Here is a 72,089-nt window from a genome sequence, read left to right on the forward strand (position 1 = left end):
GATAAAATGTACCGTCTTATATCTTGAAGTCTATAATAGACAGAGAAAATATGAAAGGACAAACATGCTGAGATTGTCAAGTTCTATTTAGTTTCTGTTTTCACCAAAATTATCAGATGACGCTTTAAAGAGTTATTGTCTTTAAATGACGATTTTTGGCTTATTTCTTACTTATTCAAAAACTTAATCAAAAAGGTAGAAACTGTTTAGGCAAAAATTATCAGCAATACAATATCTACAACAATTACAATTTAACGGACTATCGGGTGATTTCTTAAGAATTTTGATCCTTAAACGACGTTTTTTGTTTTGCCACTTATCACTAGAACTATAGAATAACGATAAAAACTGTAAACAGCAAACATAATTAGCAATACAGAATATACAAAAAAGCCGACATGGCTGAAACCATTGAATTATTCTTATATGATTTTTTTGACCTGAAACAGTTTTTGACTAGTTTTATAATTTTGCAAATTATCTGAAAAATAATGATAGAGGATAGAAAGTGTATATAGAAAAATGACAAGCTATACAGGAGCTACAAAATGACTGAACGCATTGGATGATTCTTTCATGAGATATTGTACTTAAATGACGATTTTTGACTAGAGTTTGTGTTTCTGTATAAAAGAAAGGTACAAACTGTGCAGTGCAAAAATGACCAACAACACAAGATCTTCAAAAAACAATCAACAAACAAGATCTACAAAAATGAAATAACTGATTGCAATAAAGCTTTTACTTAATATCAAAATGGCCAGTTGAGCAATTCTGGCTCTAAGGTGACTCTTGTTTCTTAAAGCAAAACAAAATATTACAAAGCCAAATTAATATACAGTTTAAATACGACCACGTGAATCATATATATTTGACACTTTATATATTTTGTTTTAAAGTACATTTTATTATATATTTTGTCTTGAAGTACATTTTATTATATATTTTGTCTTAAAGTACATTTTATTATATATTTTATTTTAAAGTACATTGTATTATATATTTTGTTTTAAAGTACATTTTATTATATATTTTGTTTTAAAGTACAGATTACTATATACTTTGTTTAAAATTATATGTCCATCTCCAATTTGATTTATATAAATTGGAATAGATGTTCTACATGAACATCTTTATGTAGTATAATGTTGGAATAAAAATCAAATCAGTTATTTTTAGAATATCGTCAACAGTTTGTGACCATCGATTTTCAGTGGCTGTGTTGTAACGTATGTAAAACATTTGTCTGATTAATTTGTTTTTATTTTGAGCCTTAAAATATGTTCTAACTAACGCATTGGACCCAATGGGGTAATAGAAAACCCAAAAAAAAGTATTTTAATATCCCAGAGTAACAAAAAAAAACAACGAATTGAAAGTAAGTTGACCATTTGAAACACGAATTGTAAAATTGTCACAACCTGAAAAGAGATCACAAGAGACAACCTAAAAACTGAGTAATACAATGCACAGCAACAATAAAAGTTTACAAAATCGAAAAATATATAACATTTTTATGAAAAGTTGATTGAATAAAGTTTTTCTGACTATAATGTGTGATATTTATAATTCCCCTACCCTAAACTAGAACAACGCATTATACCATACAGTCATACATTACTAAAAGAAGGGATAGAAGATCCAGGTTTCTTCGTAATATTATGCCATTTCCAATAAAATAACGATGCATTTTGACACACAGTGTCTGATAAAAAATAGTTTCACCAAGAATCAATTACTTTATTGTGACATTTATTATGTATTGAAAAGAGTTTAACCAGTTATTGTCTGAAATTTGATGATGTTTTCCAGTGACCTTGTAAAAACCGGTAAAACTGGACATATATTGTTTACAGTATGTTACTCTTTCATGTAGTCTGTTCTTTGTGGTTGATATATAAAGTTGCATGTATAGATCTCGTTACAAACTTTCTAAAAAATCGCTTCTATAACATTTTCATTTCATTGCCAGAAAGATAGATAACAAATCCAACATACGTACTCGGAAATGTTCACATTTAATGTAACAAACCACGAACACGTTGAAACTTCATGAAAACTTTAATATGAGTTGTGTCGACAAGTAATGACAAGTATAAATGTGTGCATGATTTAGACTCTGAATCTTTACTTTTTGGTTTTCCGTACTTCGAAAAGCAGTGCTGCGTAAAATAGAAAATCATATACTGATTTACACCGGCAGACACAAGTAAATATACCTCCCACTAAACATTACGTTACATGTGCCTCCTATCCTCACATACACACAGTTATCATGGTTCAGAATACTTGATTAAGTGAGATATTTTTCAAATGTTTATTTGGATTTGTGCAATAATAACGCGTATAGGCCTTATTTATTTTTTGTTGGTTTTATGTCGCATTGACATTAATCCTACATTAAAACAAGAATGTTATAAAGAACCAAAGTAAGCTAGGTTAACGTTGTGTCAGTTATTATTATTTTGCTAGAAAGACATTTTGGCTTGTTGTCTATAATTTTCCGACAGTTACACATTTATTTTACTTTGTCAAACTTAAATACCATTGAAAAAAATTCAGCGGTTTCTCGAGTGCATCCTTCTAACAAGAACTTCATGTATACCAGATGAATGTAATGCACATAAATGTCTGTATTGAATAAATCAACATTGCTATTTAAATTCATGATAATAAACATGAAGATGTTTTGTTGTATATATATACACACTTTGTGAAGTAGGTTTTCAAGCTACTTTATGCTTGTTAACTCTCAACTTTTATTTGAAAATAGAAGAGTTTATGTTAGATGTAATACTTATTTTCAGCCTTTTTAAACACATAAATGCTATGATTTAACGTTAAATGATAAGCCATAGCCAGCAATCGTTCTTCAAAATAATTGTTTAGTAAGAACACTATATATTATTCAATTTTAGATAAGATATCACTCCATAAACATCTATTATGTATTTTATATAACAGTAACAATGCTAGCTGTGAGACTATATACTATCTTAGAAAATAACAAGGCCATACATCACTTTTAAAAAAAAACCTTTGCATCATAAATTGATTCTTCCGTTCGTCAGAATAATAGCGTTAAACGCTCATGATAGAAAGAGTGATATATTATATATTTGTGTAACACAGGATATGAAATTAATTTAGACAAGGTTAACAATTATACCAACATTATACTGAATATAATAACATTTTTAATTGGATCTAAAATGCAAAGACGTAGTTATCGTAGTTATGACACTGTTATAGCAATTATGGCTGTAGTATACTTAACACTTTTAAATTGGTGACTATCATAGATTATAATATAAAAGGGCATTTTAAACGTATACATAAATACTTTTTATATAGATTTATGTATACCTGACAGCATTACCAGTGCTTATTCCAACACATTTTTTATAACCCCATTTGAGTTATTACCATTACTTGAATCGGTGTCTGTCGTCGTAGGCTTTTTCAAAAAATTTCTCTGAACGCATGAGACCATTTAAAACTAAACTTGGTCTGAAGGTGTCTAATATACAGTTTGTGAATTTGTTATGTACATCCGTGAAGAAACATGGCCGTGTGGCTAAAAATAGAACAAACGTGAAAACATGCATTGTCTTATATTTTGAAAACTGTAATAGATCGAGAAATTCTGAAAAAGACAAACATGTTCTAAATGTAAAGTTCCTATTTCCACCAAATTATCAGAAGTCTTCCTAAAGAGTTTATGCCCATAAATAACGATTTTTGACTGATTTACATGTTTTGCCTTTTATCTAAAAAAAAACTAAGATAGATAGATAGAAACTGTAAACAGCAAAAACAAGCTAAGGTACAAGATCTACAAAATTGTCAAATCAACCGAAGCAATTGAATGAACCCTTAATGAGCCTTAAATCATGATTGGTTTATTTATTTTTATCTCCTTTGTTTATCTTTCAAAGATCGAAACACGAATTAATGAACCTTAATTCATAATTGGTTTACCTATTTTTATCTCCTGTGTTTACTTTTCAAAGATCTTCCCCGGAGACCACTGAACTAATTTCATTCAAACTTGAGGGTAAATGATTCTTATAAGTTGAATTTTTTTTACCAATTACCACAAAATTAATAATAGATAGGTAAAAACTAGTATGACCAAATTCATCAGCAATACAAGACATGTACAAAAATGACAATATGACAGAACGACCGTAGGATGACTCCTTAAGAAGTTTTGGTCCATAAATGACGATTTGTGACGAATTTTTATGTTTTGCCACTTATCTCTAGAACTATAAAATAACAATAAATAACAAAAAACATCAGCAACACAGGGTATAAGATAGAAGATAATACAGACGAAACAATTGGATGCGTCATTGGAGGAAATGTTGCCCCTTGGAACAATATTTTTCTAATTTTATAATTTCAAATTGTTTTGAAAACTACAAGAAAGACAAAAACTTTAAATAGCAAAAAATGATAACCTATGCAAGAGCTACAAAAATGTCTATAATGATGAACAATTGGATGACTCCCTACGGACTAATGGCCCTTACGTGGCTATATTGGACACAGAAAACCCAATAGACTATTGTATGTTAATTTTTCTAAGCGAGAAGAAGCAACGAATTGAAAGTATGTTGACCATCTGAAACACGATGCACAAAAAAAACCCCAAAACATTCGACTATTACGTGTGATCCAACATTCTTTAAACATACCGACACCCTACACTAGAACAACGTAATTGACCATACAGTCATAGTTAACTCAAAAACGTGACAAGAAAATCTTTGTCTCGTAGTAATGTTCTGCCATTTCCAATAAAATATCGATACATTTTGACACACAGTGTCCGATAAATAAAAGTATGACCAATGATTAATTAACTTGTTGTGACATTTCCTTCGTATTGAAAAGAGGTAAACCAATTATTTTCTGACATATGATGTTCCTTTCCAGTGATCTTGTATAAATAAGAAAAACTGGACATTTGTATATATTGTTAAGTAACAGTCGTGTAGTAGTCTGATCTTTTTGGTTAATTTATATAATTGCATGTATAAAATTCGTTACAAATATTCGAAAGACATCGCTTCTATAACATTTTTATTTCATTTCGAAAAGAAAGACATCAAAGCCAACATATATCCATCATCAAAATCAAAATTTATTTTACGAATTATTGTTCCCCAAGTTCCGTTGCAGTCAATCGTCATTATAAGATGGTTGAAATAATATGCTGTTCGGTATTTATTTGGAACAAAACATGGTTGAAAAAATTGAATCTAATACCACATATCAGTACTTCTAAAACCTTTTATTAAAATTTCTCATTTATATTTAGATAAATTTTTGTCAATCATAGATCACCTATAGAAGTCTTTTTTCCATTCCCTTCATGGACATTACTAAACTAGCATATATTTATATATCTGTACACAATGTACTTCTGGAAATTGTAAAATAGAGCCTGGAGAGATTAATGTGTATTTTGTGCAAATCAGTTACACATTAAATTTTCTGTCGATTTGATCATTCTGGATTGCTGGTTAATAAATGGAAATTAAAGATAAGAAACAGATGAGTTTTTGTTTTCATGAAAACGGTTGGCTGGTTAAGATATAATTATTTACACTGCAGAACATCATATCATTTAAAGAAAAAACAACCTAGCACTTATAAATAATATCTATTGGCATTTGTAAATATTTAAAAGAATTCACCGGAAAATCCTTGTTTTGAACCAAAATACCTTTTTATTTTCATAATCCATTTCCTGCAGGTGCATAACTACATTTAAGAAATAGTTCAGATTATCCACGCATTCAAAAAAAATATATTTATCGATCCACGCATTTAAAATATATTTGTTGAAAAGACATACATTTCTTTGGAGTGACTATTTTATCAAAAATATTTTTTTCTCCAATCTCAATTTTGTTATCTGTTTTATATAAACTGTGTAATCATATGGAAATAGAATGAATCTCATAACAGTGTGTACATGGACACCTGATATTTAAATGATATCGTGTCGGTCACTGGCTGTCGACAACAAAGACTTCACGCAATTACAATATGTCAAAAGCCTCTCAATGGGGACATACATAATTACTATTTTACACATGTCCATTCATAAAATAATTTTTTTGGCATGAAAGTTTATAGGAATTTGTTTTTGAATATATATTTATATACTCCCAACAAAAAGTATCTTTTAAAAGAATGAGTATATTCAGATGTGATATCACCAAGTAATCGAGAGAAAAAAAGTAAGAAAAATTCTTTTCTGGCAATAAATGAAAAATAGTAAGTAGTGTGTCAGTTATAGATAAGTAGTCCATCATGTATTGCAAATCATTCAGTCGATTGGTCAATCGACAAAATAAAAAAAAGAAGCTTTATTTGTAAACAAACACTAATACATGAATTGACGGGGGCATAAGTATGCTAAATAATACATGCCCGTATATGGAAATATGCCCGACCTGTTAAATGCAGCTGTTTTGTTGACTTGAAAAACGAATGGACGGATCACAGCGATTCAATTTAGAATTGTACTTATTTTTTTTAATTTGTGTTTCAGTATCTATCCATGAATTAAATATGTTCACAATACCTTTGATGCTAGAATAATTAAACGAGTGCACCCAGTTTAACAGTTATTTTTACACTATTACTGCATGTTATGTTGTATTGTGAACATATCAATAAATTCATGGATATATATTGAAACACAGAAACCAAAAAAGAAGTGAGTATAATTTCAAATTTTAAGGGGGCGACTATTCCTGATTCAGTTAAATTAAAGGAGGGGTGGCTATGTAAGAGGCTTTTGAAATCAGGATGAATAAATTGCAAATAAACGTTTATGCAGATTTGTCTAAAATATGCGTCCTCAAATAACAAAAAATTACCTGCTTAATGTGTAGTAAAAAAAATAGATCCCGTCACATTTTTATTTTTTGTTAGAATGATATTTAAATGTTCACGAAAATCTGATCGTTGGAGTCTTCAATGGGAATTCAAATTTGTTCCGTGAAAAACAATTATGCAGAGGACTAAAATGATTTTTATGAAGGTCCGGGGTTCTTATTACCAACAAAAATAATTTTAGTATGAAAGTTAATCGTAGTTTACTCTACATCAACTCGTACGAATAAATGTGGTCTTATTTTTTTAAGGAGCCACAGAACGTTTGTTCAAGAAAAAAACATAACGTTTATTTTTTTGATTACTTGGTGATCAGATTTGTGTAATCGAAAACAAGATTTAATTACTGTTCCATGGAACATTTAGGTAAAACCCAGTGCATGACTCTTGATGATTTCCATTTACCCAGTAGCAAGTGGATAATTCGAAATCGCTTTAAAATGTATTCAAGTGTTCTAGCATACATCTGTTTGCTGTGAAAAAGGCGGTTGCACTAATATCCTCATTTCTGTTTTTTTGTGTGTGCTAAAAGGAGACAAATGAAGTATGTTTAATAGAATATTTAACGATGAATGAATTATCATTTTAAACTAGTGATGTATAAATCACATATTTAAATTAAATTTAGAATAATATATTACAATTACAAAAGTTGATTACATTTCCATTATCTAGTTTTCCAATCTTTTTCAATTGACAAGTTTATGTCACTTTTAAGTTTCAACAATCTTCAATACAGTATTTCAATTGTCTCATATGCCAAATACATCACCTTGCATTTTGAAAGGAACACAATTGCGTGTTTCATTTTGCCATCATACAAAAGCACCGAAGACAAGAATTTATCAAGTCCAAAAGATATAACTTTATTTCCTGTTCGCTTTGAACAATGGTCTAACGGTCGTTGTTAAATAAATAAGTCCATCTTCGGTACACTTGTTAACCAACCTTTCAAATATTTTGGTCTTGGGCATCACCGAAGAGACATTAGATGTCGAAATGCGCATCTGGTGAAGTAAAATTGGTAGCATTACCGTTTTATCACTACCACTGGTTCGATACCTCTGCTGGTGGACGATTCGTTCCCGAGGGTATCACCAGCCGAAATTATGAAAATACGGATATTTCTTTGTATTTACATTTTCTGTTACAAAATGTCGAAATCATTATAAATAAACTCATCCTAGATACCAGGATTAAAACTTTTTACGCAACTACAGCTAAGATAATCTATTCCTTGGGTAGAAAATCTTTAGTATTTCGAAAAATTATATTTTTTTGTTAATAGTTAAGGTATGATTATGACCATATCAATAATCATTCAAGGAATGTATCTCCCTCTTGCAGAGCTCTGATTACTTGTCCGGTTTTGGATTTACTTTTGGTCTTTTTTAGTTAAACTTTATCTGCTCTTCAACGTATAAGGTTATGGACTTTCAAATATTGTACTTTAAGCATCACTGAAGAGATGCTTAAAGTACAATATTTGAAAGTCCAAATTATCGGAATACGCATCTGGCACAATGATATTAGTACCTTTAATGTTAATACTACCACCGGTTTAAAAACGCTGCTGGTTCCAGAGGGTATCACCAACCCAGTAATCAGGTACTGGCATGAACATGCGAAAATCTTCCATCTCACATTCAGATTACCTTAGTAAAATGGAATCCATGAACCCTCTTCCTCCGGAAACTCTCCTTGTCACTTTGGATGTCACCTCATTGTATACCAACATACCTCATGATGACGGTATACAATCGTGCAAGGAAATATGGGACTCGCGCAACATTTTTGAACCACCCACCGAATGTTTAGTCCAGCTGCTTACTCTGGTTCTGAAATGCAACAATATCACCTTCAATGGTGAACATTACCTTCAGATAAACGGGACACTGATGGGGACGATAATGGCACCGTCTTACGCCAATATTTTCATGGGCAAATTAGAGAAACAAATCATTTCAACATCTTTATCAAAACCTCTGTGTCAGTTCCGTTTCATCGATGATATTGACATGAAATAGATTGAATCCCAACAAAAACTGGATGATTTTATCAAACATGCGAAAAACACCAGTCAATTAAAATTCACACATGAAATTTCCGACTCTAAAATTTCTCTCTTGGGCACAACTACATCTATAAAGGACGGTGCCATGTCAACAGATTTCTACTGTAAACCTACAGATAAACATCAGTACCTTTCTCCCCAAAGCTGTCACCCAAAACACTATACAAAAAGTATCCCGTACAGCCAAGCTCTCAGAGTAAAGCTGATTTGCTCCTCTGAGGAAGCTGTCACTAAACGGTTACAGGAACTTCGCGGATTTTTGACCAAACGAGGTTATAAGAAATGGGACATAGATGAGGGGTTTGTGCGTGCTAACAATAACAGCCGCAATGACCTATTACAGTACAAACAGAAAAGGCGAAGCGAAATAGTTTGTTTGTTTTAATATACAATCCCGCCTTTTCTAACCTTTCCCATCTCATTTGTGCCAATTGGCAGATTATTGCCAAACACCCAAAATTATCCAAGATCTTTCCCAAACCTCCTGTCTTAGCTTTTTTGTGAATGATTTATTTGTAGACTTATTTGTGAATGCTGATGTCTCCTCTTATAAAAGCTCTTCAACTGCAGGATGGCGCAAGTAGTGTGTTACTTGCCACTCCACTGGGTCCGTATACACTATATATTGCAATGTAACTTGCAAAATCCAGAATGTTGTATACCTTATTCAGTGTCGATGTGGCATGCAGTATGTTGGCGAGACAGAACAGTCATTTAACAAACGCATAAATAGTCATCGAAGTGACTACCCCGCAAGCCCGACCAAGCTGATCTCAAAAACCTTACCATCACTATCATAGACCACAACGAGGGTTGGTCAAGGGCCGACAGACTTGCTCGCGAAAGTTTTGGATAAGAAATTTAAGGACAGTTTCCCCAGAGGGCATTAATGAAAAAACATAAAATGAATCCGTACCATCATTTGTTTCCTGTAGCTCAGGCTTCAGTACAGGACTCTGACAGTAAGGAATTTATTCCTCCTCCCAAACCCCAAACATCATGCTTTGAAAAAATTTACCAGCTTATTGATTCGTAATAATTTGTATAACGCTCAAGATCATTATTTCAGTTCGACTACCACATGTCAAGATAAGAATCATTTGACATCTTACTGATGAAGGATATTAGTTATCCGAAATATTTAATATTTATTCATGATTTTACTTTTTTGTTGTTGATGTTGTACCCTTTTAGACTTGCTTATTAGATATTATATTTTGTAGTGTACTGTATCATATTCGTAAGATTTATCGTTGGCTATTATTCAGACATATATATATATATACATATATATATTTTCATTGATAACCTAGCAAAATCAGATGTTCCTCAAACAATTTGACACCTTGGAACAATTTGGGATGCCTATCATATATAAATACGACGGGTGTCACCTGTAGAGCAGGATCTGCTTACTCTTCCGGAGCACCTGAGATCACCCCCATTTTTTGGTGGGGTTCGTGTTGCTCAGTCTTTAGTTTTGTATGTTGTGTTTTGTGTGCTGTTGTTTTTCTGTTGTTTTTTTTCTTTTTTAGCCATGGCGTTGTCAGTTTATTTTCGACTTATGAGTTTGAATGTTGTTATGATATTGTAAATATTTATTTAGTTGACCTAATTTGTTTGGTGTAGCCTTATAATATGTTTACATTATTTGTACTTGTTGACAAAGTGATATTGAAACTGTGCAGTTAAGAAATCACTGGAACAATCATAGAGACTGATGGAATGATTAGAACTTTCTATTATTTACATAACGTTTCCAGAATGATTATAACAAAAGATGCGTAATTTAAGCATCAACAATGTTCTTTAAGTTTCCGTTTTCTAGTAGTTTCCTTTCTACAGTGTTCTAGATATTTCCGTGATAACTATATATATTCAAACACTAAAGTAAAATTTTCTGACATAGACATACATATACATCAATAGACATTAATATTCTCAGCAGTTGGATTGACACTTTTATTCATAAACTACATCATACTAGATTGTGACCTATTGGACATAATATTCTGTGTGGATTCCCGAGAAGATTTCCGGATAAAGAAAAGACAAAAGATCAGACATATATTTTGACAGTTAAGTTGACATTTCTTTTTGTGTAATACTTCTCGTAAACTTGTGTATAATAAATCTTGTTTAATTTTATTATTGATTTGTGTCTTTTGTTGGCTACAATTAAAAGGCGATTTTCTGGCCATAACAATATCCTTCGCATTTCATCTATTATAACTACGAACATTATTTTTGGTGCGATTGGACGAAGTTCCAAATCGCTTTAACATATAGTTTGGTGATGTCGCTATGATTGGCAAACGGGCTGGGTAAAATGGGTACCTTTCTCCTACATTTTTCAACTCAGATCCCTGAATCTTCATAGGATGATTGATCATATGTTGAAGTTGTGCACATGTTATTATATATGGAATTGTTTGAGGAGTTTTTCTTATTTTTCCGGACTTTGAAACCTACTTATTTTTTCAGGACAAAAATTGCAACCCGGATATTTAAGACTTTGTCACGTTTTTTAGTTAAAATCCTGCCACAAAAACTTTTTTTCTGAAATTTGTAATTTTTTTTTTCTTAAAAAAGACATTGAGAATCCACTTAGAATATCATATAACTTTGTTTACTTCGAATTTTAGGGCGTATACGAGTCTTTGGCATACACAATTATAAGTCTGATCAGTATATTTGATGAGTTTTTTTCCAATCTCTGTGTCGATGCCACTTCTGGTGGTGGTTTCCTCCCAGAGGTTATTCCCAGCCCAGGAGTCAGCACTTCTGCATTGACATGAATTGTCATTGAAATGGTCATAATAAGAAATTAAATGTAAGCAAAACTTTGATTTGATAAAAAAACTAAAGATTTTCTATCCAAGGAATATATAATCGTAGCTGCATTTTGCAAACCTTTCTGAATTTATGGTCCTCAATGATCTTTTGAAATCGTACTTTAGTTGGAACTGGATATTACAGACGTATCATATTTTCTCATATATTTCATTACGATATCAAAATAGATGTTTTCAAATTCGTGAAATTTGAACAAAACAATCAAAATCCTGCCATTGTGTTATTGTGCTATGGTCAATTTTGTATTCTCTGTATTTTTGCATATGTACTTTGTCTGTAGAGTGTCTTTATGCCAATTTGTTTTTCTCTGTTGGAATAGTTATTTGTTTTTATAGTGATTAAGATCATATTACAATGTTGACTGCTGTAACGCAATTTTTCGACATTTTTACCTATTATGGTATGTTTGTTTTGCTCACACATTGTTGTCAATATAATATGCGACTGTCATACAAGTGAGAGGTTTAGCTAGCTATTTAACCAAGTTTAATCCACCATTTTTCTGCATAAGGAAATGCCTGTACCAAGTCAGGAATATGACAGTTGTTTTCCAATCGTTTGATGTGTTTGAGCTTTTGATTTTGCCATTTGATAAGGGACTTTCCGTTTTGAATTTTCCTTGGAGTTCGGTATTTTTGTAATTTTACTTTTTTCTATGTAACCTCAAGTGTATAGAAATATCATCCCTTTGTCTTTTTCCGACCGTCAATAAAACCCTTGCCGAGTTGGGAAGTTTAGCTGTGAGAGATGTGAAGATTCGCAGCCAAGTCCGTTCATAATAGGGGGAAGTTAACACTGATTGTGTAAAGAGAGTACTAGGCTCTGTTCACCTTAAGAACCATCGAAATGATTCTTTGAAGGTTCCGTAGGTGGCCTGTTGCAATGTTTAATTGGAAAAGAGCTTTGAAAGGCTTAATCTAAATTCGATGGGTTTACACATCTATGGTGCTATCTTGCAGTTGTTTTCTTTTGCCAAAAAATCGGAAAATTGAACAAAGCCAGTACTTTATTATCGCCTTTAATTTTAAAAGATGGTGTTATATGTTCAATGTACGTTCTCATCGACAGTACATCAGAACGAGAAAATAATAGACAGTGCCTCAGACCACATAACAACCAACAAGTAGAAGATATCTATCTTATCCTTATTTTATTCAAAACTGAATACAATGAAACAGTTACTGATATGTTATGGTAAACCTCTTCTTACGCTTCTTGAACTAATTGTAGTTATTATCGCAAGAATATATGAAAGAATATAACTGAAAAAACTAAACCTTCAGGCAATACAAACTCCCACAAAAATAGTGAAAGATATCAGGTGCTCAAAGCTTTTTCAAACAGAATAATTATTGCTACAATTTTCAAACCCCAAATTAGTAAAATGACATCGATAAATAAGACTGCTGTGGGCTTTGTATTCTTCCAAAAGTACAAATGCCGTTAAACGTTAAAGAGAGGCGAAGGATACCAAAAGGTACATTCAAACTTACAAGTCGAAAATAAACTGACAACGCCATGGCTGAAAAAAAGACAAACAAACAACAGTACCCAAAACACAACATAGAAAACTAAAGACTGATCAACACGAAACCCACCAAAAACTGAGGGTTAGATATTTATATAAGAAGTATTCATGTACAAAGTTTTCTATAATCAAACTTGCTTGACGTGGAAGTTAAAGTACCAATATCTAATAGATATTAAATCTGATCAGTGGCACTGCTTCTCAGTTTATCTTAATCATGTTCATGATGAGCATCAAGTATAAATTTTTATATATTTTTTGTAATGATATACATGTTACTCTATATTCGGTAAAGTTGCTTTTATAAAATAATAGGGTAAACATGGGGAACTTCGGACGTTTTCCTAAATCGTCTCAAAAGCATTTAGATTAAGAGAATTTAGAACCCGCAAAGTTTTGAACCACCAATCATTATGCTAGAAGAGGATTTTTCTCGCATAAAATAGCCATTGGCATATGCTTACCTATGACTGGTGGACCAATCTTAAACGATTAACTAAGATTGTGGCCTTTGGGGAAATTCGCAAAACAATGAGGAAATTCGGACGTATAAATTGGGAACTTTGGACACTACTCTAAAAAAAGACACTTGTTATAATTGAAACTTAAATATCGACTATTGACTTCCGCACCGACCATTAAAAGATAATTTATTTCATAAAAGAGAAGCGAAATAATAGTTTAGTTCCATTGAAAGCTACAAACACAAATCAAACAATGTATTTAAAGTGTTCTTTATCGTTCGTCGTTTTTTTTTGTCAGTTTGTATTGAATCTTCCGGTGCTCTTTTACTTCCTTTAAAATATAAATATTTGACTATACATTATGGTAAGAAGATACCGAGTGGCAATCAAAAACTATAACTCCAAGAAAAACAAACAATAACATGGCCAAAAAGACACAAAGCGTAAAGTAAAGATTGCGTTATACGACCCCCCACCCCAAGATGAAACCATTCAGTTGATCCAAAAATCCTAGCAATTCCTGGCTTCGTTAGTGACACATTTTGTGTTTTGAATATTATATCTTTGTGGATTGATTTGTATATGTGTTTGAAAGTGTAGGTCCGTTGTATTGTATATCTGTATGTTTACACAGTTTGGCTGCTGGATCCCAAATTATTGTCACGTTAACCAATTATGTCCGTTTTGGATTGCTCGCCCAATTTTTTAAACACTGTAATATAAGTTGGAGGTTAAGCTAGATATAAAACCAGACTTAACCTTCTATTTTCTTCGGGAAATGCCTATACCAAGTCATGATTATTACAGTTGTTTTCCGTTCGTTCTATAGGTTGCTATTGTCGAGGGTTGTTTTTGTCAGGTTATATGGACTTCCCAATTTTTTGAATTTACCTTGGCGTTCGGTATTTTTGTTAATACTTTTAAACATATGTTGACAAGTCTTACGCGGAAATAGTACAAAAAAAAAACAGTTCAACGGTAGTGAGTGATATGCATGCTAAGATCAACTCATAGATCGGTACTTTTTCTCTTTATTCATGTCAATTGTTTTTTTTCTGCTTCGTACTAATTTGTAGAGTTGAGCAATTTCAATCTAATTTTTACTGTTAAAAAAAGTTATTCTTATGTTGTGCTGTAACACCACTGTCCTATTTTAGGGGAGGATGTGGTTGTCGTCAATATATTCATATCTGTCATATTTGTGTTTTCGTTGTTTTTTATTGATCAGGCCGTTGGTTTACTAGTTTGTCTCCTTTTGTTGTGTCGGGACCTTTTATAGCTGACGATACGGGTTTTACTCACAGTTAAAGGCTTTACGATGACACATAGATGATGCATCTGTGTCATTTGGGCTTTGGTGGATAATTGTCTCATTGGCAATCATTGTTTTTATATCCAACTTCGAAAAGTTAAAAAAAAAAAAAAAAAATTGACAGCAAAACAGGATAATCTTAATGGCAAAGGAAAAATATTTAAAACAATCTACAACTTATGAAGTTGACGGATAATTTCTTTTAATATTTTCAACTTAATTCAACCAGCAATTTGGAAAGTTTAGACATACCTCATATAGGTTTGTCCTTTTTCTAACTTTTTAGTCTCCAGCTTTAATTGATTGATTGATTGTTGTTTGCTTAACGTCCAATGTCAAATATTTCATGCATAATCAGGACGAGAATAAATTAACAATAAATACAATATAGGTAGGTCCTTTAATAGAAGCCATCCGGGTTGAAGGTCGGGGGAAACTTATATATTACCACGAGAAAATGAGAGTATATTGGATAGGGACAAAAATTTAGCCCTACAACAGGCCACCTACGAACCACTCAAAGAGTTGTTGCACGGGTTCTTAACCTGCAAAGATCGTGCCACTCCCTATACACGAGGCATCGGATATAACGTCCCCATTCTGACCGGACGTGGCTGCGAACTTGTACATCCTGCACAGACAAACGGACGTCCCATTTTGGCGAGAGTTTTACTGGCGGTCGGGGGAAGACCAATGGTGACCATATTTCTATTCCCCTGTCACCCTTGGGGGTTCCCTAGCTTTAAGACCAGCAGTTCCATTTCAGATAAAATAAGATAGCTTAAACTTTATAGTTTGTTGTAATGTTAGAAATACATTTGAATGAGACTATTTTTCAATTTTTGTAGAAATGATTTTAACTGTTACCATGGTTATTAACTGAATGTATATTAGATAAGACCAATACACTGCATAAGGGAATGAGTGTTTATGTTACTTCATTTTCTTCATAAAAGAGAGACGAAAGATACCAGAGGGACATTCAAACCCACAAGTCAAAAATAAACTGAAAACGTCATGGCTAAAAACAACAAGACCATCAGACAAATAATAGTACACAAAACACAACATAGAAAACTAAAGACTGAGCAACACGAACCCTACCAAGAATTTGGGGTGATCGCAGGTGCTCCGGAAGGGTAAGCAGATCCTGCTCCACATGTGGCACCCGTCGTGTTGCTCATGTAAGTACAAACCCGGTAATAAATTTAATTCGGTAGGTCACATTCGGCGAAAGGGAACGGGATTGTAGTTACGACATTAGGAACATATTCGCTATCATCTGTGAAACGGATATTCCATAACGGTCAACCAACTCGTGATGGCGTCCTTAAAACTTACGAAGGGATGATTTCACTTCACCACTTGGAATTCTTGGTTTAATAGCTTCCTTGTGAGCAGCAAGCCTCTATCGTCAATTGCTTTTTTTGTTTTATTTTCAGCGTTGATCGTTGTCTTAATAGCTCTGCCTTTTTTGTTTGTTTGCAAGCGCTTGTCGGCAATAAATTCATCGGACGTGAGGATCCGATGATATGTTTGTTTCTTTTCCTTTTTGCAGTTTCTCAGTACGTGCATGAGAAGCGACGGTGAATATGTGGTTAATTTCGGCATTTCAATCAGCAACTTTTATTGGAGATCGCATCATTGTTGAAGACCAGAGAGGATCATCTTGCTTATGTTGAATTAGTTCGACCATATAATTCTCAGGTAAATTACTCCTATTGCTACCTCAGGAGTTGTCTTGGGGAGAGTAAGCGGCATATAAAGGATTTCTGGTTCACCGCTCTTGCCTAGCTATTAAGGTATAAAACCAATTATTCGGGCCTGGTCTGAAAGAACATACAAGAAAGTATTACATATTTAAACAAAATGGTTCCTACGCAAAGCTGTAACATTGTCAATAAGTAAAATATTTGTGCAATTGTGGTTGAAATGAAAGATTGAGGACACGAAATTAAGATAAGGGGAATACTTTGCCTGTTGTTCAGATTAAAAGTATCTGTTTTTTGTACTTCTAAACTTTCGGGAACCAGTGCGCTCTAATATGCAATTAAATGTATGTTGAATTTATCAGCACAAGTTAGGCTAAGGCATAGATTTGACATAAAATGACTGCCACTTTATTTGAACTTAAAGACACATAAAATAGCTATGAATGCTTGAAATTGCAGAATTTAGCATAGAAAGTAATGAGGCTACGAATTACTGATTTTATTCCTATTTCTGAAATATGTGAAAGGCATGTGAAATACAAACTTATGAAATAATGACCATTATAATGAGAATTGGTCACATTTGTTGTTAGTGCTTTTAGTTGGGGGCATTGCAGTACCTTTGACACTTATACGGGAACGACCGTAACGGATTCCCTTGAGTTAGAACCTAAACACGGGACCGATTAACACCCTTTCAAGAACACTTTATTGCCGGTGGATGTTCCTTATTTAAATTTGTTTTGTCCGTGTTTCAAATGGCGTTTGGCGAAACTTTTAGATTTAAGCCAGTGAATGTGTGTCCTAGCTCTATGAGGTAGTTATCAACAATTGTCTTGTTCAAATTCCTAGCCCTTGTACTGGCGAGTTTTCTGGCTTACGTAGTACTAGTTCTGAATTTCAATTTCTAAATCCGTCCCTCCAAGCTTGACCGGGAATGCCCTTTTTGAAGGGAGTTTTAAGCTTCATAGACTTTGCCAAATGTTCCGCCTTTCTTAGAAGCTCTTGATACTTTGAATCATTGTTGTGATTCCAGTTAGGTTTAAGCAACTATCTGTTTTTCGACATCTATTTCAAAAATTGTGTATATTAAAGAGAATATGTAAGGAACTATTCATATGATATATATATATTTTTTGATTTAACAGTTTTTAAGTTCAAAAAGTACTCCATATTTTCTTAAATGGGTAGTAGCTTTGCCTATATCCACATTTGATGTCTTACCTCCAACTGAACATTTTAGCTGAGGCCCAGTCGTTCTGTTTTTGACTATAGCACCTTTTTTGGTTTGAGTAACCAATCATGTGATACTAGTAACCCCAATCCATAATTTTCAAAATAATTTGGGCCTTTTCCCTTTTCATGTAGGCACTTTTTTTAGGCTCATCTACAACACAAACTGCGTTAGCATCTTTTGGATTGTTTATTTCTCTGACCAACGTATACCCTGCGCCAACGGCTAGTTGCCTTGGTTCCAAGTGTTGCATCCCAACACACCATAGATTATGAACAATAAGCATCTTCATCCTAAAATGACAAGTTTGATGTTCGATGGTAACAATATTTACAACAGAGATGAGAAAAGAACAATAATAATTGTATTATGTTCTCCGATTTTAATTATAATGTTATATATATATATATATATATATATATATATATACAAGTCTAAATTGAAAACAACGTTCAAACCTATGATTGCGTTGGATAAAAACCGCAATTTTTATACGTGTGCATGCAAAACAAATTTCTTGGTAGAGGGGTCTAAATACAGCACAAACAACATTTTCCAAAAGACCAAAAAGTGAAAAAGTATATTTTAACAAAACGCATTTGACTAGCAGGTCGAACAACGGATGTTCTTAAACCCTGCTGACTGCCATGGCGATTGCCAAAAAGACGGATCAAAGATGGTATACCGCAAACATGAGGTGCAAAAATTTGTATCCATATCCGGATTTCGACAATTAATGTCTCTTCAGTGATGTTAGGAATCAAAACGGTATTTGGAAGGCCATATAATTTACCTCAATTTGGGATTGACTCTTGAATTTTGAAGAGTCGAAATAGGATGAACGGATCATATAAACCCGAAGGCAATTATAATACAAGCCCAAACGAAAAAATATAAACAAGTCTAAATTGAAAACAACGTTCAAACCTATGATTGCGTTGGATAAAAACCGCAATTTTTATACGTGTGCATGCAAAACAAATTTCTTGGTAGAGGGGTCTAAATACAGCACAAACAACATTTTCCAAAAGACCAAAAAGTGAAAAAGTATATATATATATATATATATATACAAGTCTAAATTGAAAACAACGTTCTATCCTATGATTGCGTTGGATAAAATCCGCAATTTTTATACGTGTGCATGCAAAACAAATTTCTTGGTAGAGGGGTCTAAATACAGCACAAACAACATTTTCCAAAAGACCAAATGAGTGAAAAAGTATATTTTAACAAAACGCATTTGACTAGCAGGTCGAATAACTGATGTTCTTAAACCCTGCTGAGAGCCATTGGCGATTGCAAAATAAACGGATCACCGATGTAATAAATGGATCTCAATTATAAATTGAATACTAAACAGAAAACAATAAACTTGCGGAAAAGATGGTATACCGCAAACAAAAGGTGCAAAGGTTTTTGTACACCATATCCGGATTTCGACAATTAATGTCTCTTCAGTGATGTTAGGAATCGAAACGGTATTTGGAAGGCCATATAATTTACCTCAATTTAGGATAGACTCTTGAATTTTGAAAGAGTCAAAATAGGATGAACAGATCATATAAACCCGAAGGCAAATATAATACAAGCCCAAACGAAAAAATATAAACAAGTCTAAATTGAAAACAACGTTCTATCCTATGATTGCGTTGGATAAAAACCGCAATTTTTATACGTGTGCATGCAAAACAAATTTCTTGGTAGAGGGGTCTAAATACAGCACAAACAACATTTTCCAAAAGACCAAATGAGTGAAAAAGTATATTTTAACAAAACGCATTTGACTAGCAGGTCGAACAACTGATGTTCTTAAACCCTGCTGACTGCCATTGGCGATTGCCAAATAAACGGATCACCGATGTAATAAATGGATCTCAATTATAAATTGAATACTAAACAGAAAACAATAAACTTGCGGAAAAGATGGTATACCGCAAACAAAAGGTGCAAAGGTTTTTGTACACCATATCCGGATTTCGACAATTAATGTCTCTTCAGTGATGTTAGGAATCGAAACGGTATTTGGAAGGCCATATAATTTACCTCAATTTAGGATAGACTCTTGAATTTTGAAAGAGTCAAAATAGGATGAACGGATCATATAAACCCGAAGGCAAATATAATACAAGCCCAAACGAAAAAATATAAACAAGTCTAAATTGAAAACAACGTTCTATCCTATGATTGCGTTGGATAAAAACCGCAATTTTTATACGTGTGCATGCAAAACAAATTTCTTGGTAGAGGGGTCTAAATACAGCACAAACAACATTTTCCAAAAGACCAAATGAGTGAAAAAGTATATTTTAACAAAACGCATTTGACTAGCAGGTCGAACAACTGATGTTCTTAAACCCTGCTGACTGCCATTGGCTATTGCAAAATAAACGGATCACCGATGTAATAAATGGATCTCAATTATAAATTGAATACTAAACAGAAAACAATAAACTTGCAGAAAAGATGGTATACCGCAAACACAAGGTGCAAAGGTTTTTGTACACCATATCCGGATTTCGACAATTAATGTCTCTACAGTGATGTTAGGAATCGAAACGGTATTTGGAAGGCCATATAATTTACCTCAATTTAGGATAGACTCTTGAATTTTGAAAGAGTCAAAATAGGATGAACGGATCATATAAACCCGAAGGCAAATATAATACAAGCCCAAACGAAAAAATATAAACAAGTCTAAATTGAAAACAACGTTCTATCCTATGATTGCGTTGGATAAAAACCGCAATTTTTATACGTGTGCATGCAAAACAAATTTCTTGGTAGAGGGGTCTAAATACAGCACAAACAACATTTTCCAAAAGACCAAATGAGTGAAAAAGTATATTTTAACAAAACGCATTTGACTAGCAGGTCGAACAACTGATGTTCTTAAACCCTGCTGACTGCCATTGGCGATTGCCAAATAAACGGATCACCGATGTAATAAATGGATCTCAATTATAAATTGAATACTGAACATAAAACAATAAACTTGCGGAAAAGATGGTATACCGCAAACAAAAGGTGCAAAGGTTTTTGTACACCATATCCGGATTTCGACAATTAATGTCTCTTCAGTGATGTTAGGAATCGAAACGGTATTTGGAAGGCCATATAATTTACCTCAATTTAGGATAGACTCTTGAATTTTGAAAGAGTCAAAATAGGATGAACGGATCATATAAACCCGAAGGCAAATATAATACAAGCCCAAACGAAAAAATATAAACAAGTCTAAATTGAAAACAACGTTCTATCCTATGATTGCGTTGGATAAAAACCGCAATTTTTATACGTGTGCATGCAAAACAAATTTCTTGGTAGAGGGGTCTAAATACAGCACAAACAACATTTTCCAAAAGACCAAATGAGTGATAAGTATATTTTAACAAAACGCATTTGACTAGCAGGTCGGACAACTGATGTTCTTAAACCCTGCTGACTGCCATTGGCAATTGCCAAATAAACGGATCACCGATGTAATAAATGGATCTCAATTATAAATTGAATACTAAACAGAAAACAATAAACTTGCAGAAAAGATGGTATACCGCAAACACAAGGTGCAAAGGTTTTTGTACACCATATCCGGATTTCGACAATTAATGTCTCTTCAGTGATGTTAGGAATCGAAACGGTATTTGGAAGGCCATATAATTTACCTCAATTTAGGATAGACTCTTGAATTTTGAAAGAGTCAAAATAGGATGAACGGATCATATAAACCCGAAGGCAAATATAATACAAGCCCAAACGAAAAAATATAAACAAGTCTAAATTGAAAACAACGTTCTATCCTATGATTGCGTTGGATAAAAACCGCAATTTTTATACGTGTGCATGCAAAACAAATTTCTTGGTAGAGGGGTCTAAATACAGCACAAACAACAGTTTCCAAAAGACCAAATGAGTGAAAAGGTATATCTTAACAAAACGCATTTGACTAGCAGGTCGAACAACTGATGTTCTTAAACCCTGCTGACTGCCATTGGCAATTGCCAAATAAACGGATCACCGATGTAATAAATGGATCTCAATTATAAATTGAATACTAAACAGAAAACAATAAACTTGCGGAAAAGATGGTATACCGCAAACAAAAGGTGCAAAGTTTTTTGTACACCATATCCGGATTTCGACAATTAATGTCTCTTCAGTGATGTTAGGAATCGAAACGGTATTTGGAAGGCCATATAATTTACCTCAATTTAGGATAGACTCTTGAATTTTGAAAGAGTCAAAATAGGATGAACGGATCATATAAACCCGAAGGCAAATATAATACAAGCCCAAACGAAAAAATATAAACAAGTCTAAATTGAAAACAACGTTCTATCCTATGATTGCGTTGGATAAAAACCGCAATTCTTATACGTGTGCATGCAAAACAAATTTCTTGGTAGAGGGGTCTAAATACAGCACAAACAACATAGAGTCAACAAAATTAAGTTACATTGAATCTTATGCTATTGTTCTCAAGTAAGTAACACATTTTGAACATTAACAAAAATCGTTGTCCAAATATGCCCTTTCATATTTGAAGTTGTATGCGGAAATATGGAGAGCTAAAAAAAAACTAAAATATTGATTGAACTCCCTTAGGGTATTAAAAACGTTTGCTAAGAAGAAAATTATGTATTACCTGTTTATAAATACTGAGTAATAGAGATTTTTTTAGTTTGTATATGCCGCACAAGAAATTTTCTTTTTACAATATTGACGGAAGTGATCCAGGAATATGTCACGTGGTAATTCAGTATAACGTTAACAAATTCAAAAGTCAACACAAAAGAAATATTTATAAAGATATGTACGAATGTATTATTAAATAAGATTGGTACTTTTTTATTCTTATCATATTTAAAATGCTAACTTTATAACAATGTCCTATTTTCCCATGTTTACCCTACACATTTTAAATATTCAGTTGCTTTTCCTGGTATAATGGATCCCAAAATTAATACAAGTAGTCACTTAAGCTCATATTAATTTTTTTTTACATTTCGTATACATTGATTAACGAAGCCATCCACGTTATTTTTGAAAAGTTAAAACATGTTCATATGTTTAAAATAGTTATTCCTATGATAACAAATCTAACTTATCACGATTATGATATCATATTGTAGCCGCTTTGGAACATTACATCGTTTCACATGGTCAGTATGTTTTAATACAAGAATTCGCCCGCACCTCCTTAAAATAAATTTCCCCTTTTTTACGCTTGTCAGACTTCATAAATACTTAGAATTGTAGGAATTAAAGAAGTTTTTCTTAAGTCTATAATCAATATATTTCAAGAGTATTTCTTTCATCATTTAAAGGACCAGTTTACGATGTAGTTGTTACATAAATATTACGATTCAGACTATTTTTACCTGTTTCATGTCACGAATCGCGTTAGTTGATAACGCTGTCTCAATAAGTCTTTTCTTATTTTGTTCTTATCTTCTTATATTGATACTTTGGCTAAAGTTTTAGGTGGGTTTTGTTTTTTGTTTTTTTTTGTTTTTTTTTAAATTTTAGATTGCTCAATATATTTATGACTGATCCAGTTTAAGTGCAATATAAAGCTTGTCAAATGATGTGATCTATGTTTCGGTAATGAACCATTAATGCTGAACTACGGATAATAAATAGACAGAAATAACATGAATCGCGTAAGATTACAACAGTTAAACGCACCGTATTAACCACCAGCATCCAACTCGTCCACAAATACATAGTTAAACAAACATAGACGAACAGCAACGAACAATTCACGGTTCAGGTGGTAACTTCGGATGCAATTTGCATTGTACATGTACACTATCTATTAATTTTTAGTGTAAAACGACAATTTCTTACACAGAAATTCCAGATTATTTTACAGAAACATTACATATAATAACAAAAATCTAGGTAATATTATGAAGGGTTTACACCTTAACAACACGATTTCATATCATCGTGTCAATTCAATAGAATTGATAATTGATGCATGAATATTGAAGCCACTAATCAACGCCTACTATTTTTTTCCCCCGATTATTCTTTAAACTTCTAAGGGTAGCTATTGCTTTTATATTACAATATACAGTATAATATTTACCGTCAATCAGGATGTAAATTTTGATAAATATATTTAATTAGATCACAGTTATATGTCCATCGTCACTATGAAATGCCGTCTTAATTACATGCCGTCTCTAATAATAGCATTCACGAACATCAACACGTTAACAGGAAACAAGTTCCTGATGGAGGCTGTGAATAAATAAAGGACCACGGCTCTACATATATAATACTTGTAATCACAAATATGTCTTGTCTGCCTTTAGCATTATTGCAAAGGCCGTATTGTTACAAGCCAAACTTTAAAACGAATATGCTGAGAATCGCATGATTGGCTTTAAAGTGACAAATTTTGTTTTCAAGGCAATCACAATATAAGTTCACTAGAAATCAATGTTAATAGTCTAAAGACATTAAATGTTGTACTTTTATACAGATATTTGTTTTTTCAACAATTATAATTTAATTGTAACATTCTATCAAAACTTTATTTCAACATGTTTTCATTTAAAAAATAGAACAAAGAAATTACATAATAAAGTTTCAGACAGACGGAAATCATTTTACTTATTATAGAAACAAGGAATTTGTTATGATTCAACCTAAAGGCAATTGTAAGAATATTGTTTTAATAGACAACGCCTCCGTTAAACGCAGTGGATAAAATGCAGACAGTTGCATTCACATGAATACCATTTGTAAACTGCTTCTTTCGGATTTCTTTCTTTAAATATGTTTTGCATATTTCCTTCAAGGTATATTCTTTGAAAATAAATATAATTTCATCATGCAATTTCTGCTTTACGTTATTCAAACAATGAGTTTAAAGATACCTTTTCCAACCTAATTAGGTATCAATTATAGACACTTCAGAAACAACAATGTTCGTGTCATATCTAACCGTACACCTACTTGCATCAAATATAGTTTGAACACAAAATTAACGACAATGTCATGTTTATAGTTTCATAAGTCTTAAGACTGTGAATTCTTTCATACAAATCAGAATTAAAAAGACTTAATTGTTCTGTGAACACTCATTCTACATCTATCTTCAAAGACCAAACTGTAGCTTTTCAGAAAAAAATGAAAAGAAGAAGGCACTATATTTTAACTTCACGTTCCTCTATGAATGTGATGTCATCTCACAAAATATTTCAAAGTTTGCATACCATCGAACCTGAGTTAATACCACATATATAGTAAAGTCAGCTGCTTTGTATCTTGACATGCATTTAGAAATGAGGGCGATTGTGTACAAAACATGCCGAGATGATCTCAACGTTCCAATTGTGAAATTTACATTATTTGCTATGAGCAACATGATAGGTGCCACTAGTGCAACTAAATTTTCTTACCCTTCCGGAGCATCGAAGATCGTCCCTGGTTTTTAGTATGGTTTGTGTTGCTGTTTTTACTTTTCCCTTTAGTGTTCTGAACATTTTTGTTTGTGTTCCTCATTATTCTTTTTAGCAATATTAACAACAATGTCATGTATATAGTTTGATATACGGCCATGAAAGCTTTGAAAAAAATCAGAATTAAATAAAATATGGGTTCAATGAACACTCAAGAAAACCAATCATAATGTTATACATAAACGACTCTAACTTTACCACTCTGAAGCCTTGTATGAATATCTTCCTTGTAAGCAGCAACACACTAATAAGGAAATCAAGGAAACGCATGCTACGGAATATAGTATCAGCTTGCAGATGAATTCACGATATTTGCAGGTGATTTTTATTTGGAAAATCACTATCATTTGTTGATATATTTCTCGTTTTAAATAAAATGGTCGAAACTTCGTTTTGAAAAAAAAATATGAAACATTCTATTGCTTAAAGTTACGAGTCCAGGTCTTGCGGTCATATCAACTTTGAGTATGCAATTATCGTACTCAGAATTCAAACAGAAATGTTTTACTGCTGGTACTGAATAAAGTTTTATAACCGAAACAACAGATCTGACTAGAGGCTAATTTTAATCTTTTATATTTTTGTTATTGATAGCATTTAAAAAGAATTAACACTTTATAACAACTACAATTAATTTTTGACATATCAATAACACCAGATAATTGGAAAAATGTAATCAATTTGAAAGAGAATAAGTAATTAATTTTTGCAGTATAAACATTTATCATCAATTACTGTGTTACATATGTAGAGCAATCCAATCTGTAATCCGCTAAACGAAAAAGAGACAACAAATCACAATTACTCAAAAAAACCAAACAAGTATGTGTAAGAGAATGATAATCCCTTTCTTCATGAATAAGTACGAGCGTTAGCGAGTACTTATCACGAAGTAAGGGATTATCATTCTCTTACAAACTTAGAAATATTGTAAAGTGCTCAAGGCTCAAATGATCTATTCAAGAATTAGTTTCATTGTCAGTGCAATGTTTATAATTGATGCATGACTTCCTTTTTCGACATGTCATTTATGAATAAGTTTTAGTGATGTGAGGACTTTCTTATCATTTGGGAAATATTTAAAAAAAAATGCGTTATAGATATTAGGTGACACAACAGTAGAAAGAAAAGGTAGGAATTGTATGTTTCCTGATTGTGAGTATGAATGTAAATCATGTAATATTTTAATGAGGAATTATCCTTTTTTATTTACAGTTTAAGGTGCGGGAGTTTCTCGATCGCTGCATTGACGACCCATTGGTGGCCTTCGGCTGTTGTCTGCTCTATGGTCGGGTTGTTGTCTCTTTGACACATTCCCCATTTCCATTCTCAATTTTATAAATCAATTAATACATTTGAGTTACAACTAAATTTTATTTCACAGCCAATAAGGTTTAGGTTATTTTTTTATCTGAAAGAATTTTTTTCTTTTTTTTGCATTGCTTTGGTATTGTTTAATTTTATAGTAATTTGATGTTAATATTTTCATAATAAAATTCACGGTACCAATTTTACTGCACCAGTTAACTTCAACTTATTTTGAGATTTTTGTTTGTTTCACAATTCAACTTTTAGTCAGTTTCAATCACTGTGTGATAAACCCTTTCAATCTGATAAATGTGCTTCGGGGCAGTTGTAACTCATTTATAGAAACTCTTTGTTTTAAACTGTAAATAGACCCAAATAATAGGATAATTCCTTACTAAGAACATGATTTACATTCATTCTTCACAATTAAGAGGCATCCAATTCTACAATTTCATTGGTCGAGAGTACTTTGCTATATTCTAACTTGTAATTAGTTTTATCATCATGTAATACAGCTCACAAAATGTATGTAATCATTCGTTTTGAACCCCGACATGTTAAATTACATTTGACCGAATAAACCGTAGTACGAAAGCACTCATTCAATTATTAACCAGTGGTATTTTGTATGTATTGAACAAGTTAAACTTGTAAGGAAATCATTCATTGTATTATCAAAAACAATTTCAAGAATTATCACGTAAATTATTTACGACGTCACTGTTGCATGATTGTGAAATTTCCGATAACACTCATTGTTGATTATTTTACACCTATCTCACTGAATGATAGTAAACAAATTTCGTCCTTGCAGCAACTTTCTGTACGATTTGATATATCCTATCTCTTGTCTAGATTATGTTGTTATGTCTCAAGTGTGTGTTTAGTTCGTGTCTTTCTATGACAAATCATGCTGATGATAGGAAGGGCCTTTTAAAGTTTTACGACTTTTTTATTGTTTTTTTTTTTTAATTTTTGTTGCTCAAGAGTGAAATTTGTAGAACAAATTATGTACAAGTATCATACAATGAAAATAAATGTGTACATTTTTGTATGTTGGTTAAATAAAGGCAACAGTAGTATACCGCTGTTCAAAAGTCATAAATCGATTGAGAGAAAACAAATCCGGGTTACAAACTAAAACCGACGGAAACATATCAACTATAAGAGCAAAACAAAGGAACAACATAAACACTGAAGTGCAACAAAACCAGACATACATAGAAACGAACTATTAGATAACTACTGCCATATTCCTGACTTGGTACAGGACATTTTAAGAAAAGGTGGGTTGAACCTGTTTTTTTTGCTAGCCAAACCTCCCGCTTATATGGCAATGTTAAAAAATATCGCTTAAATGACAACACTACGTGACAGAAATACAGCACAAACACACGCAAGAACACTCATCACAGAGACACGCAAAAATAAAGAATATAATAGTCGATACAACATGTAAACCACAGAATAACAACGAACATCTTCCATTAACGACAGACAGCACAGGACATCACAAAGAGTGACGTATTTTTGTAACGAATATATAATCAGACATAACACCATTATCCAACAGAAGCCACAAAAGAAACATCATAAATAAATACATGAATGTTGGATGTATAAAATACCGAGACACGTCGTATAGCAATTTAATATCGGCAAAACAGTGATATTCGGGTATAGGTCACGTTCGGTACTTACCAGACAGATGACATAGATTTAAACCCAATCTAAGACGTGGTAAAAATGTCATTAGTTAGTTCAGACACAGACATATCGTATAGATCAACCAATTCGTGATGGCGTCCATAAAATTTACGGAGTGTCATTTTTAATCTATCCTCTTCATAACTCTGTTGGAGCAGTTTCTGCGTAAGGAGCACACTCCTGTATATGAAGTCCGTATAGTGTGAACATGCACGAGCATAACGATTCAATCAGATATGTAAACACCATACGACGGAGCAGAGGGTATGTTACTGCTGAGAAATGGAAAATTGATTATTGGGAAGTTGAAATCATCCCGTTTGTCATAGATTTTAGTGTGAAGTCGTCCATCTGTGTCAATATTGAGGAAAAGATCAAGGTATGAAGCAGTCAATTTTGTATCAGTATTATCCTTAATTTCAAGTTCACTGGGATACATGAGATGCAAGTACTGACTGAAATATGGGTTATTCAGTGAAAGGACATCATCAATATATCTGAAAGTAAAATTAAAGAATTTTGCAAGGTGCTTCTTCTTTTTGTCTTTTAGAAGGTTTTGAATAAATTCTGCTTCATACGAGTACAAAAACAAGTCGGTCAGAAGAGGTCTGTTGAAATATCTATCCTCCAAACTCAACAAATATATTGTCGATTAAAAAGTCCAGCATTTTGATAATATCATCTTCAGTGCATTTTCTGATAGAATCAGTGTGGTTCTTCACCAAATAAGAATTATTATAACCCAAAACAAGAAACTTATATCTACGCTTCCATTTTTATAGAAAAAGCTCTGGTTAAAGACAGTTTCCCATAAATTTTGAGTATATATATATTCATTGACCTTTGAGTGAGAAAGTTTATATGTTAACAATTTTTTTTTATCAGTTTTCGTACAAGACTGAAATTTTACAGATGATTGCAACCGTTTAGTTTTGTGGATTGTATACATATAAATTGAAGCAGGTGTGATTGGAGACAATAAACGTGTGTGAGTATGCCAGGTTCTCTATAGGTTATTGTAGCTACAAAGCTCATCTTTTGGGGTCTTCTTGCCTGTTCGTTATACATAAACACGCAGGCCGGTCCGGTATTATTGGGTTTTCTTAATTGTTAATTTCGTGGCTGGTTAGGGAAATCATGATATAATCATCAATTTTTCAAGTTATTGTTATTTGAAGACATTTTGCAAGTAAATATGTTACAGGCATTTTCTAAATTTAGTCGTTTTGTAAAATGCTTGAAAGCTTAGGCATTTTCTAGAATGCCTGTAAGATTCAGACATTTTATATTTTTAATACTTTTGAAATGCCTGGAAAATTGAAAGGCATTTGACAAAAAAAAAATGGACTTAGACTATGAAATGACACACGCATTATCCGGTTATTTTTGCAATATGAGACATTGAAGGTTAAGGGAATGCATCACTTTTTTTATTATGATGACACGTTTTGATTTAAAAGAAAAAATCAAAAATACTACGCGTGTAATTTTACGCCAGGTGCACGTTTTGTCTACAAAAGACCAAAAAATGATGTTCGAGTCAAAAAAGTCAAAAGGTCAAATCAAGTGCGAAGTTGACAGAGAAGTGAAAACCATCAATTCCGAAATGGTTTTCTGTTTTTTATTGTATATTCACATAACTTGCCTACTCTAAATTAATTTTTAAAATGATGACCTTTGAAAAATAAGTGGTTGAATTTTATTATATTTAATCTTGTCCGGTAATTTTAATAGACATGTTTTGGGAAAGTGTACTCTTAAACACAATGCTGTTATCCTCATTTCTTAAGTAAGGTCATTATCTTATTAGTTCGGTTTTAACACTATTTTACATTTTACTAGCTATATATCGGTTTCTTTATTGTCCATATTCACCTTATCCATTGTGTTACGTGATGTATTGATGTATTTAACGCCTCAGCTTATTCTACAAGATTTTTGAAATGTCAAAGACGTGATGATTCGACCAAGTTTCTGGAGCAGAAGTAATTGCTGCATTATTTAATATCTAAAGAAGAAACAATAAGCATTGTAATATCAAAAGCACATCGATTTAAGAATCGCAAGAACAAAACTGATTAAAAATTTAATTTATTTAATTTAACTTGTCATGAGTATTTTTATGCCCCACCTAGGGGCATTATGTTTTTCGGTATGTGCGCCCGTTTGTCCGTTCGTCTGTCCGTCCGTTTGTTGGTCTGTTCCGCTTCAGGTTATAGTTTTTGGTCGCTTCAGGTAAAAGGTTTTGGTCGCTTCAGGTGAAAGTTTTTGGTCAAGGTAGGTTTTGATGAAGTTGAAGTCCAATCAACTTGAAACGTAGTACACATGTTCCCTATGATATGATCTTTCTAATTTCAATGCCAAATTAGAGTTTTGACCCCAATTTCACGGTCCATTGAACATAAAAATGATTGTGCAAGTGGGGCATCCGTGTACTGTGGACACATTCTTGTTTTTTATTATGAAAAAAGCGGCTCTAAGAGCCTGAATCGTTCACTAGGTAAATATATGCCATTTTGATATCAATTTCTACTGATTGTTTTCCAATCAGTTATGTGATTTTTGAAGATCCTGTGGTGCTGATCATTTTTACAATGCACAGTTTGTAATATCATAAACGGTACCAAATTAATTGTACCATATGCGCATTTCGACAATTAGTGTCTCTTCAGTGATGCACGAGACAAAAATATTTAAAAATTCAAAACTTATTGACAAAAAAGAGCTTTTAAAACACGAAGTACAAAAAAGATGTAGCAAAAACCGGGCACAGAATCAGAGCTTTGCATGAGAGAAATATATTCCTTAATCTAAATAATTTCCAACTGTTTTGGATTAGCTAATTTTAATAACACAATATCCGTACTTCATGCCAGAACCAAAGTCCTGGCTACTGGGCTGATAATTCCCTCGGGGACTAACAGTCTACCAGAACCATTGTAACAATAAATATTATTATAGTTTTTCAGACCATTGACAAACACACAAAAATAAATAATAAATCGTCAATAAAGAGCAACTACTCCTTAATGAGTCATCCCATGGTTTCAACTACATCGGGCATTTAGTAGCTCTTAAATAGCTCATTATATTGCAATTAATGATCTTGTATCACTGATAATATTTTCCCTGAACAGTTTCTACCTATTTATCTTAATTTTCTAGATAATTCGCAAAAGCATGATAATTTTTAAAAATCGTCATTTGATGGCTATATCTCCTTCAGAAGTCATCTGAAAAAAATGATGAAAAAAGGAAGTAAGGGAATCCTGAAAACTCTACATAATTGTGTTCTATTTTAGCAATGGCAGCCAAGTTGATGACTGACTTGGAAAACAAATCAAACTAAGTACTATATACCTAAGGATCGCTTCACCAAATTTTGTATTTTTAAATATTTTTGCAGTTTGCTGTTTCTACCTAGCTATTATAGTTTTCACAATAAAAGGCATAAACATTAAAATTTGTAAAAAATCGTCATTTAAAACCGATAGCTTCTCAAACAGTCATGCAGTCTTCAAATGATATTGGCATTTTTGTAGAACTTGTATTGCTGATCATGTTTGCCCTTCTACCTTCCTGAGATAATAGGTAAAACATGTAAATGAGCCAAACAAAGTCCTTAAAAGCCAATAACCTTTAAGAGTCAACTGATAGATTTTGGCAAACAGGAAATAGGTGAGATATGGACATTCTTAGCACTGGTGCCCTGTCAAGTTTTCAAGATATAAAACAGTTAATTTATTCATTTCGTCTGCGATTGTGACGTTCCGAATTAGATTGGTCGCCGGTTTGTTCTTTCATGAGCAACACGATGGGTGCCACATGTGGAGCAGGGTTTGCTTACCCTTCTGGAGCACCTGAGATAACCCCCTTGTTTTAAGCGGGGTTCGTGTTTTTCAGTCTTTAGTTTTCTATGTTGTGTTTTGTATACTGTTGTTTGTCTTTTCCTTTTTTGTTTTTGCTATGGCGTTGTCAGTTTTCAGGTATTTTCGAATTATGAGTTTGAGATTGTCCCTTTGATATCTTTTGCCTCTCTTTGACTGTATTTTATGTTTTTGTTTTTAGATATGTTGATTAACCAAAACAAACACACAAATTCTATACTAGATACATGTACATGTAACATAAGGACCATTGACTAAACCATGTAAATGATTGGTTTACATTTGTTGAATATTTCCAGAGAAGATATTTGAAAAAAAGTTTACTACGATCGACTACCCTTTGGGCTCCGTAAGCTAAACATGAAATGTCCTGCATGTACCATGCTGTGTCATATTATCACTTTTTTGTTAAGCTGGTAAAATTTAAAACTTTGTTATTTTCATCAATCCATATTACAATGTATTACGTACTAGCGGTATTATATTTGTTTCCAAATCAAGTGCTGTATCTTGTTTGAATTTCTGTGTTCTTTGAATGATATGAAAAAACAATGGGTGCAGCTGAGCAAGAACAAACCTTCTTTGATTCCGCCTCATGTTATTTTCGCCAAAGGAAGTTGAAGTATCGAAAGGGTTTTGTGTATTTAAACCGTTGATTTGATTAAAAGTACCTAGAAAACAGGTTAACGATAACATCACGCAATTTTGCATTTCAAGATGTACTGCTGCAATATTTAATCTTTTTTGAATTGTTTGTGTTACACAGTATAACATGACTTAAAATAGTTTCAAAAGGCATTGTAATTGGTGCCGGGATGAGAATTTTCATTTCCTTTCTTGAGTCAAAAATAGTTTCAGTAGATCATGCAACAATTTGAGTTTATTATATTAGCAAATAGAATCCCTATAGGTTGCAATTATGTAAATATAGACAATGAAGTTTCGTGAAAAATTATATCCCAGAACGGAAAGTTGATATGCACTACTATTTTATTCAAAGGTCAAAATATAAGGCTGTGCGGCATATTTTCAACATTTATATGCCCTGAACTTCTAAGAGTTTAAACTTATACTAAAATTCTATACTACCCCTACTTCCACTTTTGGACCTCCTAAGAATTAAATTTAAGCGCTGCCATGTTTTTCTATACTGGTAACAATCCCAAATTATGTCTCTAGGAGATGAAACACAGAGATCATATCTGGGAACCAGTACGTTAACAAATTAACATATCTATGAATATTATATATCTCCCCAAAAGAGGCGTGGCTTGTGAAACAGCTGTATTTACAAAGTGCAACCTATAAATAAATTAAATATATTTTCGAAATAATTTTAGTACGAGTATCAATTCGAATTTAAATGCTGACTGATATAATAAAACGTGTCAATCTTATCACTGTTTTATACAAATCTAAGTAAAAAAGATTTAAATGTTATGTAAGCTGTCTTTGATGACATATTGAATTAAAGGTGGATTTGTAAAGAATGCGTTTATGGAATTCGAAAGATAATCAAACTAACTTTTTAAAACTTTTGAAAGAAGCAAAATCAACGACATGGATAACAGTACGTTTTACTTGGTTTTATCTATAAACAACCGTTTTAATGTTGACATAAAATATAATTTACGTAATGTTTCCTTATACTTCTCTGTAAATAAAATATAGAAATAATATAATCTTGTTTTTCAAGTAATAGAGGCACATGATCAGTTATTTTAGCTATTCACATTTCCCGACTCTTATATGAGACAATATTATATGCATTGTCTCTTAAATTGTGTTATAAATTTCCAACCTAATTGACCTGTTGTTGCATGCCATCTTCATTTTGTTCGAACTGTCGCTAATATTAAATGTATTAGAAATCTTGTCTCTCGTACACTCATATTTCTGCTGGTGGAGATACTTTCATCTGAACTATCTTTTGGTATAGAACAAGAGACAGGTACAATTTGTTAAATGATAATTGTTACCGTTGTCTAACACAAAAAGAACAAAAAGGAATACATTTACCGAAATAAACGCACAAAACAATTAGAAAATACATGAAATAAATACTATAAAAACGAATAGGGTTAATCTCCCTGAATTTACATTGGTCCAGGTGATCTAACTAGAGAAGAGGTTCTACATAGCATGTACTGCACACATGGATATATGAGCATCTTCAACTATCATTCATGACTAAAGTTTCTTTTTAACTGATTACAGTTTTTCTTTATTCACCAAAGTTTTCCCCAAAAATGCATAATGGGAGAAAAATGTCATATAAACTACTATAAGAGTCGAGCAACAATGTCAGCAGTTTGACTTATTTGTAGATCTTGTTTTGTGGATCATTTTAGCTTTCGAGGTTTCTCTCTATCTATGAGAATTTTCGAAATAATAGGCAATGAGGCAAAACATTTATAAAAAAACGTCATTGAATGGCAATAACTCCTATAATGAGTCAACTGAAGATTTTAGCGATGTGGACTTATTTGCATATCTGGTCTAGCTAATCATTTTTGTTGTTAAAAGTTTCTATTTATCAGTTTCCAAAAAGAAAACGCAGAAAACGCAAACATCGTCATTTAAGGGCAATAACTCCTATAAGAAGTCGTCTGACATTTTTTATTTATATTGACCAATGAAGATTATCATTCTAAACATTTCAAATCTGTCAGATTTTTTTTCCAATCTATAGCAGTTTAAAAGATAATAGATACAAATTGTATTTTACCCTTATATCTTATTTGAAGCGGGATCATCGGAAACAAGATTTTAACCTGTTTCCTCAATGGTGATCGTAGCGAAGTTTGGTTCCATTGCCTCAGTATTTCAGAGGAAAATATTTTGGTAAAATTTAACGGACGCCAAGTGATGATAATAGCTTACTTGACCCATAGTGTCAGGTAAGCTAAAAATGATTCTATTTAGAAGTAGAAAAAAATTCAAATTGGAAAAAGGTAAAACTGGCAATGAAGGAAATAAAGTAGCTTTTGGAATATCTTAACTAAGTTAGAAAATGTATGCATATGGTGTTGATGTTGAAATAATATACTCAATATAATTCTCACTTGATTTGATCTTATTTTCATTGTTAATTAAACATACAAATCATAAATATACGGACCCGGATGTGGATTTCTTTAGACAATATTATAAGGTCAACCTAACTAAACTTCTGAGTGTAAATATCCTAAGACATCAAGGTAACGGAGGGTTGATTTATGGACAATTGTACTGCAACAGATGTGTTTTTCGACAGTTTATATCTCTTCTGTAATGCTCTTGGTAAAATATTTAAAAAACCCAACCCTAATACAAGTTTTGTTAGAGCTGATATAACCGAAAAGTATAGTCAAACTCGGACAAGCAACCAGAGGTAAGCCTTTGGGGATTAATTCCTTAATATAGAATAATTTTCTTAGCTTTATAACAGCAACTTTTATTTAACAATTTTCCTTTTTTCTTAAATGGCCCGGATGTGGATTTCTTTAGACAATATTATAAAGTCAACCTAACCAAACTCCTGAGTGTAAATATTCTAAGACATCAAGGTAATGGAGGGTTGATTTATGGACAATTGTACTGCAACAGATGTGTGTTTCGACAGTTTATGTCTCTTTTGTAATGCTCTTGGTAAAATATTTAAAAAACAAACCATAATACAATTTTGTAAGAGCTGATATAACCGAAGAGTATAGCCAAACTCGGACAAGCAACCAGAGCTAAGCCTATGGGGATTAATTCCTTAATATAAAATAATTCTCTTAGCGTTATAACAGCAACCTTTATTTAACAATTTTGCTTTTTTCTTAAATTGCCCGGATGTGGATTTCTTTAGACAATATTATAAGGTCAACCTAACCAAACTCCTGAGTGTAAATATTCTAAGACATCAGGTAATGGAGGGTTGATTTATGGACAATTGTACTGCAACAGATGTGTGTTTCGACAGTTTATGTCTCTTTTGTAATGCTCTTGGTAAAATATTTAAAAAACAAACCCTAATACAAGTTTGTAAGAGCTGATATAACCGAAGAGTATAGCCAAACTCGGACAAGCAACCAGAGCTAAGCCTATGGGGATTAATTCCTTAATATAAAATAATTCTCTTAGTGTTATAACAGCAACTTTTATTTAACAATTTTCCTTTTTTCCTACCAGTACAAAAGTACATGCAGCAATCGACTGGTTCAACATATAAATGTGATGCAAGTTCAAGACGGTTTATCCGGTTGAAGGTGGAGATTATGCTGGATATTATGACGCTACAACTGTTAATTGACAAACACAGATGTGGTATGGTATCAACATATATAAGCGAAGTCATATATTCACCATACGTCCCAATATGTATGTTAATTTCACCTACATTTTTTTGTACTTATGATCTCGATATCCTTGGTGAAAAAAGGAAATCAAGGGTGAACCATAACCATAAATCGACGAAAAAGAGACACCCTACCGAAAGAAAAAAGGACGAACAGACAAATACGTCTACTAAACACTGCACAGAAAAATCAATCAAAAGTGACAATACGTAGCCAACCTAAGTAAGAGCTATTAAAAGGAAACATGTTTCGCTCGATGAAACCGATTATAGAAGCTAACTTTGAAATATCAACAAACATGCGAAACGAAAATTGCTGTTACTTAGAAATATTGACCCATTAAGAGTTTAATAGGACATCATTATGAACGACTGGAAAATTAAGCCAAGTTCTTGATCGTCCAAAATATAAGCATGACTAAATGTACTTCCTTAGAAATTCTTATGTCTAATTTCAACGATTTCAGATTGATTTTCAGATTGATTTGTTTTCAAATTATATGTCCCTTTAATATCTATATGTCAGCGGCATTAAGTGAAATTAGGCATTAAGCTTGATTCCTAGGCAATAAGCTAACGACTAGGCTGTAAGTCTATTTCCTAAATGATGCTAGGCATTATTCTTAAATCCTAGGATTTAAGCTTAAATCCTGAAAAATGTGTCCAAGCATTAATCTTAATGTCTAAAATGTAAATGCGAGTAAATAAAAAGACATATTCAAGGTTAAAATACATATAGTACGTAATTACACAAAACGAACTGAATTTTAAATATCAACTACCTGAAATAAAGTCACTAGTTCCAGCCACTTTAGTTTTAACTCGGATATAACCAAAGCTGTAAATGCACGACCATTGTCATTAATAGCAGTTTATGGGACAAACCAAAAATTTTGAAAACATCAATTAAATCGAAAGTTACATCTGAAGCACATTTTGACGTGAGAGCTCTAATATTACACACTTTTGGTACGTGATTTTTATAGAATATTTTAGTTTTCATCTGGGTTTGAATGGAAATCTATTAAATCAACCTGCCCTCTACTGTTGAACTCTTTGGATAAAATAGGTTTTACTGCTACTTCCTTCCCTAAATACTTTGTCTTCGTGTTACAAGTTTCACAAAGTAAAAGAAATAGTTCGATGGAATTATGCTCCTTTTTTTCACTGATTCAAATTTAGACCGTAAAGATTCAAGAAATCTATCTTCAGTAGACATTTCACTTAAATGCTAATAATATAGATAATAAAGTGAAAAAGACACGTATGCCTAGGAGAATTTAACAAACAATTTAAAAATAAAGTTTAACATATCCAATAAAATCAATGGAAAGATGATGTGAGTAAAAATTCATGTATACATTTGTCTACTTTTGACTAGACCATAACCAACTCGACCAGCGAATTTTCTTCAAATATTTTTTCAGATAGAATCATCAATCCCCTTCCTTTCATTAGATACACTCACTTGTTTGAAACATATCAATTTCTGTAATGCCACAAAGAACTACAAGTTCATGCTGATATGAATATGAAAAAAATACTAAAATTTGAAGATCTGTTAAATTATGTATATTAATATTTGAAATATGATATAAACAACACTTTACATCAAGAATATTTCAACAAATGTACATTTACATGGACGATAAAGCAAAAATTCCAAAGTTCACTTATTGCCTGAAGTGGCGTTTGGCAATAGGTTGAATAGTCATCATCAGATTTCAGGGAATAAGCTTAATGCCTGAAAATGTCGGTCAATAACTTAATGCCTAGGCGTTAACTTATTGCCTAGGATTTAAGCTAATTGCCTAATTTTACTTATTGCCGCTAACATTCAGATATTATAGTAAAAAAAAGTTGTGAATCATTGGGTCAATCATAAGTCACTTTTTGCGTATCATGAGTTAAGGAAGAAATCTGTGATATGATGGACATAGTTATATGTTGTCTCCGTCTAAATATACCAGTCATCTAATAATTATATATACTTTACGGCCAAAACGAGCGAACATATTTTTAACCGAAAAACTGCTATGCACATTCCATGTCACGTAGAAATAAGGTTTAACAAATGTTGTTTGTAACGTGTACAACGGATACATTTACACCAATATTATCGAAAGACCATTTAGTATCAATTAATAAGGAAATTTCTCTTCAAATTATCAGATAATGTAAGAGTTTCATACAATGAATAAAGAAACCATTAATGCCACAAAAAGGCAAACATAACTTCAGGGGACCACAGTTTATCAAAAATTACAAACATTTTTTTCACTCCTATTCAAAATTAAAACATCTAAATAAATATTGTATATCTTGAAATAAATTACAGCATGGTAGAATAAAAAGTACTTATAGCATTCGAAAATGTTAGAATAAAAACAGTAGATACAACAGGAAACATCTGACAATATTATAACAGTATTTTCCTTTTGCTCTTACTCAAGACAGTAGTTTTCCAAATATAAAATATATGAGATTGATAATGAATGTCACATTTCATATAAATGATCTTAAAACAAATGCTAGGATTCCAATTAATATCATATACTGTCAATATAAATAAACATCACGTTATATTAAGAAGCACATATTCGTTTTGGTGCACCAATTCGGTTAAAGAAAATTGCATGAGCCTATTAAGTGTTCGTGAGACATATATATGCCATGACAATAGAAAAAGGTTTTCTTTGGCTTACAAGAATGATAAAATATCAGAATAGATAATCGCGTCCGACAAATCTTGTTGTTTAACGATTAAATGATCGTGTAGTGTTCAAAATATGCAGATCTGCCATATTTAGACATAACTTTCTCACTTATTTCGTTTGATTTGCCTTGAAATGATATCATATTTTCTATGAAGACAAACAAGCGTTTGTACCATGCAAAACATTTCTCGTCGAAACCACACCCCACTAAAAAAGGACTTATATTCTTTTAACTTCTGTACGGAATTAGCAACTGAAACTTTACTTAAAATATGCATGTCAAAGATTTGGAACGTTGTGAAAATCTAAATCTGGAATGACTCACTTTTTTATATCATTCATAAAACTAAAGTGACCACAGGATAGAACAAGTGAAATAATATACTGCAGGACAGCCCTTTTTTTAGAAAGTGCCTTGCATGGTATGTTTTGTTTTTTTCAAGAGCATAAATGCTGAGAGAGACAAAGAAAACATTTACTTTCTCTGTTAATTTGTGTGATTAATTATATTTTATGATATAACCGGGGATTCGGAGGTCATTTTTTAGGTGTGAAATATAAAGCTATTGAAACTACGGTTACAGGTGTGTTAGTCGTAGTCATTCCTTCGAAAGATTTACTAACGCCATCACGAGTTGGTTGACCGTTATAGAATATCTATGTCACAGATAGCGTAACTACAATCCCGTCCTTTTGTCATCGATGGTGACATCCTCGAATGAGACTCATCACCAAATTTGTACTTTCAAAGATAAACACGACAGGTGCCACTAGTGGATCAAGATCTGCCAACCCTTACAGATGACATGAGGTCACCCATAATTTTGATGGGGTTCTGATTGCTCAGTCTTAAGTTTTCTATAAAGTGTTTTTTTAATTTGTTTTTTTTTTGTCGTCTCTAATTTTTTGGCACATATTCGCCAGTTTCTCTGGACTTTCTTCTTTACTTGTGTGTGTTGTTATGGAACATGTGAATGACTTTACTTCACAATTGCCATATGTAGGTTAAATATATTCTGTATAGCAAAAACAAAAAAGACAACACATATCTGAGAGTACTCGCAGGTATTGAAATCTATTTCAAAGCCAATAACAACTAATAAAACATTCATGTATCTAAGACTTAAATATCAATCGGTACATATAGTCCGTTTCAAAACCGAGACAACCTGAGAACATGAAATAACTGTGGCGCGATATTGCAACGATGAACAGAATCCCTTACCGCTATAACAAGGTTTTGATCCTACTTATTCTTTGATGGAAAACAAACAAGAGTATTAATCTGATATCGTTAAGGATAACACACACTGTTTTGTTTGACCTTGTTACTTCTATCAATAAGACATTGACACATCATTTATCAAAAGAATACAAGAAGTACTTGTTACATTGATTGTGCTTTTTGTATCAAATGCAATTGTTTCGTCTGATAGAATATTTTATTGACTTAATCTCTTCTAAAGATATCTGTTAATTCATCATATTTCATGCTTAAGTGTATATTGAAGTTGCATCCTCAAATTGCATTTGTCTGATGGATACATCTCATATTCTATCTTCATACAACTATTGGAAACTTTGTACACCCATCAAATCAACTTGATTACAGTAGTTAGGTTATATCTAATACTTGAATATTACCCATCAGATTGACGATTTACTAATTATCTAGCTAGCTGAAGCATATGGTTTTCAATGGTAAAGGGAAAATAAAACATTCGGCAGATCAATGAATGAAAGGGTTATTTATGTGATGCCAATATCAGATAAGATGAGTATTAACAATCAGTCTGAAAAGGACAAATCCGGCCTGATTAGGAACATCTAAATACATTCCGATATCTGTTTTCTTTAGATTATTATAAATAGTTAATATAGTTCTTAAGATTGTTATATACAGTAAATATACATGTCCCTCCCCTTGCAAAGTTTCTACAATCTTACATTACCGGATTAACTTGACACTGCAAAAATATAATGTATGTAGACTTTTTATTTTTTAAAGTATGATACAAGCCTAGCTCTTTCTAACATGTGTGTCAAACTAAGGACCAACTTTCATCATGTCGACGTCAACCTGTACTTTACATTAAACCATTGACGTGACGTCAGCCTATTCATATACCGTGATTTCTTTTTCTAGAATCAATGCTTCCTAAATCTGTCGCTGAAATGGACTTACCGAATTATATGCAAGTGTTTCCTTAATTTTATTAAGTTTGAATTGGCTAGTTTACTGATTTCTGTTCGCTAATGGAATTAATTTAAAAACTTACCTATAACTTTTGTAATTTTTATATGCCTTCACTTGGAATCGAACCCCTCCTTGACTACTGTTATGTAAGACTAACACATCGACGAAACCTTTCAGCTACCAATGGGTTGCAATTTGAATGTCTATTTTATATATATCAATGAATATTTGATACACATCGGTACAACGGACACACAGGGCGTGAACCTTTTATATATACATAATAGACAATCGTTTAGTATAAGTTGGTAGCCGTGAGGTTTAGATGAATGAGTTGATAATAAAGATAAAAAAAGATGTACGAGTTGTAGAGTAAAATTAAAAGTAGAGATTTTTCGGTTCAGGTTCGAATCCCTGTTTTTGTCTTTGTTGTATCTTTCCTTTAGTTTTTCCGTTTTTCTTATTTTTTATGTTATTGTGAATATTTTTGTAACAATAGCGGATTTTCTTTTATTTTGTATTTCTGTGATAGTTAGGGCATGCAAACTTGTATGGTTATTTTAAACTATAAGTTAAGATAAATTTATGACAGCTGCTTTATAATAGTATTTAATTGCTGCTGTACTATTTGGACACAAATAAGCTATAAAACCAAGAGTTCCAAGTGGTGAAGTTGAAATCCTTACTGCGTAAAATTTACGGACGCCATCACAAGTTGGTTGACCGTTATAGAATATCCGTTTCACAGATGATAGCGGATATGTTCCAATTGTCGTAATTACAATCCCGTCCCTCTAACCCGAATGTGATCTACCGAATTCGACTTATTACCGAGTTTGCAATTACATGAGCAACACGACGGGTGCCACATGAGGAGCAGGATCTGCTTTCATGTCTGGAGCACCTGAGATCACCGCCAGTTTTTGCTCAGTCTTTAGTTTTCTATGTTTTGTTTTGTGTAGTGTTGTTTGTCTGTTAGTCTTTTTAGACTAATTTAAATTTTAAGGTTTTCTGACTTGTCTTCATGTCAGTCTCAATATTTTAATAAAATTTTCAGTTATTACAGAAGAGCGATGGTAGCATTTGGCTTTAAAATTTCCAGACTTTTCAAATAGCAAGTCAAAATTGCCAAGTCTATTGGACTCCATTCTTGTATGTTTTAAATGCCTTATTTAAAATTTTGGAAAAAGTGTTTAAAATGTCATTAAGTGATTTTAACATATAAATATGATGGTTTGAAATACAAATTGCCTTTGGCATTTTTATCAAGGGACATTCATATGCTTCAAAATTCGTTAAGTGAAAGGTAACATTCTGAGGCTAACATTAAAGTTGACTGTTGGAACAACATATTTACACATTGAAATTCAAGCATGTCAATAATTTTGTATTGTTTAGATTTGTTTTTATGTTTGTGAAAAAAGTAATTAATGAATTGAATACGAATGAAGATAGTTATGATGATTTATGACGTATTTAAAAATGTGATGTTTTCATTATTGTTTTCAACATATATGATGTGTGTTTGCATCGAAAAAGCTAAAAATGTTTACAATTTCCGAGCAAATATTTAAATGTAATTGAAAAAATTTGTAATAAATAACAGCTAATTTTAGTTACTTTTTTAAACTATTCTAGGTCTGGAAACTACTCAACAAAACAAAAATATCGACAAATCATGAGAGGTAAATACCCCATATCTATAACTACCGGAATATTTGACCTACCGAATTAGACTTATTACCGGGTTTGTACTAACATGAGCAACACGACGGGTGACACATGTGGAGCAGGATCTGCTTACCCTTCCGGAGCACCTGAGATCACCGACAGTTTTTGGTGGGGTTCGTGTTAATCAGTCTTTAAAATTCTATGTTGTGTTTTGTGCACTATTGTTTGTCTGTTGGTCTTTTTCTTTTTTAGCCATGGCGTTGTCAGTTTATTTTCGACTTATGAGTTTGAATGTCCCTTTGGTATCTTTCGTCTCTCTTGTTGAAGTAAAATGGATTATTTACATTGATAAAAATCGTAGTCAACTAATTTATTGTTCAGTTTAGATTCCAACCGTCTGCCTATTTTGATAAGGTATTTTTCAATGTATGACGAAGACCTGACTGTATTCGTGATATTTGTATTATGGAGACATGAAGATGCAATCAACATAGTTAATAAACGTTGATATATTCCGCGGAAGAACATATTTTAGGTGTCTTGTGCAAAGTACTGATTCTGGTGAAGCGAAAACTACATATGACAGTAGAATATATATCAATCAGAACATAGTATCATAGTCTAATTAAAATATTCCAGGGATTCCGGATATGGAGAGTGGGCCCAGTTATTTTCGACTGAAGGGTACGACTGTCGCTCGAGACGTCCGTATTTTACGGATGTGTCAAATACTCAAATCGTCCGGCTGGAATGTGAGCGTTGAATCAAATGCTTGGTGTTGAATGAGTGCCAAGCTCTTTCAGTGAGTAAAAATATCACTTAAGCTTTCAAAAACATTTTAAAACATGTAAAAGGAATCCTAGCCAACAACCACTCTTTTTCCAGTAGCAATCCAAATTTTTCCCCTCTCCATCTCTTGGCTGTTGAAATATAGGCCACTGGTTGGTAATCAAACAAACAATCAACAAATCCTCAAAATCTAACAGCAAAAAATGTTGAAATAATGTTTTCCGTCAAACATTTAAGCAATTAAAGGACATATATATTAGTGGGATTCTTTTGATTTTTTCACACACACTTTAATCACATCATCAAGTCTTTAAAAAACAATGATATAAAAAGATCTTCTATGCAATGAGTGATTGATAATTCCTATTTAACATCACGCAAGATTTTTTGCAAATAGTTTGTGTTATTTAGAACTAATTCCATTTGTTCAGTGTATTTAGGGAGATGATCTATGGGAAAACATTCTCGCCTCGCTGCTATTACAATTAGAGTTTTGAATATACATTATGATAAAGGTACATGTACTGGTCGAATACATAAAACAATTTGCTTTAGTTATTATTAACAATTGAACATCAAACCATTAGTTAAAAACTTAAGTTGCATTTTCCCAGATAATATAAAGACACCATTCACCTATAGATGTCCTTATTTAATTCAAGTTGATCATCAACTATTTTTAGTACATGCATTGTAACTATCTGCTTTATTTGTACACGTCTGTTATATTGCAAAGATTTATACATAGTTCGTAACTTGTTTGCATCCATAAAATATGTATATATAACTTTTATTTTACTTAAAACATAGCAAACAATAACTTCCGGCAGACCAAGTCGATTGTGATCGATAATACATGTATGCAGCAAACTTAATACAATTACAGTCTACAAATATACCTCGTAGCAAGTTGTAGTTGTCAGAAATATACGCAAGAAATGGTAAAACAAGAAACTGTGTTAGCTTGGCTTTATTTAGCATGATTAATGACATTACACATATTTTGTAACATCTCGCTGTGATTAATTTATACAACATGAAGACAGCTTATTGGTGTTGTATTGTTAACATGTGCAAGCGAAGTATTAATACTCTTCAATATAATTGAATGTTTAATGTAAAACCATATGCAGATGCAAAAGAGGGACGAAAGATACCAGAGGGACAGTCAAACTCACAGATCGAAAACAAACTGACTGACAACGCCATGGCCAAAAATAAAAAGACAAACAGACAAATAATAGTACAGATGACACAACATAGAAAACTAAAGAATAAGCAACACGAACCCAACCAAAAACTTGGGGTGATCTCAGGTGCTCCGGAAGGGTTAGCAGATCCTGCTCCACATGTGGCACCCGTCTTGTTGCTTATGTTATTACAAATCCGGTAAATAGTCTAATTCGGTGGGTCACATTCGTGAAAAGGAAAGGGTATTGTAGTTACGACATAAGGAACATATCCGATATCATCTGTGAAACGGTTATTCCATAACGGTCAACCAACTCGTGATGGCGTCCGTAAAATTTACGAAAGGATGATTTCAACTTCACCATTTGGAACTCTTGGTTTAATAGCTTCCTTGTGAGGAGCAATCCTTTATCAAGGAAATCATGAAAGGAAATACAAGCCCGGGAATATCGTATCATTGGGAGATATATACTCCGTATGCAGGCGCTGCTGGAATGTTGCTACATAGAAGTGGAAAGTTCACAATTGGGAAGCTGAAATCATCTCTTTGGTCGTAAAGTTTTGTTTTCAATCGACCTTCATTGTCAATTTCTAGATGTAAGTCAAGGTGTGAGGCAGACTTAACTGTATCTGTAGTATCTTTTATCTCTAGTTCGATGGGATAGATTCGTTCAACATAGTCACCAAATTTTGTATTATTTAGTGAGAGAACATCATCTATATAGAGGAACGTAAAATTAAAGGATATTGCTAACTTCTTATCTTTCTTCTTAAGAAGTTCCTATATGAAGTCAGCCTCATAATAATAAAGAAACAAGTCGGCAAGAAGAGGGGCATAATTGGTTCCAATTTGGAATGCCGACAGTCTGTTGAAAAACACGTCCTCCAAACGTAACAAATATGTTGTCAATCAAGAAATCAGGCATCTTGATAATGTCAGTTTCAGAGAATTTTTTGTTTGAATCAGAGTGATTCTTTACAAAGTAGAATTTATTCCTCCCCAAGACAAGATACTTGTATCTACGTTCGCCATTCTTTTTTATGAAACAACGCAATACCAACTCTTTCAATTTTTCTTTTAGTTTGGAATGAGGAATACTTGTGTAAAGTGTAGAAAAGTCAAATGTTTTAATACTATTGCAAGATGAGAGAGTCTTAGATTTTATGTACTCTAAAAGATCTTTGGAATTTTTTAGTATCCACATCTGATTCACGCCACCTCTAGAATAGGCAGTTTCACAATAACTTTGAAGCTCGGCTTTGATTGCTGATAGAATAGATGTTAATAATTGAGAAAGAAGTTTCGTGGAGCACTTGGAAGACCCAGCAATATACCGTTGTTTGTAAGGACACTTATGTAGTTTAGGTATCCAATACAGTGGTGGAAGATCCAGTTTTTCATCTTTAGTTGAAATTCCAAAGGAACATAGAACAGATCTATGATTATCCAGGATTTCCTCTTTGGTAAGTTTCTTGAGGATATATGTTGAGTTTCCAAGTGAATTGTCAATACCTAATTCATTTATCAAGTAGTTTATGTAATGATATTTACACACAAAAACGATGTTGTTTGGGGCTTTATCTGCGGGGACAACAACATATTTGTCATGGAAGTAGGACAAGTGTTTTGCAATATCTGGGTCTTTAAAAATTGACGTAGCGTGGATATTGATAGACCCATTTAGTTTCTTAATTCGGATTTATATCAACGACCTCACAGCCTTAATCCATTCGGAAAAAGTATCTACGTCTTCTTTCTCGCGTTTAGCCAATTGCCTGACATAATCCTGCAACATGTAGGTTTAATGTTGCTCAATCTTAGGTTTACTCTGTAGTGATTGATGAACTGTTGTGTCTGTACTTCTTTTCCTGGTAAGGATGTTGCCCTAATTTCGAAAAAAAGGTATTTGATAGCCTTCCTATTATGGTCTTTTCTTTTTAACTTTTGTAAATATATGACTAATGTTGTTCCGTCTGTAGTTTCACTAGTAGGTTTCATTCAATGGACAATCAAGTGAATATAAATTTGACATACTTGGTATTTACCATTTCAAAAAAACTATCTGCATGTAATTTGCTGTCAACATTTCTGAGCCAAGTACCAAGGAGATGGTAATTATTTATTTCAGAATATAAAATGAAAAGAATATATTCATATTAATATATATAATGACTAGTTTCTCCTTTTTCTTAATCAGATAATTAAAAGAGGCGGAAGATACCAAGGAGACATTCAAAACTTAAAAACCTAAATAAACTGACAACGTTATGGCAAGAATCAAAAGAAAAAAAAAGAAGACCACAAAAAACTACATGGGAAACTAAAGACTGAGCAACACGAACCCACCAAAAACTGGAGTTGAACTCGAAATAGTAAGCAGATACAGCTACACTAGTGGCACGCGACGTGTTTTGTTGCTCATTTAAGTACATAATGATGTCAAAATCGAGTAATAGTACGTGAATGTTGTTATGACAATCGGAACATATTCGTGCTCATCTGTGACACAAATATCCTGGATCGGGCTATCTATTTGCAAAGGGAGGACTTCAACTTTAAACATTTAAACCCTCTGTTCAATAGCTTGCTTGCGTTGTAGGCAACAACCCTCTTTCAAGGAAATCGTAATAGGAAACCCAAACTATGGAATATCGTACCCACTGGAGGATATGGGTTTGATATTGAAAAAGCAATATAACACGAATAATGTTCTCTACATATGAAAGTTTAATTAAAATTTACTTAAGATCAATGAACTAGTCGATTATACAAAGTACTCTTCCAATGTTATATAACATGTTGCATTAATTGATTACAAGTATCCTTGAAGTGCACTTCTGTGTTACGAAAATGTTATCTGACTCGTATACCTTCCCATGAGATATTTTGTCTTACTTAAATCATTGCCTGAAAGATTAGTAATTTCACAGTAATTTTTAGCTATATATTGATTGACATGCCTGTGATTTTTTTTAACCTAATGCAGATTTAATTGACTGTTAAATACGGTTAATTACTTTCTTCAGTGTATCAAACTTGATCAGCTTAGTAGTTTGATACATCCCAGTAGAATTTGTAACGCGTAAAAATGTTCACTAGGAAATCACTTATTCATCAAATGGATAATTCAGATAACGGCTGTCACGAGTATCGGTGATTAAATGCAATCATTTTCAAAGAAACAGAAAATTATACCAGGTCTTACGATACAAAATAAGACTCCACCCTATTTGCTAAGACTACGATATAGTTCATAGTTCCATATGGTTTTCTCGACAAAACGCATTCCTCGTGTAAACAGAAATTCTTTAATTACAGTTAATTTCATGAAACAAAATAAAAACAACAACGGCGCCTATTTTTATCAGTAATTTGAAAGTACGAAAGAATAGGTGAAGAAAGAAAAATAATAAAGCATAAATTGAAAAAAGCAGTGGAATAACGAAAGCGGATTTTTTTATTCCTTAAAAACAAGTAAAATCAGAACGAGGAGCTGGAAACATGTACGTGTTACAATTTTTCTCGCTAAATATCGTCGAAAGACTGCTCGTATATAATATAAAACAATATATGATTCGGATTTCAGACACTAAGAAGAGCATCTTAATAAAAGTGTCATAAAACGTAGAGCAAAAATCAATATAGAATAATTACAGTTAAATTGTAAGTAAACTGAATATTTTAATGAGAAAATGATTATATGAACCAAACAAGAGCAAAATCACTATCCCTTTTTTGAATGGTACCCTCTGGAACTAATAAACCAATTATCCTTTTCTGGATTATGTATCCGAAGCGATTCTCTCATTTGGCCGTCCACTGATTCTCTTATCATAGTCACAAACCCATTCTGGAAAACTCTTGATTAGAAACATTATGTTTAACCAAAGCAGGTAAGCACTAAATGACTGTGTCTTAGAATCCGGTAACTTATTTAAAATATCGTACCTTTAATAGAAGTTATAGATATTGTTTTTCACTGATCTCTAATTAACAGAAAAAAAATCTAAAAACAATCGTAGAGGGGTGGTCATCATATTCAGAAAGTGTTTGCCAACGGCACCAGAATATACGTTGGTTCAAAATTGACCGCAATAGTTTTGTAACGCCGATCATGTGACAAAAATTCAAAATGATAATAATATGGTCAATCTCAATTAGAATTGGGAAGATAGGAGGAGGCGTTTACTGCATGTCTTAGATACGATAACGAAACCCTGTGTGTTCTACTTTCCCGACAGGATTAAGATTCAATCTACTTACTCCCAACTTAACAATTAAAAAGAAAGTATATGGGATAGCCATCCATGACATAAAATCATGGACAGCAAAAAATCACATATAGCAAAGGAACAGCGTTTTTATTGCTGTTCTTCATTTCAAAGTCACAGTAAGGCCTTCAACATGGAACAAAAAACGCTCCCATCACTGCAAGTTTAAGACGGCCCCTATTCCCGGTTTTTAGCGGAATTCTTTGCAAACTGACGATCACGTCACAATTGTGAATTGAAGAACAAAGCCATGGAGTAATATCAATAAATTAAATCTGGCAAAGAAATCAAACATTTACGATCATAATTTAGCCCGACAATTACACAGAAGTGTTCAAAAACAATACAAACATTTAGACAACCACAGAGCACATCGAAATATGTAAGTTATCTCGGCAGAAACTAATGTATGTTTACGGCAAATAATTCGGGTAGACTTTGTAAGACGTAACACTAGTCTTGTTGATACATTTTGTTTTCTGACTATAGTTGTGTACTTGAAGTATACAAAGATAGGCTATTAATACATGTTATATATGGTATGCTATCGCATTATCATCCATGTATTTCAGTATCAAGCAGAATGTTAAGCTAAGAACGGGTTATAAAAACATTACAGAGTCAAATGAATGCCCTTTTGAACAGGGGCTATCTGCCGAAATTACTTTATACTATAAAGAAGTCAGTCGTGTTCAGTATGAATTATTAACAATATCTGGTATTCTGGAATAACAGAATGATTCTATCCTGCTTTGAAAACTGCAACCACTGCATTACCCTGAACTTTAAGCCAGTTATTTGGTAGTTTCGTTATTGTAATGTGTAATTCTAAAGTTCAAATGAATTTGAAAATAATGAAACCATGTGATCAGATAGTGCACATATCATTCCTTCCAATTAATGACTTTTAATTCTGAACAAAATACATGTATATCTAAATAATGTTATGAAGTCTATACATTTGAGAGCAACAAAAATTTTCTACGTAATGTTTTCTGAACGTGATTGTCTAATCGTAGATATTGTTTTGTCATTGGGTTGTGAATTTCTCTCGACTTATGATTTTATGTTTCTTCCGTTTTATTTTTTAAGTCTGAAGTTTTAAAGAATTTTAGTGATGGCCATTATTTTTTATCAACACTGTTTTAAATTAGTCTTAAACAATTTGCATATTCAAAGATGTTTTGAAAGTAAACTGCAAAAAACTGACAGCAATACTTTGTAAATTATTTGCGTCCGAAGCGCTTTTGTGGATTTACTTTCATCAGGCAATCTCAAAGCCGAGTATTTGAAAAGGTAAGGATGTATTTGTTTAAGATGAACAAAATTCTAATATATACCATTTTTCAGTGTCTGTCAGAAAACAAATTAGTGTTTTGAATAAACATGCCTTTCATAGCTTGCAGTATGGGTTTCGCTCATTGTTAAAAGCCATATGGTGAGGTAAAGTTGCTTATTTGCACGTAGAGAGCTGTCTCATTGGTAATCATACGTTATCTTTTTACTTCATACATTATGACATAGCTACTGGTAGATGGCATTTGATTTACACTTTTATTTATTTTTAAACTATTGTTTCAAACTTAACGTTTAGTAAAAACAACTGAAGTCTGCATTTTCTTCGAAAATAACAAATTCATCCATAGATTTTCTTTTATGTTACTATCGAGTTAATAGTCAACTGTTTCTTGGAATTAACAACTTTGCTATCTGCTTTAAATGGTTCATATCAAAATGTCTGTTTGTGCAATTTTACAGAAAAAAAACATAATCTGCAAATTTTGTGTCCATTATATATTTCTAATATAATTATTTTTTTCACTTGAAATAATATCTCCCGGCATAGGTAGTTCGTTATGATTGATAATATGCAGCAAACTCAATCAAATACGGTCTACCTTTTAGCATATAGTACATATACATTTTTGTAACGGTATGTAATGTAATGTAATCATATCACACACAGTATAATTGATTATTTTGCTCAGACAACTTATTAATTTTGCAGCGTGAAGATATATTAATTCATATATACACTTTCAATTTCTTGGATCCAAATGCAATTATTATTTTAATTTAAAAGAACATTATTTATCAGTTGCTGAACGTTCTTTGCAGGTTTCCTCAGTAAAGAATGAATACTCTTCGGACACTAGTTTGTCCAAATAAAAAAAAATCTAATCTAAATTCGGTTCGCTATAAACAAGATAAACACAGAAATAGGATCGGTTGCTTGCAATATAACTTTTATTTCAATTAATTGTAAAGCCTTCTGCAATTCCAAAAATCTCTTAGACCCCGTTCACACTAGGACATTAAGATCGATTTAAACTAGATCGGTTCACTTTAGATCGGTTTAAGGGCTAATGTGAACGCTTTGAATCGATCTTTTATCAGTCTAAACTAAAACACCAAAAGAGGTAGTTTAGTTTGAATCGATCTAAAGTGAACCGATCTAACTTGAAATGTGAACGCAAAGATCGGTTATAACTAGTACGATTGAATCGAAAATAATTTATGCGCATGTATAGTGGCAAAACTACACGTGTAATAACATAACATCCCTGTATATATATCAGTGGTTCCTTGTTTAACCCATATTTCTCTGTTAACAGACATTTGTGTACATGCAAGTAAAAACAAACGGAAAAAGTTGTCTTCGCCGTAGCATACATTTGCAAAATCTTTGTCTTCTTTTCTTCTGTTGTTTTTTTTTTTTTTCTTTTCAGGAACCGCAGCATTTTTTAATATCGTAACTTTCTTGCTGTAGTTTTTTGTTTCAAAATTAATGAAAACTGTAAGAACATTAGTATCAAAATTTGAACTTGTGATTCAAGAGAAACAATAACTTCATCCATTTTTGTACACATCAGTGTACCAACACATACATTTGATTAATTATCTCTATTTATACACAGTGTTTGCAGTTTTACGGGTAATTAGGTCAGATCGATTGCATTTTTAATTGTAGTGTGAACGCAGTGGTTCAGAGTAGACTGATAGAGATCGTTATGATTAAAGATAATGTGAACGCTAACTGGTTTTATTTAGATCGATTAAAAAAAATGCTAGTGTGAACGGGGTCTTAGATACAAGTTATAAATGTAGAAGCAACTAATTTCGAATCGTTGTAACTGCGAGAAACTTCGATACTGATGCATTTAAATCCTAAACTCCATATAGCACTATAAAACCACACCCGCAGGAAGCGCCAAAACCTTTCTCGTTACCCATGCACCTCACGTTAAAACTGTATAAAAAGTAAGTACTGTTACAATTGTTCCCAGGGGCTCCGGAAGGGTAGGAAGATCCTGCTTGATAATTGGCCAAATCGTGTTGCTCATAATACGTATATTTTTGGTATGAAAAAAAGGAAAATTACAAAAATACCGAACTTTAAGGAATATTCAAATCTGAAAGTCCCTTATGAATGACAAAATCAAAAGATCAAACACATCAAACGAATGGAAAACAACTGTCAAATTCCTGACTTGGTACAGGCATTTCCTTATGTAGAAAATGGTGGATTCAACCTAGTTTTATAGCTAGCTTAACCTCTCACTTGTATGACGGTCGCATAAATTGAAGTCTCTTTCATGATACATGTTATCTGTAAGAAATAACAATTACAAAGCCCGCTTAAATGATTTTGTTTATGTGTTTATCAAATATTAAAAAAAAAAACAATATTAAGTAAAGAAAAAGTGCCCATTTGTTTGTGCATTTTAAATGTATCTTCGTAGAAAGGAATAGACGCAAAAACATGAAATTCATTTTAGCGGAAGTTATTTTTACATTATCTTTTCAAAATCAAAAGGGATGACATTTGTGTTATATTATATTATGTAGTCTTTTAGTCATGTGTTTGATTAAAAGAAAATTCATTAGTCTTGTAGTTCCATATATGAACATAGAGCATTTTGGTGTTGCCATTTGTTAACGAGTACATTCATTATCGATTTCTTTCGGCCTTACATCTGTTTAGATATTGCAAAAAGTATTTGCAAACATAAATGCTATTTTCATTTTTCAAAAATAAATTTATTAATGTTATAAACAATAAAGCTAATATTTCCCGTTGATGATTTTTTTATAAATTTTTATTTCATACTACATATGTACTAGTATTCCTTTACTCTAATGAATCGCAGGTTAAGGGCAAAACTTCAAACGCAAAAACAAACGAACACCAATAATTATATTTAACAATTTTGCAGATTTTAAACCTGAAATTATCGGTAAACAGTACAATTTTCTAAAGATTAACATATCTATTCTGAATAAAATAGGACATTGATATTTATAGAGGCTAGATTTTTAAATAATCACGGTAACTGCTTCTCGTACCATTAGAATTGCACCAAAAAATCGCCACAAGAATTACCTGAATTTCAATATGTATATAAGATCTTAATATTCGAGCGCATGGTGCTAAAACTAACTTTTGGTAAACCGTTACATGTTACAAGAATATTCCAAAAGGATACCATGCTGAAAAATATTTTTGTGAACAATTGCGAATTTCTGACGGTATTTTGTACTAGACCAGCAGACAGCGTAATTCCTCCTCCTCCCCCCTAAAAAAACTAATAAAAAAACAACACCATTTCCCAATCATTGAAAGAAACACCAATACACAGATGCTGGAAGGATTAATATAAATCTACACAAAAAAATGTTAAACTAAAGATCATATCGCTTTTGTCTCAGGTAAGTAAAAATTTAGTCTTTGACCACGACAAGCATTATTTGTAGATAAAATTCTGTATTACTGTGTTTTCAAAGAAATCCACCGGCACCACAACCTCAATTTAGAATATAAATTAAGATGTGATATGATTGCCTATGAGAAAACTATCCACCAGAAACATGCTTGATTGGTAATTTGTTGATTAAATGCTTCTAATAAAGTCTTGGTGGGTCTTGCTTTTTCGTCCGAGTTATATCATCTTCTGCAAGTCGGCCAGCTATTTGGTGTTTGGAAATGTCCTGCTGAATAGCCTTCAAAATTTTCCGACTTTTCTATCTTCGTAGTACCCATAATTTCGGAACATATGGATGATCTGAAATAAAATTATTTTTTCATATTTTTATGTATCGTGTGTCTTAAATGAAAAATTTACACGTTTATTTCTCTTAAGAATTTCTTTCATACAATACCTTATTGTTTTTCACCAACTGTTGTCACTGTGAAATATTTATTTTCTTGTCACTGTAAAAAAAAGTTCTCTATGTATTTCGCGGATGAAAGTTTGAAAAATAGTGCATATGCTAAATCATAAAATTGAATCAGAAGAGCAAAACAACATTGTGGATCCATTGTTTAATTCTAAATCAAACAGACCAATTGCAGATAGTTTTATGGATATTTGCTTAGTGTTTTCAAAGGTGAAATTAGATTCTTAATCTTTCAAACACCAGAATACCTTTAGACAAGCTTTAAGGCAAAAAAGATGAAAAAACTAACCATGAAACTATTTTATTCTCCTTACCTGAATACAATTTATATTGTAATACGGTAATTTAAAATGAATATGTTTAAAAGAAAAGGTTACTATATATGATTGGTTTGTTTCAGTTCCAGGCTTGCCAGTATTCCGATATTTCGGAAGGATTTTACACAGGAAAAGGACAATAATATGCCTAGAGTGTGAAGGGAACTTAAGATAATATGTATTATAATATGTGATGCCAGAAAATGAAAGGAAAACAAAAGATGGTCACCATGTTCCATTCTTTGTACTCTACATTTAAAAAAAAACTACATTATCTTCCCTTATAATCAAACATTGATTTTAATTTTTTTTAATCAACCAAAAAGTGGTGTTCGTGGATATAAAAACACATACGATAAAAGTACACAAACGGCCTTTTGTTTAAAGAAAAGTCTTACAAGCAAGTTTCATTTTTTTTATAAAACCATAATCGCTAAATTCTTTCATACTATCTTAAGGACTCATTGTTATTTGTTAATTCCTAAATAGTCAATATTTTTTTTTATACCTGAAACCTCTGGAAGGACAAGAGTTCAGTACTTATCTTCATTAAAAGGTCAATCTTCCAATGATGGAAGCTTGAATTTTACAATCTGGTCCTAGGTGTAACTTGAAGATGAAGACTTATCCCGGTCATCGTTTGCAGTCCTTCCTATTTTCCCTTAAAATGCCAAAGGCTCTCCAAATTCCTCATCGGTTGTTGTAAGCCGAAAACTAAAAATTTTATGTTAGCTGCAAATTTTGCAAGGTCTGTGCATTTGTCTTGTTATTTATTGCACTGATTCTGCGTACTCTTGTGTGCCAAATACTAAGTAAGCTCATATCTACCTTCAATAGAAACACAAACAAGTGAAAATTTATTGTGACATAAACAAATACAATGCCATTATCTTCTATTTTGATAATGATATTTTTTGTTTTTTATTCTGCTCTTACTCATGATTTGTAAATTTAGACTATGCGTCATACTCATGAATTATAACTTAACAATAAATATCATCTGCAAAAAAATAAATGATAGATGTGATATAATCATCAATTTGAAATATTACCATGACACATGTTGGCAAGGTGTATTTTGGGGGTCAATGTCAATCCATTTAAATGTTAAAGAGTTTGCTATGATCGGTTGCTTGTTTCTAATAATACTGTTTTGCATTTATTTCGTAATACCGATTAGGTGAAAATAAGTTGTCTTGAGTTTTGTACTTTAGTTTCTTATATTGATTGTATCAAATTTTCAACTCATTAGTAACCCAATTTTGAACTGACACGATCATTTCGATCTGAACATTTCAAAATAACGTACAGTCTTTAGGCAAATGTTCAGACTTATACACTGTGGTTAATTCAGTACTGTTCAGAGAAGTCGTTTTAAGCGATTTAGATCAGGTCAGCATATATTCAGTAGAAATTATTATTATTGACCTTTATTATATACTTAGTAGTAAATACAGATAAATTGTGTGTGTAATACAATCAATGACAATCATGCTGTATCAACCATCCGTGATCATATCGATATCAGTCACGGTTACAAAAGCTTTATCAAACCCCTAAACTCTATGACGTTACGTCATCGATATCAGTCACGGTTGTAAAGAATCAAACCCCTCATCTGAATTTCTTCATCTCACGTGAAAAAAAAACCCATCTGCTTGAAGTATATAATAAAGTGTATATGATATGGCTTTTTCAATATCACACCCCGTATCAACCCTCAACCAATATAATCCCTCGAGCAGAGCTCTTGGGATTATATTGGTGTCTCGGGTTGATACGGGTATGATATTGAAAAAGCCATATGATATTCTCTATGTACAAAACAACAACATACTGAATTGTCTTTAAATGTACTGAACAGTACTAAATTAACAATAAGAAAATATAAAGAAAAATAGATAATTCAGAAATGCAGATTACCACAAATAATATTGGGCAATTTTATAATGTATCAAGCAGTAAGAATAATTTTGTAACATAGAAACTTTTGGCCAGTTGATCTTAGCTTGATCCGTTCCATATATAATTCGTGTAATGTACAGGTTGGAATCTTCCTTGGCTTTGTTATTGGGCTTATAATACTTCTGCATACATGACATGTAAAAACAACATGTTTACATTCTGTCACTAACAAGATCAATAAGCTCAATGGAGAAGAATTGAATACTTTTGGTTATAAGATTTTAGATCTTCAGTATGTCAGGTGTTATAGACAGTGACGTGCCAGGCATTTAAAAACACTATACAAACAATACATTATTCTTGTCAAGTTCAGCTCATCAGCTTTAAGAGATTGTTAAATCAATTATATCTAATTAGATGGCAACTAAAAAGAAGACAAGTCAGCAAGTTTGTGTGTAAAGCACAGCAACAAGAGTTAATACGGGTGCGAGAAAAGCAATTCATGTTCATGAGGTATCAATTTTTGTACATTTTGACGCCAGGAACTAATTTGGGATGTGGTCTCTTTAATTATAAAAAATATGTTTAAATCAAAGCACTATGAAGTTCATCTTATTATAGATTTTACGATTCACTGTGAAGAATCGCAGGTAACGGGACAACGTTTAGTCAAACTAAAACACCAATACATATATACAACAATAAATCAAGATATTTAATGTTATATTCTCTGTAAACAATACATTTGTTTTACTAAATAGACAAATGACATTTGTCTATCACACTTCATTCTTTCTAAATGACTGAGTGTAATATTCAAATCCTGTAGTTATGTTTACTTTCCTTGATGTTGTTGTTTATACGCTGACTCCTTTTTCGGATGCATTTCTCGATTCAATATGCGCGTGTTTATAGGGACGCATGTCGTTTCAATGAACGCATTTTTTTCATTTAAAACCCCAACAAGGATAAAGATATCAATTGATCGACACTTTTATAAAAGATGTATTGTGGATGTGGTAATTCACATCCATCATTTACTGTAATAATATTCTAAGCTAAAATGTTTAGGGACTATCTTCTTTTTCTCTTTAGTTTACAAGACTTAAAGAGAATGTTTATAATAAAACTGTTGTTTAATTATTTCGTATTGTCGTTTTGGGGATACACATCAATTTGCCAATTTATAGTTTGAAGCAACATTTAAATGTTTCTTTTTTATGTTTTTTTTTTGCATTTAAACGTAAACAGTTTGCCCATGGCATTACATAGAATCATGTACATCATTAATATTTGTTTACGTTATTGCAGTATCAAATGTTCTGTTCAATGCTACAACCGATATTAAAATGTAAATACCATGATTTTACATATGCAGTTTCAGAAATTTAGCTTGTTGTCAGTAACCACGTACATTCTATGATACGGTGTAATGTTGTTTATTATTATACCACACAGTATAAGTATAATTGAATAAATCTATTGGCTAATAAAAAATCACGTGATGTGAATAAATTCGGATATTTTTGTCCAAATCGGCAGGGCACGTGAATAACCCTTTTGTTTGCCACCGGCGTTGTTAATTTTTTACCTTTCCACAGGCCAAATTGAGTCCAAATATTTGTTACGGCCCTATGAGGCTGGAGATATCCAAAATTGTCAACCCTGCAAGGGTTATTCCACTCGGGCTAATGCCCGCGAGGAAATAACTCTTACCACTGTTCACATCATCACCGGTTATTTTGTGTCATAGCGGAAATTTTTTCTATTTCTTTTATTTATCACTTTTTTATGGCTAGGGACGATTTAGCTAGACATATTGTATTGACACCTATTTATTGTCTAGCCTAAATGTTGCCCTAAAGATGTAAATAGACTATTTACATAATACCAACTTTTGACCCCGGGTTTTATAATTTTTCGACAGGTTACCTAATCTGTGGTAGGACATCCTAGTACCCGGTCAAGTAGGAGCAACCATAAGAAGTAAAATAAAACATAGAATCGGTGCATTCTTGGGGGGAAAGTTTACTGTTTTCTGATGACTTTGCCGTGTATAGAAAACATAAAACAGTTAATTTCCCCTCTAAATTGTACCGATCGTAGGCTTGATTTTACATTTTAGGTTGCTCTTAATTGACTGAGTACCAGGATGTCCTACCACATATTAGGTCACCTGTCTAAAAATTATAAATTCCGGAGTCAAAAGTCGGTATTATGAAAATAGTCTATTGGTTACTTAGTATTTGTATTTTGGGATGATATGTCATTGACGTATACATAACAATAACGGTGGAACTAATTGCACTGCACTAGATGCGCATTTCGAAAATTAGTGTCTATCCAGTGATGCTTCAGGCAAAATCATTTGAATATCCATAACCAAATACAAACGTGGAAGAGTTGATTGAACCAACAAGAACTTAAAGTATATAGAAATCCGAACACGATAATAACATGTTTTAATGGCCCCGCCAGAAAGTATTCGGGGACATATAGTGTTACCTTTATCCGCCATTCTGTCTTACCGTCATTTCGCAACGAACAGTTATACGGACTTTTTTTCTAAACGCCTTCACATATTGAGCTGATTTTCAGTATATGAGTCTACTACGATGAGTTACAGATCCACTTTAGGTTTGGTTCCGCTCCTTTGATTTTTGCCGAAATTACGAGCTTTTGACTTTGAAAATTGCGGGGAAATAAGTTATACAGACTTTTATTTAGCTAAACGCCTTCACATATTGAGCTGATTCTTAGTATGTGAGTCTACTACAATAATTTACAGATCGAGTTAAGGTTTGATTCAGATCCGCTGATTTTTCCCGGAATGACTGGATTAATTGTTATGTTATGTTGTTACACCAATGTCTCAGTTAAGGGGAGGATTGGGTGCCCGCAAAGTATTCTTAATCCCTCGACGTTTATGTGTATGTCTGTCCAAAAATAGGAGCATGTAATCCAGTGGTTGTCGTTTGTTGCTATATATCATATTTGTTTTTCGTTTGTTGTTTTGTACATGAATCATGCGGTTTTTTTTTCACGTTTGAATTGCTTTACTTTTTATTATGTCGCGGCCTTTTATAGCTTGCTATGCGATATGGGTTTTGCTTATTGTTGAAGGTCGTACGTTGACCTTTAATTGCTAACATCGACATAAGTTGTGTGTTGTTTCAGGTAGATAGAAGTCTTATTGGCAATCATACCACATTTCCTTTAATAAGAAATTATTTTTGCATTTACGTATGTATCCTGTTCCAGGCCTATTTAACATGTGTACTTTTTCTACTGGCAGTTTAGATTTGCCGCACTTTGTCCATGACGACCTTCATTACAAAACCTAACTATTTGTTTATCTGAATGTTCATGCCATATTGCCACTGAAAGTCAAATGATCCTACAAATTAAAAAAAACAACATTGTAATGCAGCAAAACATTTAACAACTGTTATGACAAGGCTGTATCAGCAAATGATAACAAAAAAAAACCTCATAAAGATCGTTCATTCATCTCAACGTATTTCCCACGTACTCCATGATTATGTAGACACAATCAGTTAACATGGGCCCCAAAACCCAAAAGTTTAAAAGCAGTAAAGTTTTCAAACAACAATCACCGAATGAAATATTTATTATCGGTAATATTTTATTATGTTTATGGATTCATAATAATTTATAAGCAGTAAAGTTTTCAAACAACAATCACCGAATGAAATATTTATTATCGGTAATATTTTATTATGTTTATGGATTCATAATAATTTATAAAAAAAAATGTGCATAGAGGACTTGGTTTAGAATATATTCATCTATTGGTTCAATAATAACATGTATATTTCCTGGAGTAGACATTTTGCTATTTCTAGAACACAATTTGTTAAATGATCTGTTATTCCAAGAAATAATGCGCTTTCTCAACATTATCTTACGGCACACAAGGAAATAATTGATGTCGAAAAAAAGAACATTATTTTTCCCGTCTTAAAAACGCTTCAATTTTTTCTCTCAACTTTTAGTCTCGAGCGTACATTATACAAAACATGTCTGTCTATGAAACATACTCTATATTCTTTTTATCAGATAAATATGGAAAACTGATCATTGAAGCGGACCAAATGAATGATTTATATAAAATGTCAATAATAATCATATATAATAGGCAAATGAATTGTACCTGTTTGAAGACAGTAAAATATTGTGCGTTTGCCTCAAATGGCGTTTGTCCCATATCGTTCGATATTGATCTAAAAAAATCGCTCTCTAAATAGCTAAACTTTACGATCAAATTAGTAACATTAAGATGTTGCGATACATTTGATGTATTATTGCCATGATATTAATAGATAGATAGCAAAACATTAAGTATGCAAAACAAAACAGCATATCCGTTGTAAATGGTTAATGAAAGCAGTAATTGATAAATTAGATTTTCAATTTGAATTAAACCTCAATATGTATCTTATCGAAAACAATTTAAACAAGGTTTTCTGTTATCTGTGAAGTCATCAGATTCATTCAATGTAACATTAATTTATTTCATTGTAATTGAAAATTTTAAGGTATTCAAAAAAAAACAAAAAAGCAATAATTGTAAATGATTCTTTAATGTCATATAATTACTGTATATGTACAAAGCAGGTCTTGCACTTCTCGCGTAAAACTGTGTTTCCCTAGAAAATCCAGTAATTAGTAAAAACAAACCCATCAAAGATACGTACACCAGCCATATAATTTGAACGCCGGGCGCACGTGTCCTCAACATATGACTCATCAGGAGCGCTCAAATCATGAGATTTGGAAGGTTAAATCAAATACAAGAGCATTAAACACGAAAGAATTCTAAATGTTGTGCCAAATACGATTAGAGCACTCTATGTTTTGGGGGTAAGAAACCTTAGTGTTTCGAATTATTCATTTGATAAATATTTCATGGACAGTAAATGGACAGAAAACACACGATAAAGGAGATTTCATGTCAACACAAAATTGCTGACTACTTGGCTGGTGATACTCGCATGGGCGAAACAGCGATTGCATCGACCCAGTGCTTGTAAAAACTCAACAAAGATAACGGGATTTTACAACATTATATCAGCAGTATATTTACAGTACTTTCACGATCAAGATAGCCAGAGTACCAACAGCAGGAAACTTGCGTCCTGCTGGTTTATTACTTTAAACAAAAAATAAATAAAGTTTATGTAAAAGTCCTTTTATTTTGAAGGATAAATAAAACTATGAACAGTATCTAACAATTCAATGTATGTCGATGTTTTTTTTTTTCTGTGAGGACAACAAGATTTTGAAACAATTACATGTATAATATCTATTAGGTATGTCGTAATATAACAAAATAACATAAACCTACGCACGTGTGCAAATGACTTTTCTGACATAATAATCATACATAGTATATGATTTTTCAACATATTTCTCAAGGTTATCTCTTTCTATCAAGGATTTAACCAAAACAACATTTGATGATATAGTTGTCACTTGTTCTAACCAAATGACACCTTGAAGTTTTTATGTTTCCAATTAAATCATGCCCATACATTGAATAGTCCTCTGTCTATCGGTATTGATCAATCAAATAAGCCAATTACTACGTTGTAAGGATAACTTATATTATATAATATGTATATTAAGACACTGACGAAGCTACACATGGGCCTGACATATTACTGACCAATATTGTCTGTTTTGAATATACTCCTGGTGGACATAGACTACTAATCAATTTGGTCTAGCTTATATTTGCATTTAAGTAACTTGCAAACTTTGGAATCAACTTCTATTAATTTATGAATTGTTTATCTCTATTGCATTTTCTGTATGTACATTTAAAAAATCTGAATAATCGGCCGATACCCTGTCTTTACAGAAGACAATTGAAGTATAATTGTCTATAGGGAATCATCAAAATCCTATCAAAATATGCATTATGGTATGGAAACATTTTTAATCAAAATAAGTATCTTTCTATTAAGTCTCGTTCAGCCATTCGAATATATATGTAAATTAACTGGAAAGAAATTCGAAAAATAATCGAATATAGAATATTCTTTAAAATCTCTTTACTCTATAATTCATGTTTTAAGTGCTTTAACAAAGCATCACATTAAAACCATTAGTGCTAGTTGTTATAATGAAGATAGTTTAACGAAATTTGACCCGGAAAGAGAAAGTATTATTGGACAATGTTTTTAATATACCTTTTATATACTAACTTTTGCCCTATTCTTGAGTTTGAATACCGAACATTCTGTACGTGACTGTCCCAAGTCATGAGCCTGTAACGCAATGGTTTTCGTTAGTTGATGTTCTCCATAATTGTTTTCTGCGTAAAATTGTAACAAATTAAATTCTATTTTGAAATGTTTCGCGTTTTGTGAAGCCGATTCCTTTGGTACTTTATACGATAAGAATTTTAGTATTTGTTTAAAGCCGTACATTGATTTTTAGTTGTTTATATCCTCATACTTTGGTTGATTGTTCTCTCAATTAAATGCATACCACATATATTCGAAATAAACTGTATGTTCCATTTGTTTGTTTAAAAAAAAACTTCTCTTGCGACCCATTGTTATTACCAAATAACGTTTAGTTTCGTGTTGCTTTTGCTTTAGATTTCAATGTTGTATTTTGTGCTGTTTTATTTTTGTGTTGTTTCTGCATATTCAGGACGTTTAGAAATTAATGGATGATGGGTTGAAAAAATCTTCTTGTTTCATAATGTAGAAAATAATAAGTTCACTTTCATTTCTGCTAAATGTTTTCAAAAACTTTTAAAATATCAGGCGATTAAACATTTGACAAGTTGACGTATAGAAACCCGTAACGGTTAAAGACCGTATGATAAATCAAAATTTTTTTTATCCCTATCCCAACAGGACAATAAAACCTTTCCTTTGGCATCATGATCTCTCTAATGAGGCTCCGCATAAAATAGTGAAATTTTATTATTTCCTTCGTGGAAAGTGAACTATAACAAATGTTGTAAAGTAATTGTGTAAGTTACAAACATTGATATTTTCAACCCTACACTATACCTGATACAACTGCCAATCAAAATCCTACAAAAATGCTGTACAGAAAAAGGTATTGTTTACATCGGGTGAAATATGTTTCATTTTTCTGATAATTGGTGTTTATTTGTACGGTTCTATTTGTGTACTATTTCTACATATTCAAGGCAAATGTTATTAGTTTAAACATGTTTTATTTGCCTAAATATTCAAAAGGGATGAGACACATGATAATCAAACATATAGAGGGTTCTCCCAGTAGATGGTGAATTTTTCGAGGAATAGAACTTATCATTTTACAACAAATTAAAAATACTAATATTTCAGCCTCCCTTTGAACTCGTCATCATACATCCTTATATCTTTTTGTATTAAAGTGAAAAAGAACGGCATATAGCCAGGTTCAACTAAACATCTTTCTTAAGTTCTATTTCCATTATTCTTCAATTAAAAAAGTGCCTTCAGATATATTATTGTAAGGTATATTCAATCTTAATTCAGATAAAGATTCTTATAAATTCTAGTTCTAGGTCTACTCCAAAAACTATAATTTAATTATGCGCCCAGTTCTGTAGGAAGACAAAGAAGACCAAACTCAATGCACTATGTGGGGGAGTCATACTTTTATGCACGTTATAAAAAACTAGCAAAAACCTGTCCGCCAAGTCTCTATTTTCAAGGGTTTGTCCATTTTTAAGCCGTCTATCCCAGTCGACCCATTTATCTTAGCATGTATATTGAATTGATTGTTACAGGTTTTGTAATTTGTTACCGTCAATAATTCATTATCAAATAAATAATCACAATTACATACAAAATATACTCATATGAAGTTTTTCTTGGTTTCAATTTTTTTTCTTTCGTTTGAATCTTCGTTGATTTCGATAGGTAGATTTACCGACCGCTGCTTAGTATTCCATTCACGTGGATTTATTTATTTATCCGTAGTTAGCAAAATTCGCCCAATGGTTATTTTTAGAAAGGTCTTAGCCTGGTCCTTAAAGTTTGCTTCTAGCTCCCACCAAATGAGTGATGAATTCCTTAACGAAAACAGTAGATTTAAAGAACATGCTTTTCACGAAATGAGTGATGAATTCCTTGATTTTGAAATTTGATAAGGGACTTTCCGTATTGAATTTTCCTTGGAGTTCGGTATTTTTGTTTTTTTTACTTTTCATTTATACCAATATGCTAGAAATTAAGTCACCACTGTAACCACAAGGTCTGCGTCGTGTCTGAATATAACACTTAGCAATAGACCACAAAAAATGTTTGAACACAGACTTTATGATATATATCAAAAGAGTATTAACGTTAAAACCCTTTATACAAAAACATTTAAGTAGCATATACTATCCTACTTTCAAGCAACAGAAGTTTCCCAAATGTTTAAATTCTATAAATCAAGGTAGCAAACAAAAACAAAGGATATCGCATTAACTCCCACACGAGCAAAACCGTGGGCGTGGACAGGGTAAGCGTATCCTTTTATGCATGCATCACCCGCCATGCCAATCCACACTCAATTAAAATATGTTCCGATCGGAAATTTTATAGGGCACAATCGGTAAATTATAGATTGGACGACTCTTCTGGTATCTAAAGATCTACGATTGCTAAAACCTTTCATTAGTTATTTGAGGGAAAGGAATATATCGGTCAAACAACTCGTGATTGTGCCAGTAAAACTTATGTACTTTCGATTTCAGTCGTTCTTCCTCATGACTCTGTTGGAGCAGTTATTGTGTAAGGAGCACATCCCTGTTAATGAGGTCCGTATAGTTTGATCATGCACTAGCGGAACGTATCAATTGAGATAAAGTACAACCTGTTGCATACTCTGATAAATGTCCAACATCAAATATCTGTGGATTTTGTGGGTTTTTTTTATTCTCTTGGGGTCTGTTTACTACAAGAAAACATATTAAATACCTTAGCTAAAATTTGCAAAAGCCTTCAGTCAAAATATTGTCAGGTATGCTATAAAATATTTTTCTTCAATTGCCAAAAATCATTTAAAGAAAATCAAGAGAATTATTTAAAAGATAAGAAAACAATACTTAAGAACATTCTAAAGTTTTAGCAATATAGATAAAACCAACAAGCTTAAACTAATACTTGTATTTAGGGTAAATGAAAAAAAAATGTAGAAATAAAAAAGCCCCAAGTCTAGTAGGAAATAAAGTCCAAAGATAACAATCTCCATCATGAAGAATCTGATGTCTCTTCTACAATTCAAAAAATTGAAACAATTCATTTTCTCTGCTTTTAATTCCTCGAATGTCAGTATAGGGTTTTACTACATGGTCAGTGTTTTATTTTATTTTAATGTTTGCTTTTTTTGAAAAATTTTCCACGATTATATTGTAAAACAGACAAAATTTGGTCCATTAGGATGTCAAGTTTCCACAGCAATACACGGGAGAATAAACATTATTTAACGGACTTAATTTCCCGTTTTACATTTTCTTACAATGTTTATCCTCTTGACATAATATATCATTGTACAACATCTTAAGATTTTTTTTCTTCTTTATTATTGTGACTTTTGTTCCTGTGGCCTTATTGTGAGCCAAGGCTTCGTGTTGAAGGCCATACTTTGACCTATATTGGTTTACTTTTACAAATTACCAACATTTGAAAACGTTATAAACGTTCCAGGCTTAATGAAACTTCACATACATGTGACGTAGATGTCCAATCTGACTTTGGAAGTTTAAAAATAGCCTATGTTGTCTTGAAAACAGCAAAATGTGAAAAATGTATATGAAACCTTACGGAATTGGGACCCAACATGCTTGTATGAGCAGTACGTGTTTAAAAATTGCATATTTTGAACGTGCCACCCTACACCTATTACCTTACGATTAAACAATACAATAGCATGTCCTGAAATTATAATAAAAATGACCAGTCTTTTGGATAGTTTTGTCTCAATGATGTATACCAGACATCTTATTGTATGAACTAATTTGGTTAAAAATACTCCGAAGAAGAAAAAATAATCTTTTCGATTTATTTTATTCAATTTTGTGCCCTTTGATGATTCTTCGTATTCTAAAAGTATCGAAATGGTTGTGCTATTTTAATAGAAATTATATAACTGTGCGGGTCAAAATTCAGAGAGTCGTGAATACCGAAGGAAATCATGCAGAAATATTTAAACAAATAAAGATGCTTTAAATATAATCTGCTTACTTTTTAAAAATAAAAAAAAAGTATTGCCCACTACGTAACTGAACACTTCTTAAATAAATGACACAAGAGAACTTTTGTTTAGAGCGGATTGACTATAGAGTCAAAATGATACACATTAGATTTATCAAGGTGTAGAATTTGAAAGTTTGGAAATATGAAGGTCGCAGATGCGAAAATACTTTGTTTCATTCAGTCTCCATATCACCGTTTTGTCACAGATTAAAAAAGTATAAGGGAGAGGCGAAGGATACCAAAAGGACATTCAAACTCACAAGTCGAAAATAAACTAACAACGCCATGGCTAAAAAGAAAAGGACAAACAAACAATATTATATTTTCATATCACATTTCAAAAATAAATTTAGAAATAAATAAAAGAATAAGTAATACGCCCATTTCTAGGATTAAAAACAAAATTCAAGTACTCGCAAAGCGTTTTGTGTTCGTACCGGCTGACAAAGCAGCCAACAATGTGGTGATGGTATGACGTAAATACTACACGGAAGTCCTTAAGAATGAAATTATACATTCAACTACATGCAAGGCCGTACGCTGAACAGAGAGTCATATAGTAAAAGATCATGTCACAATTACAGCTCAGCTTAAGGCCTCTTCTGAACATTTGAAGGTCCCCACTATGTATTAATTAGCTAAACTACACAACAAACCCGTAAAATATCGTTTCATTTCAGCCTCTAGTAAGTGTTATACTACTAGACTTTCGGTGCTTTTAACGAGTTCCTAAACTACCATCAAAGAACTGATCATTAATTTTCGTAATAAAACATATGAAAATAGTGGAATTTACCATTTTTTGAGTGTAAAAAATTCTTAATCTTTCAATCAGTTTAATTGAGGTCTGAGGCTGGCATGTCAGTAACTGCTAGTAGTCTGTTGTTATTTATGTATTATTGTCATTTTGTTTATTTTCTTTTGTTTCCTTTTCTGACATCGGACTCGGACTTCTCTTAAACTGAGTTTTACTGTGCGTACTGTTGTACGTTTGTTTTTTCTACATTGGCTAGAGGAATAGGGGGAGAGTTGAGATATCAAAAAACATGTTTAATCCCGCCGTATTTTTGCGCCTGTCCCAAGTCAGGACCTTTGGCCTTTGTTAGGCTTGTATCATTTTTAATTTTAGTTTCTTGTGTATAATTTGGAGTTTAGTATGACGTCCATTATCACTGAACTAGTATACATATTTGTTTAGGGGCCAGCTGAAGGACGCCTCCGGGTGCGGGAGTTTCTCGCTGCATTGAAGACCCATTGGTGGCCTTCGGCTGATGTCTGCTCTGTGGTCGGGTTGTTGTCTCTTTGACACATTCCCCATTTCCATTCTCAATTTTATTTGGATGTTTTAGATAAAATACGTGCTTTTGATGGTCCTTATAATTCGGTTGACAGTTTCGACTTTTCCCCTCTTTACACTACAATTCCACACAATCTTATCAAACAAAAGTTTTCCTATGTAATCCAATGGTTGTTCAATAAAACTAATAGTAAATTTATTTGCTGCAACTCATATAAAGCATTTTCTAAAACGAGAAAAGTAAATATTCTAGATATACTTACTGGGGTGTGATGAGATGATAAAAGCCATCAATTTTCTTCTTGACAACATTTATTTTCGTTTCGGCAATAACGTTTATCGACAGATTGTAGGTATTCCTATGGGTATCAATTGTGCTTCTTTAAAGACAGACTTGTTCCTGTACTGTTATGCATCACAGGCTATGGCCAAACTCAGTAAAGACCCGTCTATATTCCATTGGATTAATAAATTCAACAACACTTACCGTTATCTTGATGATGTTTTTACGTTAGATAATTAAGAATTCTTCAAATATACTGCCGAAATTTACATAGGAACTTACCTTAAATAAATCAAATGTTAACAGCAATAAGTGTCCTTTCCTAGATTTAGACATTTCAGTTTTACACCAGAAACTATACACATAAATTTACGACAAAGGTAATTATTTTTATTTCCCTATTGTTAATTTTCCGTTTTGGGCGGTGATGTTCCTCTGACACCATCTTACGGTGTTTATATATCTCAACTCGTTCGTTATGCCCGTGTGACGTTTTGGATTTCAATGAGCGTAATCTATGTATTACTGGTTAATTATTAAGTCAGTGATTCCGTTACCACAAATTACTTTAGACCTTTACTTAATTCTTCAATGGATACAAAGATTTGGTTTGCAAGTTTGGCTGTACCTGTAGAAAACTTATTTCAAACGGAATAGCACATCCTTAATTTATCGGTGATCTTGGGATCCGGAAAAACTTATAAATCCTTAAAATAAACTTATTCTAAAAGGTTACCTATTCAACATTGTACTGAAATCTTTGAATATTATTTTTATTGGTATAAATATTGATTTTGTTATCAGTTAATACCATACTAAATATTACACATATGTACTTTCCATACTTTCACAGTACTACAATCTGTCGATGCCTATATCTTAGCATTGCATAAGGTCATGCTTTTCTCTGACTGTTAATGACGTCTTTACACTAAATCCATTGGATGTTTGATGTGTACTGATTGATATTTTAGTCTTAGATACATTGCTTTTTTATTGGTTGTTATTGGCTTTGAACTAGCTGTCAGTAACTGCGAGTACTCTCAGATCTGTACTTAGTGTCTTTTTGTTGTTATGGATAATGGATTGATATATACCCTGCCACGTCCTGTCTGCGTTTTTTTTATCGATCTGATGAGTTAAGACTTTTCAACTGATTTTTATAGTTTGTTCTTATGTTGTCATGTTACACTACTGTCCCATGTTAGGGGGAGGGATGAACGCTCACAAACATGTTTAACCCCGCCACATTCTGTATGTGCCTGTCCAAAGTCAGGAGCCTGTAGTTTAGTAGTTGTCGTTGGTTGACGTCTGTCGTATTTGTTTTTCGTAAATTGTTTTGTAATAAATTAGAAGTATTATGAAGATGTGTAAATTAATGGTCTTTAGATTGAGTTAAGCTATTTCAGTTGATATTTTATAGTGTGTCTTTCTATGTTGTGATGTTACACTATTGTTTCAGAAAAAGGGTAAAGGTTTGGTACCATTAAAACGCACTGCATTTGTTTGCACCTGTTCTAAGTCAGGAATCTGATGTTCAGTAGGTGTCGTTTGTTGATGTGGTTCATAAGTGTTTCTCGTTTCTCGTTTTTAATATAGATTAGACCGTTGGTTTTCCCGTTTGAATGGTTTTACACTAGTAATTTTTGGGGCCCTTTATAGCTTACTGTTCGGTGTGAGCCAAGGCTCCGTGTTGAAGACCGTACTGTGACCTATAATGGTTTACTTTTATAAATTTTGACTTGGATGGAGAGTTGTCTCATTGGCACTCATACCACATCTTCTTATATCTATTTAGACATGTAACTAGGCAGCGTCCTGATAGACGGTGGGGATTTAAACATTGTGGTGTTTGTATGCGATCTTTGAGAGTTTCAGATATAAACAGTTGTATTTTTTGTAAATGTAAGAACTCATCGAACCATTAACCACCATCATATACTACAAGTCACGTATACCTTAACCTATAAACAGTGAACTTGTAAATGTTAAGTTAATTACTCAAGCTTCAATTGCATGATGTCTTTTTCTTTTATTTGTTTAATGAATCAACAGTATAATTTTTATATGATTTGCATATCTACAGATAATTAAATTTGATTGGTCCGTTAGCATTTTTTCCCTTGGTTTACACTTCGATAGACCATGTTACCGAAACTATTTTCGTAACCTTCATTGTGATCTATTCATGCGCGATACAGGTGCATGGGATCAAGGGGTTCAAGCAAATGGAGTTTGAAAAATAACAAATACATAACTTTATTTCTATTTTAATGAATTATAAGAAGAAATGATACATTAAAGCTTGGAAAATGTATAAATTTACAATAAAATAAAATTCCGCGAAATTACATGAATGAGCTGGTCGCATTAACGTCATGAGAAAACATGACGTCATACGAATGAAAACTCTCAAGATGAAGTCATTCCGTTACTTGTACGCTTCAAATTTAAATAATATCTCATTGAAATGAAGTTATTGAGGTATGTGTTATTTCATTTTAGATTCTATTGCATTAATCGAACATTAATGGATTTCAGAAATTCAATATGACGGCTTACTCCTTAGTTACGAAATGTCAATTGTGCATTTGATGATAAATAGTAGCCAATGTACCTAAAATTGTTAATTAAAAATGTTTGAGTTAAGAATTATAAGGATTAAACACATTTTTTCTAGAGGTTATTGATGTGTAAACTGGGTCGCTGACTCACAAACTTTACATAAAAGTCCTTCGGACTTTTATTCCGTTTGTGAGTTAATCGCCCCAGTTTATACATCAATAACCTCTAGAAAAAATGTGTTTAATCCTATAACAATTCACTTATTACTATAACGTTATAAAAGCTAAGATTGGTTGCGTTAAGCGGAAATAATCGGAAATTTAATTTTCTGTATAATGTGATTATGTAGACTTGTATGTAAGGCCAAATTAACAACTACAGAAAAAAATTCACAGCGTTGTCTCTTTGTTTTATCAACGTAACTTAATAACATTATTTTGCAAAAACAAAAACGAGCCAAAAATACGGATCTGCAATGCATGTACTGTATTGTGTTCTATTCGAATTTCTTTGAAGTAATTTTTATGATCAAATAATATGTAATTTTCCTTGAAATTACAAGCAGAAACTTTGAGCTTAACAAATTCGAACTGTTAAAAAATATGGCATAAATTACAATAACAAATCCTTACTCGTTTATTTATATATTTTTTTTTTGTCAATAAAAAAC

The 72,089-nt window shown here is 32.4% G+C and overlaps 1 long non-coding RNA gene across 2 annotated transcripts; it reads left to right on the plus strand.

Moving 5' to 3' along the window:
* The first annotated feature begins 22,552 nt into the window (after positions 1 to 22,552).
* On the plus strand, positions 22,553 to 48,117 carry LOC127708627 (uncharacterized). Of its 2 annotated transcripts, none has more exons than XR_007985330.1 (4): positions 22,553 to 22,580; positions 43,352 to 43,398; positions 44,024 to 44,186; positions 47,563 to 48,117. It is a non-coding gene; the product is annotated as an uncharacterized LOC127708627 (long non-coding RNA). The 2 variants fall into 2 exon arrangements; XR_007985331.1 differs by lacking the exon at positions 22,553 to 22,580 and adding an exon at positions 36,596 to 36,768.
* Positions 48,118 to 72,089: the final 23,972 nt, after the last annotated feature.

Source organism: Mytilus californianus, unplaced genomic scaffold, assembly GCF_021869535.1.
Source record: "Mytilus californianus isolate M0D057914Y unplaced genomic scaffold, xbMytCali1.0.p SCAF_7, whole genome shotgun sequence".
In the NCBI taxonomy this organism is placed as follows: Eukaryota; Metazoa; Mollusca; class Bivalvia; order Mytilida; family Mytilidae; genus Mytilus; species Mytilus californianus.